This window comes from Zonotrichia leucophrys, chromosome 2 (assembly GCF_028769735.1).
Source record: "Zonotrichia leucophrys gambelii isolate GWCS_2022_RI chromosome 2, RI_Zleu_2.0, whole genome shotgun sequence".
In the NCBI taxonomy this organism is placed as follows: domain Eukaryota; kingdom Metazoa; phylum Chordata; class Aves; order Passeriformes; family Passerellidae; genus Zonotrichia; species Zonotrichia leucophrys.
Genome location: NC_088171.1, coordinates 112,064,824 through 112,136,912, shown reverse-complemented (window position 1 = coordinate 112,136,912; position 72,089 = coordinate 112,064,824).

Here is a 72,089-nt window from a genome sequence, read left to right as displayed (position 1 = left end):
GGTCAGTCAGAGAGGCCTCAGCTGCAAATGTACCAGTGCTCGTGGTCTCAATCAATGTTAGGGCTACCGTCAAGCTGTCTGCTCGTGGCACCAGTGCTGACTGTTTTTATAAAAGTAATATTATCAAAAATAATGTCACATAGCCAGGAGTTTGCCAAGTTGGATAAACTTAGAGTGTGATCAAACTCAGAGGAAAGGCTTCACTCTGAGAGAGAGTGGGCAGGTGGAGGAGATTTGTTTTTACATGTTTTTTCCTATCTAAACAATATAATTTATTTCCTTTAAGATACTGGTGGTTATAGTGTATATGCTGATAAAAATTACAGTGGCCAAAAAAATCCCATTTTCTTAAAGCAAATACAGGGGGGAAGGGAAGAAAGCAGAACCCCCTCCAAGCTCGGGAAATTCTTGGATCCCACTGTCAAAAAAAGTATTAGATATTTCATAGTCTCCATCCTGCTGGCACCTTCTGTACTGTAAAAGACACTTTTGATGCCACAACTTCCAGAAGAGTAGGTAAGCCTAGAGTCTGGGTTATGCATTTAGGAATCCATGATGATAATATATCACCTCTTATGTTCGTTTAGTATAATTTTAATAGTTTCGATTTCTGGAACTCAAACTCAGAATTCAGAACAGCAATAAACTTTAAAAAATCAACATTTACCTTTTTGATATCAAAGAAGAAAATCATTTAGAATATGAAGCTTCATGAAAATGGGATTAGATGGGAGTCAGCCTAAGTCTTGAAAACAGATGGAAAAGAGACCGAAGTCCTTACTTGCACCAAGTTTTTAAAATCCAATAAATATCCTCTAGGACTCCATTTTATAATAAATTTTACAGAAGATACAGTTCTTTACATTGAAATGCATTAGGGTCAAGTGTTTAAATTTTATAACAGAGTTGTATTTTAAAGGACATTCATATCCACAGTAAAAGATCTAGATTACTTTGCCTTTTTCAAAAGGGAGTTGAATGTGCATTAATACTCCATGACCTTATATGAAGTTGTGGATGGTTACTTCTTATAGCTAAAGGGGAGAAACCCATATAAATAGAATCATAGAGCCATATGATTGCTTGGATGGGAGTGACCCTAATGATCATCCATTTCCAACATCCCAGCTTTGAGCACAGACACCTTTCACTAGAAGAGGTTGCTCAGGGCCCTATCACATCTGTTTTTTTGATATATTCATTTTTAGGGGTTTTGGCAACACATTACCAAAAATGGAACATAAAACCAAACAAAAACCATTAATATCTATAATTTTTTTCCTATCTAGTTAACTCAATATGTATTGCAATCACGATATCCATTACACATACACTTAAGAAATACTTACTTAAAGAATATCATTAAAAGAAGTTAGAAAGTTCCATAATTCATATTGGGTTAAAAGAAGATGAATTGCAACTAAAAACAAAATGTAATTAATTTTGTTGCCAAGGATATTTTCACTTAATGCATTTTATCCTTAGCTATACAAAAAGCAGAGTATCTTTATTAAAGAACTTTACAAACACTCATCATAACTTTGCCAAATGTTTGTCTTTTCTATTACTTAAAAAATTTCTGCATATTCAAAAATATAATGGTAACAAAGATTTAATATATATATATATATATATATATAATGGATTCTATGATTTCACACAAAATGTATCCATTTCATTTCTCAGGAATTCAAATACACAATTTTTGAAGCTGCACTTGTCAACTGCAGGTAAACTGTCCACTGTAGTAATTTTAGCTGTCTAGATAATATTCCTCTTATTCCTCACATAGTTATGTCAAACAAGCAGTGACAAGTATAAGTACAAAAAAGCTCAATCCAAGTGCACTTATTTCTCCATAACTTTACAGTTATCATATATTTATATATATATTCTTCCATGCAATAGTACTTCAGAGAAACCAGTTTTTAAATTAACTACTCAGAAAGAGTACTGTCTTGATCTCATTCCTTTCTGCTTAAGTATTAGGATGCAAACTTAATTCCATGACCACAGCAGTCTTGTACATCAAAAGGCTAGTGCTCAGTTAACAGTGACTTTACTGATTTTTCTCTTTTTTCAGTTTGCAAGTGTTAGATCTTTTTACTCTCTACACTGTTGAATCAAGCTCAAAGAAACCCCCAAAAATTCACTTCCTACTGACTGCTTTTCTGAAATGAAGTAACACAGTGATGTTCATTTTCTAGATGGGTCCAAAGGCAGAGAAGGCACAGGCCTTTTACTATCTTCTAAAATAAAGGAATTTAAGTATTATTTTATTTCAGCATTTGCTGCCAAAATACCTGGAAGGACATAGGCATAAGAGATTAGGTTAAAAGTCATGTTAAGGATCCATATTTCAGAGGACTCAGTAAAAGGCTAAGCAATGATTTTATCTACACAGCTGTAAGCATACAAAATTTCCAGATACCCAGCTAGGCAAACAGTTCTGTGAACTGCAGAAAATAAATGATGATGTACAGAAGGCCTTCCCCAGCATCTATGCAGGTGTGGAATATATTTAACACTGGTTGGAGTTTTGCAAGTTTTCTTCTCAAACTATACTTGGTCCATACAATATGATGTTTCTTTCAGTCTTAGAACTCATATTCTAAACAGTAAGCCCATAAAATTAACTCTAGTTTTTTTCAAATCCTAGGCCCAAAATGTAAATCTCTTGCAGTTTCACAGTGCCTGGAAAATAGAAATAGTTTCCTTAAATTATAGAGTTTTCAGAAAAAAATAAAAAAGAACCAATTTCGGTGAATCTTTCCCCAGGAACATTTAATGCAAGGGGCACCATCTCACATAAGATGTTTGACAAAAGATATTTTATAAGCATTATGTAAGCATTTATGCTACCGGCCCTAAGTGATCACAAGAATACCAGCGCTGTCCAGCATCAACACAACTGGAAGGGAGACTTAAAGGGAGCTTTAGATACTGACGTGGTAACTTCAAAGATTTACGCAAATATTCCAAATAATATGACTCAGAATCAAGAAGTTTGGTGAAGTGTTCTGAATGTGACATTCAGGAGGGAACTCAGGAAAAAATTCCATTGCTTAGTGTGGAATAATTCCTTTTGTATGACAGTGTGAAGGTCACTGTGACAGAAAGCTTTATAGCACAGTATTAGGCACATAATGTGTAACAATGCATACAAAATCCTGCCCTTCTTCACATTATTTCTGATTTAGTTCTTTGGTATTAAATTTACATCTCTGATAACTAAAAAATATTTAATAACATTCACACTGAGAGCACCTTGCACAGCATTTAATGAAACAAGGTTTTGCCCAGAAATTCAAGACTTGCATTGCAACAGAAACAGCAATCAGTTACTTTGCATTTAAACAAGCAATTATTAGGGAAAGAAAGGAGAGAACATTTTCATATTGGTATATTATGTCTGGTATTTTAAAATTATTCCCATAGAGCTGGTCAAAAGGTTTGGACACAGAATCTTCAGAAAACCTAAGTGCAACTGCAGGTAAGACCAAAATTAAATCAAGTTTAATTGATTTAATTAAATGGTCCAGCTGACCATTTATTTACAATTATATTTCTAAAACACTCTTGGCTCCAAATCAAATTTGTCTGTGCTAAGGCTGGCACTACTGTTCACAGGTTATTACAATTGGATGAGACAACCTTATTTGAGGCACCCAAATTTAGGGAATCTCAATGTACTCTAAAATACATATTTCAATCAAGATATTTATATGTGTGTGTATATTATATATATGCACATTACCTGTATTGTAATATATATTGTATACATATTGCATCTATATAATATCCAAAGTATTCATATCACATGCAATATATAGTGCATGAAGTTATGTATATTTAAACATTGCATATATAATTCTGAAGGATATGCTACCAAAAAAAAAAAAAAAGTTTAGAACTACATAGAAAAGAATTTTTGTAGAAGAAATTGTGCTGCCTTTATGTGGGGTAGAGTTAACACAGACATTGATGTTATCAGGACCTAAAAATGCTGGTTACTTTCACTGCCAAGATAATCTACTCTTTCTAGGGTTTCCTGCCAAGTATTTATATACGCCTCTGTATTTATATGTGTTGCTATTACAACTCAACAGAACCAGAGGTCCCACTCAGCTGTAAGACTTTTTGTTTAATAGTAGAATAAGAAGATGAACAAAAGATAAAGGCCTTTAATAGCTCTGGGCACTATCTCAAACAACAACTACCCGTACAAGAAAATTTATCCATTATACTCTTATTTCCATTTCCAGTGTTAAAATTTATGTGTAAACAATTTTCACCTGATTTCATTTACTCCACTTGTGATGTTTAATTGAACTAGATATTTTCTCTTTTAAATTATCTACAGCAAATATGGTCACACAGGTTGACTTTGATAGATGAAGGGAACGATAGTCACCAAATAAACTTGCTTACCACAGATTTTACTTCTATTAATCCAAAATAACCTGATCTTACATTTTATACTAATCAATCAGCTTAATCCAGTTTAAGTTCTCAAAGTCTTCTAGTCTGAATAGACAATGCTAATCAACACCTACATCTAAGAATGCCACAAGCTTGAGCATGGAGGAAGCAGTTGACTCTGCCAAAATATCCGGTTTAAAGTTCCATTATTTTATTCCCAGCTTCTTGTAGTTTTTTCTCCTTTCAAAAATGATTTATGAAAATAAGATGCACATTTATCCTGCTTTATTTGTTCTTGATTTATTTCTTCAAGCAGAACATTTCTTGTGGTTTAGTCTCTACCACTAAAGCATTTTTATAGATCTGCGGTTTTGTTCATCTTCCCAGAGTGTCTGTGTGGCACCATTCAGTTCTTCCACATTTTTAAAAAGTGATAAGATAGTACTTATAATTTTTCTAAAGAGTATAAAGCAAAACCACTACTTCTTTTGTAAATGTGCATTAAATGGAATCTACGTCAAAAGATGAGCCAACAAATAAAACTCTTCAGGTTTCAAAAGAGCTAAAAGAGGAATATATTCTCAGTTCTCTTCCCATCTACATTTTATTTTATATAATGAATTAAAAATACAAATAAACATATAATTAAATTAGCAGATCTTTAAATTTACTGTAGCCATTTATTGATATTTCCTTGAATTATCTTATTAGAATGTTCAAGTTCAGTTCTCAGGCGATACCAGACTTCTCTGCATTAAAAACAAACAAACAAAATGTTCCCTTACTTATATGTTGTATTTCAATTGTTTATTGAGCCAGTCACACTGGAAACACAGAATACTAACTTTTTAAAATAAGTTCTTGATGCTGTTATTTCCTCATTAAAAGACAAGAGTTTTAAAAGAAGGAAAGCCATAATACATTAGAAAGTGCACTCCTATAATATGGGCAGCAGCAGCAAAATGTAGATTGTCTGCATGCTATGCATAAATAATTAAAAACCTAAAATGGCCCTTATAGCTAAATCCCTGCTGCAGAAAATATCAGTAGATGAAATTGTTCCCACATGCTATGTTAATGAGATTCACCTGTTAAGCAAATCCAACTGATTAATACCTGCTGGTTTTGAACAGAAACACCTCTGATGATTAGCACAGCTCCTTTTTGTTCCTTAAAATTACCTTAAGGTGCTGATATTGTAAGTCTTGAAGAGAGCTAGGAGCTTCCAAAAATGTAGTGCATGCAGTCTTTTGAATAAATTTTTAATCAAAAGATGAAGGGGAGAAAGCCCTTCATATTTTTACCTTCTTCAGTAGAATCCTTATAGCAGCATTTCATTGCTATGGAGAGTTTGAAGATATGCTGCTTAATGCATTTACCATGCTGTCAGAATGATCTAGTTCACTTTTCCTCCTCAGCATTCAGCCATACACAAGGCATTACAGGCATTTTCCTTAGTTTCTAAGACAGATATTTTCCATCCAGATACAGGTGTCTGAGGGAAATCTAAGGGTAATTTTCAACAGAAGGGATGCTATATCAGTGAGATGCATGGAAAGACTGCATCCTGCAGAATTTACTTCTTTTGCTTCTTGGCCAGTGCATTTTCCCAGCAGGTAAAAGTACTTTACAGTAACAAGTGAGTAGATGGGGAAGCAGGGCTGGCATTGGTGGATTAGTGGCAAATCCTTTTATCTGCTCAGCAGAGCAAAGCAATGATGCTACTTCCATTAACAGGAAGCATTCTAATTGCAAGCACAAGCTATTTTATCATGCTGATGTTCCTGTGCACACATGCATACAGTTTGAGTTCCCAATTTCTCCTCATTTTCATAGCAATGTATAATCATCTCAATATGGCTTGGGCTGAGGCATGTACAGGTAGGGTATTTATTTTGGCCTATGCAAAGAGGTTCTATTTTTTGTGAATAGTCATGTATAATATTGTAAAATACAGAAAATTCCTTTGTTTTGGGGGTAGACCAAATTTACTAAATTAAAAATTCTGAGCCACTGCAAACATTTGCTTAGAGGATGCCTAGAGGGATTGAAATTATCTTTATCTTATAGTTGCAGCTCTCTTACACTGTTAAATTTAATGAAAATTTAATTTAACTAATTGGTATATAGCGATACATTCATTATGAGGTACCTGGCTTTCTACTTTTGAATTTTCTTTTCCTGACTATTGGTCAGAGTACTCTGTGGCAAAACTGCCACATGCTGACCTCTTGTTTTCTGTCTATACTCAGAATCTTTATTGTCATAGCTTTCAAGTTCCTGGAGTTAAAAAGAATTTTAAAATAAAAATAAATAAAAGTTACAAAAGTAGCTCCTGTATATTCGTTGAACTTCCCAAAATTTTCAACTACCTTGCACTTTGTGTTGTAAAGAGTCCATTAAACCATGGCAACTACAATCAACAGATAGCTAAGGAAAAGTAGGAATTTCTGTGTGCTTCACATTCAGTTTTCCTTATCCTATTATTTCTCTTATAATGGAAATCTTTTTGTGTTTATACAACAATAAAGTCAACTACCTTAGTCATCTCTAAAGATTAGTTATTTGGCAGCAATATTTCCCTTTCCTTCCTTAGCAGGCAGTCTGTTTTTCACTTTGTATTCATTATTTTTGATCAATACAGCACGTTCACAAAGGAAGACATGATCTTCATACAGTTAAAGAAAAATTTAGGTTTGCATGAAAGCATGGTAATCTCCAATGTTCACTAGTGCTTGGGACTTGAATGTAGAGCATGTTTTCTGTTTGTTCCAGGATTACTTCTATTTTTTATTGTTTAATTTCCTCCATAGGAACATAGCATTCCAAATCATCTGTAGTAGCTTCCCAGTAACATTACAGGACTAAATACACTCACAGGTATGAAATATCTGGTCTTACAGGATCAAATATACTCACAGTTTTCATATGAAAATAAGATTGCACATGCAGTTTTATGACAATATAAACACAATATACACTGTACTGCATTTGCATGATGTTCTTTCACATCTGTTATTAGTTGTAGGCTATATGCAGAATTACAGGATAATTGGTCTGACTTCTATCAAATAGACAGAAATGCAGCATTGAAGATCTTGCCTGCACATATTCAGTCCCTGATGAAAACCAAGAGACTGGAAGATCTGTTCCATGCACACTTCCTGTGCAAAGGGACTCATGCATATTATTGGTCTTGCTCATTCTGTTTTTCATAACATGTTAGTTTTCATTGCATGTTAGTTTTGTGATTATTTCAGGAAGAAGTAGTTTTCAAACAGAAGGAGTTCAAGTTACGACTTCAAGAGCTAGATGGTGACTTGCATGAACTGTGCCAAGAAAAAAAATAAAAAGGTAGGACCTGAAAAGAGGTTAAAGCAGAAAGGTTTGGCTGGTTGATTGGTTGAAATTGTGTTGCAGGATTTAAGAACTCACATATCCTATCAGGCAACATCTGAGGAGAAATGAGAGAGAACGAGTCACTTTAGTTCTTTCTTCAGTCTAAAATTGCTGAGTCCCCAGTCCATTATCCTGATGCTGCACAGATGTTCCAAGACAATTAGAGAGCCACACAGCTCTACAGCATTTTTTTGTCTGGTCGAGAAATTGTGAAGAAGGACTGAGAGTGGAATTGTGGATTCAGGTTTCCATCTTACTTAACGTGCCAGCCTACAGAGCTGCAATATCTGAAAGATGTACACCCCCTGTCCCTCCATATCCCTGTCAAGAGCAAGCAAACACCATAAAAGTGATAAATTTCCAACTGCAAGCCTTTCCCCTTGAAGCAATGCAACCATTGTTCTTGTCTATGAAACACACAATCTGCATTCAAGGTTTTTGGGCAAATTGGAATTTTACTGTTTTTCAGCTTAACAAAATGGATGTCTGTGTATTGATGACAGTTTATATTTTCATCAATAAGAAATTGCAGCTGTGGAACAGAAGCAGTCACAAGGCATTGACCTGCTGCAACAGCACTACAAGTAAAGTTTGTATGAAACTGTAATGAACACACATCAAGATAATGGGAATATGAGTGCAGACAGAATGACTGTTCAGGGAAATTTCTTTTAAATTTGCAGTCTGATGTGTGTCATTATTCAGCATTCTAAAGAGAGGATAAGGAACACAACCAAAAAATCTGAGCAATTGTTTTGAACTAATTTTTTTGTTGTCAGAAAACATTATCTCATTTGTCTCCAGCAATAATTTCAATAATTTAAAAAATACTTGGTGTATATCAAGTCACTGTTTATCCATGCCACTTAGCAGAGTGCAGTATTCTCATGAGGCTTTGGGCTATAAACTTAATGTATAGAACCACCTATGAGTTGTCTATGGGACCTGAGGAATCCTATCCACCTCATGTGTGGATGGACAAGTACAGACCAGTATACATATCTATACAATATATGTGTGCATACATATTGTATGTACACACATATACATTCTCAGCAATGGAGCTCCACCCTGCTCAGCCAAACAGGGGAGGAGGATGAGTAAATTGGTGCTTTCTGGGTTTGCAGGATTGTCTTGTGTATCTGCCTGTAATCTCTGTGGCCAGTTAAGCATAGACACATTTATTTATGTGTACTCTATCTGTGTGCATGTGTGCAGGACAACATCTTCAGCCTTGCTACTGATGAACCTGGGGACATGGAACTGTGGCAGACTCACCTCTCTCATTCTGTCAGATCTGGTATGATGTATTTTCCAAAAAAGTTAATTATATATAAATATGATTAATTTTTTATCAACACACAGTGGCACTTTTTGTATCACAGAGAGACTGAGCTATACAGAAAGTATCTGTTGGCAATGGCTATATCAGTAGCTTTTCAATCCCATTATCCCTGCAATTAAAGAGAAACATTAGCTTCAGTGTGGAAAGCCTGCCTTCTTCCAAATAATATCTGTATGATAATGAAATTCACAAGTTCTTTGTAATTTTGCTCGCTCTGGTGATTTTAATATGCCATTGTGACAATTTTAGGTAGTTTGAATAAATAAATATTTGTGTAGAATACATAGTCAAAACAATTTTCGTTTCATGGTTGCAAGGTAGATAATGAATGCACTAAATTCCAACACACAATTTCGTTCTTCCTGGTTGAATTTCTATGACTGCAATATTTTTTTTTTATTATTTTTTTTCCTCACAGACACATGGAATGCTCTTCACCTTAGTTGGATGCAGTTGACTCTTTATTTTGCATATAAAATTCATTAACTACCATTCTGTTGAAACTTTTGAAATTATCATGCCTGTCATTTTGCTGTAAAATTCAGTCTGATTCACCAAAACCAAGTTAATATTTTTTCACCATCTGATAATGATGTACGTTTTACTGATTTTCTATGTTTTAGATAACTTGAAGATGTTAAATAAGCTTTAGATTTCTAAATAGATGGGTTTTCATTACTGCCCACACAAAGGATGATCTCCTGTTTTTAATTCATTATGTCAGTACTGCTGTTAGTCCTTGAAATATCTCTGCTGTACAGCTTGGACAAAGCCAACACAAGCATTTTAAATAATGTCTATTTTCTACTTCACAACTTTGAACAGATTGAAAAAAGAAGACATTCTAAGTCTTTTTAGCAGAAGAATATACTGTTGTTTTGGCTGAACACTCTAACACTTCAAAGCCTCTCTAACACTTCAAAGCTTCTGCACAACCACTTTTCAAAATGGTTCAATGCTTTTATAGACTTTTTAACACAAGATCAGGGAGCATGTGTTATAGACAACTTCCCATTTTATTAAAAAAACACATTTAAAAAATACCAGGAGCCCTTCTGCTCTTTAGAAGACACTGACTCACTGTTAAAGTGTCTAGAGCAGCTCTGCAAGCAAACAATGGAGTAAACAAATGGAGGAAAATGCACCCTGCTACTCTGTAAGCATCTCTCACAGTACACAACCACTCAGCTTTGAGAGGTGAGGGACAGAGCCTTGCACAGGTAGACTTGGGTATTTAAGGCTGAGGAGAAAGTTGATGGTTCTTGCTGATAGTTCTCTCATATGGAGCAAAAATCAAATATTCATGAGGTTTCATTTCAAAAGTTTCCAAAAGAGAAGAAAAAATTGAGTTAGTTAAGCACTAGAAATATATCTATAGACCCTCATTTGCCAAGAGAACATGGAAGCAAGGTCATTAATGGAAGCACAAGTATAAGAATGGCGCAATTTCCAATGCTTAGCTGAGTCCATGGGGTGGGAAAATTGGCAAGAAAGAACTGTAAATGTGGAATCAGTTTCCTCTTCCATACCTTCCACTGTGGTTAGCAATGTAGTTTTTACTTTTCAATCAAATGATATGTTCTGATATTTAAAAGCCCATGCCAGTGACTGGAATATAATTTGTGGGATCATTCTTTTTAAAATTCCCCCCGAATGTGTCCAAAACGGGGTTCTATTTTTTACATGCTGTTACACTAGGAGACATAATAAATCATCCTTTATTTTATGTATATGTGGTTAACCTCCAGTTTCAAGGTGAAGAGTTCCCTTCTTAAAAGGGTGACTAGTAAACTTTCACCATATGAGGTGACTGATAAATAGTCATAAATATGTGTATCAGAAAGAATCTGGAAATTACTGTAATTTTTCATGTTCATGAATACCTACACCTACCTAAAAGAATTCTGGAGGCTTTTGATCATCATAATTTCTAGGTTTCTCTATCCTTTGGTATTTTAATAACATCCATTTTAATAAATTATCACTCTTCCCCTAAATCCTCAATAAACAGATTTCAAAATAATACAAATTGACCTTAATTCTATAAATATACATGAGAAAAAAAAAAGCAGAAGAAAAGCCAAACCACCAAGAAAATGCCACCTGGAAGCGGGCCTAGCCCTAAATATGCTCTCTTTTAAGACAAGATTGCTTTACCTTATTAGCTAGTTAGAAACTCACTGATGCTGAGCCACAAAAGTTGAGCTGAGAAAAGTATTCTTCATTTCAAATGCGAATGCTAGACTTAGTTTGCAGATGCAAATCTTTTGAAACTTTGAGTAATGCCTTTTTAGTGGTCCTGGCAGGAGAAGGCAAAAAAAACCCTCAAAAAACAAGTATGAATAAATTAAACAGACAGAAGAAAAAAAATAAAAAGGAAACAAAGAAACTATGAAGAAAGCAGAGTACTGACACCAGTTTTGATACCATTTTTAAAGCTATACTACCTTTTACCTGAAATCTTTACAGTTGTCCTCATTTTCAGTGGTATTTGCATACACCATTGCAGAGTTTAGTTATTGTCCTCCAGACTCTGCAACTGACAATCTCAACCATAAATCAAATAGATCCAATCTTGCCATGACAATCCTATCAAGTAGAACAACAAAAGGTTCTCTTTTTTTGTTTCTCTCATTGATTTATGACAATATGATAAGACTTCCTGTCAATAAAGTTTTTCTATTTCTGTTAGAAAATACTGCACACGTTTTCCCAAATTAAAAAAGGGAACAGAAGTTGGAAGCTCTCTGTCAGCAGGAAGCCAAGGAAACACCCTGATTTTTTTAGTCTATTTAGATGGTTTGGCTGTTGATGCCAAATGTGACTGTGCTTCTTAAGAGTAAATTGAATACATCCCCATGCCCAAAATTCTACAAACATGTATGTAGGGGGTGGGGAAAGAATTGTCAACAGCATTCTAATACTGTTGTGGGCTTCACGGAGGGAATATCTTTCACAGACATTAAAGGAAACTAAAACAGGGTTTCAGAAAGAATAATCTTCAATTTAATATAAGTTTTCCATTAGCAGACCTGGGAAAATTGGCATGAAACTATTAATGTACATTTTTAGCAATTGAAATACCATAAACCCACAGCTTTTCTCCTAGCAGCAATGATTTTCAACCTCTGAGTTATAAAACACACATTTGAATCTCTAAGTGGCATATTTCATGGTGGAAAGTGGGTATTACCAGGCTTGATTGGTTGATCTAAATGAAAATAAATACGGATGTCAAAGTTTCCTTTAGGAAGGATCATGGATACAAATTGTGGCACTTACTCTGTTCACTTATGCTTACTCAACTTGAGTGAGTAGAGATGTTTTCAGTAAGTCTTACTGTAAGAGGCTTTTTGGACCACTCCAAATCTATCAATTGATGCTTCAAGATGGGATATAAGGGCTCATCTGACAGCTTCTGGTGTGAAAGCATCATCTCTGCCATTAAATATTTCACACTTGCACTGAATGTTCAGAGAGATGTGCTTATAGCTTTTATCAGACTAGTTCGTTCACTGATGTTTATTTCATGTACAGTTCTGTCAAATGCTGTCCAGTCAAAATTAGACTTTTCTCAGTTTCATGCACCAGTAATATAAATGTGTATAGTTTGGGTCTTTTACCATCTCCTTTAAGTTGCTAGGTATATTAAAATTTTCATTCAGCTGTTGAGTGATGATGCACATCCATACAGGACCAACGTTTTCTAATGCACACAGGTACTGAAAAGAATTTCTCCTGTGGTACAGCTTGCTTGTCAGTTACAGCACTGCTATTACCAAAAAATGCAGAAATGTTTTATAATTTGCAAAATTCTGAATTTTTATTCTGGTAGTACATGTTTAAATCTGAAGGGTTTAATTAGGTACAGATTTCTCCTAAAACCATGAAAAGGGAGAAAAAATATATATACGAGAACAAGCAATTATTTAAAGGGATTTTCTCCTGTACGCTGATGAAATTTATACCTTCATGGGATGCAGGGCAGTCATTAACAATCCACATTAAGAGTTTTATGCTGCTGAGTTTTCTTTTTAGTACAGCTGTATATTGTGATTTATATAGAATTGGAACACCTATATCTTCTCTTTTGTGAACTTCTGGATTGCTGCCCTACCTTTGGCCCAAATAAGTTTAATTCAGAATGCTGATTAAAAAATCAATTTCCCAGTCTACAACTTTGCTGACTTTGTCAGTTCTTTTGCTTTACACCACTGATTTCTCTTTACCTGCTACATTATTCTTGGTCATTTGCTATCCTCCCTGGTGCACCCCATTTTATCCCATCTCTCTTGTTCATAGCCATGCTGCTAACTCCTGCCTTGCTCATTGCATTTGCCAAACCTATTTTCCAGTTCTTAAGCTTCAAAGAAGAATTCTCCTGCATTCTCTCTGACTGCCCTCTGCTTGGGAAGATTTCTCTGAAAATCTGAACTAAACTAGAATGTTGTTATGTTTCAGAAACAGCTTAAAACTTTTCTCTTTCCATGATGTCTTTGAGAAGCATAAACTAAGATAAATTATCACACTACATTTGACCTGTTAGCCATTGTAAGGGACTTATTTAAAAGACTTTTACAGGACTTAAACATTTTTTATCAATATTTATTCTTAAATTTTAAACAATAAGTTCCTAAGTAAGAGGACAGTTCACAAAATAAACATCAATAATATCGGCATTTTTCAACACTAAGAGTGACATGAATAAGGAACAAATCCTTTTGTATGCCTGTTCTTTTCTATTTCTCACTCTTCATAATAGTGGAAAATATTACATCAAGAATTTGAGCAGATATTAAGAAATGAAGTGTTACTGGGTGAAGATGCATTTGTATTTGTGAAACTGTTGCTTATATCCTCAGCCCATTGCTGAGCATATAAAAAGAAAAGCAGATAAGTATATAATCTTTGGTTTATGAATTATCCTGGAAGCCTAAAATTTTGAACAAATAGATCCAAAATAGATTGATTTGCACAGAATCTGAGTAACCATAGGACCTCAAAAGCAATTGCAGTGAAAAAAAAAATTGAAAAACTTTGTTTAGAAATAAGACTAACTCCCACTTAATAGCAATAGAGCACCTTTTAAAAAACATTGAGACAAATGTGTCTCTGTGCTACCAATCCAAAAGATTTTTTTTCTGTGAAGTCACCCTTGCCCCCAAGATTGGAGGTAAGGCAGTATAAAGGCTTTACCATTTTCTTTGAGGTCACTACAGAGTAAGGAAAAACAGGTCACATTTACTTCACATGTCGAAGAAACACTTCACATTTCTTTTTTTAACACTTTTTTTAACATTTTCACGTTTTTAAGTAAAAATGCTCCCAATGGCATTTTGCCAAAGGAATAATGATTAACACATTATTTAAAAAATCTTATCATAGCTATTATAAAAAATAATTAAGCATGCAATCTTTAACTTGCAAAACAAAAACATCATTTGAACAGGAGTCAGAGACATTATCATGACAAAGACAAGCCTTTATTAATAAATCTAATAAGCAATGCACAGAAATTTCATTAAGTAATAGAAAAGTTAAAAGCTATTTTACAGTTTTTTTATGTTTAAAATGCATAAATATATACATGTATATGCATACATCTAATGGAGAACTGATAGAGTTACAATCCTTTTGTATATGCTTTCAGTTTGGTAAACTCACCTCCTAATTTTACATTTATTTCATGTTTCTTGCTTTCTCTGTTTTATGGAGTTTTCCTATATTGTAATGCAGACAATTATTGTATATTTATTACAATTAATGGCATTTTTTTTGAATTAGCCATTAGGTGCACAATGTCTTTGTACCTAATGCAGTGCAAAAGGATTTAACTGTCTTAAAAACTAACAAAATTCTGTGAACACAAGAAGAATTAATAAGAAGGTATAGATTTTAGAGGAAGTGTGAACATAAAATTTTATAAAATCTTTTTAAATCCACTATATGATTGTCTAGCAATAGGGTGTGGTTGGTTGGTTAGTTATGACTGCAGAGCTGTTTTCATCTAGTAAAAATAAATTACTGCATTCAACAATAAGAGAGAAAGAACATCTGAGATACCAATGATTTGCAGTGATTTCCTCTGATTTCCTGCATAACACACACAAAGCTGTGGCTTGGGTAATAACCTAGACTACTGCCTAGCTGCTGCCATTACCCATCACCTGATTCAGTATAAAAAAATCAGAGAATAATGTATCTTGCTAATTGAATAATGAATTAGGTAAAACAAGTATCTTACTGACTATAAGTATATTATTTCACTGAAGTTCAGTGAAATAATAAATTGGCCATATCATCAGTTTACTGTAACAAAGACATATCCATTATTTATGGTAGCTGCACTACCACTAAAATCCAGTGAGACTTTACACTGACAGGAATAATACCATGCATAATACCACTTCTCCACTGATATCAGTGGAACCTCGTTGTTGCTGGTAGATGGAAAGAAATTAGAAGACAGTTGAGACTAAAATTGCCAAATATTTTTGTAGTTACATCATGTCATATTTAATTAGAATCTTTTTATTCTCAAACCCGTGAAAGCCTTTAAGAATTCCAAATAATCAAAGAAAGAATTTAGGATTTTGTCAAGACATGGAAGAACTCACATAGCTTTCCCCAGAAAGCTTTACTAAGCTCTTGGTCCCCTTCAATTTGCAGATATACAGTCAAATTAGACTCATGACGGACATAAACTAATCCAATCAGATTTAAAAAGGACTACACCAAATGTACATCAAACTACAAATTCATGAAACAATGCCCTCCCTATGCTTCTCCTGTGCTGCCCAGATTCCGAAAACCCTTGGCAGTCACCAGAGCTGTCAGCCTCTCCCTGAGCAATGTTTTAGGAGTGCTCTTCTCCAGCTGCCCACAGCCCTGTCTTGCCCTGCAAGGGGTCCATGTCCATCCCCAAACTCAGTCCATCCTCAAGGAGGATGCCATCCAGCCCTGGGACTGGGACCCCCCCAGCTGCCCTGCTCCTCACTGAGCTGTTGTGGGGCTGGGCTCTTGGCTCCTAGCCCTGAGGCAGGCATGGACCCTCAGGATGCTCTGATGGTGCCTTCAGTCTTGGGTCAGACTGAATGAAAATGCGGTCTGGGAGATAAATACTCCCAAATTACTGTGGATAGAGATACAAAGTTGTGGCAGATTATACAGGAAACCACTACAACCTTATAGATATATTAACAGTTACACCTCCGTTGCACACATTTCTCTTTCTCTTCATAGTGTGAATTTTCCTCAGCACCAGGGAAGATAATGAGCAGTCCCCAGACACAGGTCCAAGGAGAGGTTCCTCTCAGGGACTCTGGTCTCCTTAGAATCCAAGGCTTATTTTATGACAAGAAAGACAAAAATATTTTATTTATACTCAATAACAAAGTGGATAAAGAACAATTTGTAATTTTATTGTGATTCAACAATTCATTGTAGATCCTGTGGTTTCCTTCAGCCATTATCATACCATTAGAAGAGCAAACAATTTCATCTTCTCTAGGACTTAGGACTGCAAGATAATTCTTTGTTGTTACGGGTATCTATGTTACTTTTTGATTTATTTAATGCTTATTGGCTTGGATTACCTTTCCTACTGAAAGCAAGATGTACGCAATAAAGTTTGCAGATCTTTCCAAACTCATGAGTGCTGGGAGCCAAGATTTCTCCTTGTAAGTCTCCAGAAAAAGGCAAGAAAAGAGATTTTCCTTTTTATTTTTTTTTTTATCAAATAGCTGCCTGATATTTTGTCTAAAAGTAAGAGTATTTTTCCAGAGCAATTAAATATACAAATAGTCTCTGATCCAAACAAATTCAGATATAGGTGAAGTAATTACATGCTAAATGTTTAGCAATAGGTTACGTTTCTAATGAGGAAATGTTGGTTTTGGTGTACTCATGGAAATATGAACTCTGCTCTTTAGTGATTATGTTTCAATTTTATAAGTCATGATGAAATTTGTTACACATATTTTCAAAATCTTCTTTTACATTTAGGAAATTATGTCATTTAAGCCCTTTGAGAAAGTGTAATATGGTAATAGATAACAGTGCAGCATTGCACACTGCACAGTGCAGTGGGATGGCAATTAAAAGAAATGGCACTATTTTTTTGATACTCCATGCCAATGTCAGGCATTGCCAAATTAAAATTAGTATTTTCTGAACTTTCTACTACCTGGAGCATTATTAATACTTTTATTTGTATATTATATAATATACAAATAAAAGTATTAATATATTATTATATTAATATAATTAAATACAAATATTATTTGCATAAAGATGCAAATCACCCAGCCAAGGGGAAAACAGATCTTGGCAGTCAGTAAGAGAGTACCCCTTGTGTTCCCCCTCCCAGCAGAGCGCAGGTAATACTCTTTTTTTCAACCTCACAATGATTATGAGAAAGATAGAGAGAGACTCAATCCTTTTAACAAGAAATACCTAGGAAGCACGAAGATTAAGAAATGCTGTCAGAAATAAAACACCAGGTGTCGAGGTTTTCTTGGGTCTTGGGCCTTCAAAGAGAGGAGAGCAGCTGTTGGTAGCAGTAAAGTTGTTTAATGCACCAGTCTCAAAGGCAAGGAGTTCAGACTATTAAAGTCTGTGATAAAAGCTTTCTGGCATAAAGTCCTGATGTTTCAAGCAGAGCAGTAGCATCAGCTCCTGTAGTTTCTTTTTCTTCTTCCTCCATCCCTTGCACCTCAATACAGGGGGTTTTTATTCATAAATCATCCAATCAGCTAAAAGCACAATTCTAAAACATTCTTTCTACACCAATCTAAGCTTAATTTTAATGTGCAAAAGTAGTACAAAAGTAGTTTCAGTTCTTATCAAAAAACTATGTATATAATATTATCTATTTATGCAAATGTACCATCTGTTTTCTTACTTAAAATTTGCATATATAAGTTTATCTATTTACATGAATAGTTCTGTCTATTTACCCATATACTTCTGTCTGTTCTAGAAAGGCAAGCAATGTTCTGCTATGCTTTTGATATGTCTAGAGCTATGTTAAACTTGTGAAAAATAACACTACTGAACTTTAAACTAGGCTTTTGGGCCTTTTCTAGTTAACACAGTCTCTTAAGGCACTTAAGATATATTTGCATTTAGTTAAAACTAAATCTTACACTTCTACTTCATGTCTGTGGGGCTTAATGCATTTCAGCTTCTCTAATTCAAACCCTGCATTTATTTTTCTCTCTGAGGAGCTCAGAGAGACTTCTCTTCCATGCATTCCAACAACCAGGGAATCCTTTCAGACTAGAGTAAAGGCAACCAAGAAATAGGGAGTAGGTCCTGCAAATCATGTTGAGGAAGACAAAACACACACAGCTGAGACAGCCAAACTGCTCCACTTTCTTCAGAGTGAAAGCAGCTTGCCATGCAACAACTGGAGAAACAAAAGATCACAGGAGCCACATTCTTATAGCCCCAGTCAAAAATGAGCATAGCTAACAAAAATCTATCATAAAAAATGCCTGAGAGGCTTTCCATCAGTTTTTGGCACAATGCTTGTGAAAATTATATAGGGGACTCCAAGAACTGAAGGGCTGAAAATGCATATTTGCAATCACATCTTTCTAGTGTGAAAAAAGGACAGATGTTAAGGATCCTTTAAATAATAAAATGGATAAACCTTAGTAAAACCTTATACTTGTAGCATTAGCTGTGATAGAAAATAATCATAAATATATTTACATATGTATTTATAAGTATATAGTTTATATAAATGCATTTTATGTGCATATATGCATTAATGATGAGATTGTTGAATCAATCTTCAGGTGCTTTGTGAAGAGGATTTTAATTGTACAAGGTTTTAAACAGACACATTGGATTCTACACAGAAAAGGTAGCGACTAAAATTGCAGAGACAATGAAAGGTTTAGACCTGACATACCTCTGATGTGATAGCAGAGATTAACACTTTTATAAGTTTGCAATACTTATAGAACAGTTTGGGACTTTTTTTTTTTCATATAACTGAATATCTAAGAGCAAAAAATTGTGAAGTTGTAATAGTGAAAATATATAGAATGCATGTAAAAACCAGAAGTAATTCTTCCATTAAAATTGAATACTTTCTGGTCAGAATATTTTCAAATAAAGGACTCTGAAAGTGACTTTTAAAAGACATCAATAGATTAGGTGTTCACAATGTACATTACATCGTATTGCATAAACACATGTAATTTAACAGATAAATCCCACCTTCAGTTTGAGCGACAGTAGTGGCAAAATCTGTGACTTTAGAAAAAGAAAGAATGAAATAATGAGTTTGTAAAGAAAGATTATGGGGAGAGACAAGATGAAGTTATCTCATTTGCAGAGTGGTCCTCAGTTGCTAATTGAGGATTCAGCAGAGTCTCTCTCTCCTGGACAGAAAAGATTGTGAGTCTTTCAGAGCAGTGAATGCAGAACCCTGCTTGAAAAAATCCACAAGTTAGAAACGGGACAAGGCCTTTGCCAGACACATATCCAAAAAAGTTATAAAAAAGGACAAGACCTGACACTGAAATTTTACCCCAAACTTCATAAAGATTATAATAGTAACAGAATGAAAATGTAATGTGTTAAAATATGGTTTGAATAGATGGTTTTTCTCACCATTTTACAGCGGGAATTTTCATAATGCATTAATTATCTCTGAATCCAGCATATGACTTGGAGAAGAAGTCTTAAGATGTAAGTGTACTTCCTTCACCTTAGCTTTTTATATGCTTTTATAATTCTTTACATGCATTCTGGGATCTTCAATCTTGTAGAATTGCTTACCTGCTCTAGTAATTAAAGGATTGTATGCCCTCTCTAGGCATTTATATAACCTATAATTTATGGACCTATATAACATAGCAGGACAAGACTTTACAGTCTCCAAGTCCTAATGTCAGTGGGTCAGACTCTTTCCAGTTTCCATTGACAAGAGAGAACTTTCTTTAAGCAGTTGATCTGACAAAATGTTACTTAAATTTAAATACAGAAGTCTTGATTTTCATCTACAACATCTCATTTTCCCAAAGTTTAATATTTCAATTTTGCCAGCAAGAGGCTTATTTCATTTTTTGGACTTTCTTCTTCTTTCATTTCCGCCACGTTATCTGGAAGATTTGACTTAATCTTATTCATTATTAAAAAAAAAAATAAAATACTTTTAGAAATCCTCTCCCCTGTAACACTGTGTACCTCTGGCAATACTGAGGGTAAATTCTTCTTTTCGCTATAGAACTTTTACTGGCCAGAAGTGCAACACTACCAAGTTGATACAGCAATATCTATAACTATGAGGATAAATATTTAATCCTGAATAAGGAACAAATCTTATATAGAAAACAGAATAACTTTATCTATTTTGCCCAACGTAATAAATACTGCCAATTCCAAAAAAAATATGAAGACTGCTGTGGACATTGTGATGTGAACCCTTTTTATTTGGAGTACAAATTACTCCCCCTTCTATTAATTTTCTAACAGCTGAACAGCATGGCACAGCTACTAGAGGTCAAAAAATATTATAAGTTTCCTCAAAATGTACTTACATACATCAAAAACTCAATAAGAATGTCTTTTCTATGACAGGAAGTATGCATTAGTGTTTGCAATTCTTGTATTTTCATGAGAAAAAAAGTAATTTAATATTTTTCTTCTGCAAAAGTTTTAGTCTGGCTTTCATTTTTCCACTAGTGTTCATGAAAAAGTAGGTCTTTTTAGCTATATCATGCCACCTTTTTAACACTGACATATGTATATATGCCATGATTTTTTTTTTTTTTGCTGGCAAAATGTAAAAAAAACTTAAACTGTGACAACACCCCAAATTTCTCCTTGATGAAATTATACTTAGGTTTATTTTTTCATCTTATAGACAAGGACTAAGGCCAGTAACTTATACTTGCCCAGGAAAGGGAAAATGTAAAGAACAGGCTTAATTTTAGAAAATGCACAATAATTTTCCTCACACCTTCCCTACAGTGAAGTTGAAATGTTACTACATTGTGCTGTAGTCACTTTGTCAGAAGAAATTAAAGTTGACCCTGGAAGAAAGAGAAGAAATATTTTGTGGAGGTTCTATGAAGCCTCCCAGATAAAAGGAAGCAGTTACTGGAAGTACTTTTTTCTTTTTGATGGTAACCTGCATAAAGAACCTTGAAAAAAGAGCAAGAATCACCAGTAAATTCTGAAAGACTCTGCTGCAGTTGTCTACAGTTTTGCTCATGGGGAAGAATGAAGAAAAATGAGTGCAGTTATGCGAGAGACAAACCTTTATGTGTCAGATGTTTGCATTCCATCTGAAGGGAATATCTTTGCTAAAAATACAGAAAGATCAGAAAGTAAAGTATTCATTGAGGAGAAACTCTGAAGCCTCAGCAGAAATCACATAAACATCAATCACTCTGCCTCATTTTTAGAGGCTATTGGTCAATTAGGGGCAAAAAGGAAATGTCAAAGACTTGCTTTTTTATAGATGCATCCCATGACACTCTTCTCTCTTCTGCAAGGGCTATGACTTCAAAAATATTTTAGGCCAAATAGCTATCAATACTCATATGGGAAATAGACAATTAGCTAAGAAAACTGCTCTCATCCTTGAATTTGGGATATTTTTAAGTGTGTTTATGTAATGACCTCAACTAAAAATGCTTCATCTCCCATCAGATGTACATGAAGAAAATGGTAGTGGTGGGGGTGGGAGTTCCCTTTTTCAGAAGCAGTGAGGGAAAAATGAATGAATGGATAGCAGGAAAGATGATTTGGACATGCAATTTAAACCTGCCATGAAGAAAGTCAGAAATTCTATTTATATCTCCCGACCTCCCAGCCTGGGAGAAGAGAAATGAAGAATGTTGTAGCCTCCCTCTAGCACCTTGACAGTAAAAAAAATTACCTAACAAATTAATATTTTAAAAATACCTCTCCTCATAAAATAGCAACATTTTTACTGATCTGTACCTTACAAATTTCCCCAGGATCAGGGAGCAAAGGGAACTGAAGAGAAGAGTGTTGGCCCCTTATGCTTCTACTTTGCAAGTAAAAGCAGTCATGATAATACATCATCCCTGTTTGGTAACAACACAGATGGAGGGTCAGGGCATGTGAACAAAACTATTACAAATACACTGAGTACATGTCCCTCGGTTTCTACTCTATGGTTTTTCAGCTCTTTTTCTGTATAATTAAAAACATCTCTGAAAGTAATTGTGAGCTAGATAAATCAATGCTCATCATCCCTCTGCTGAGATTCTCTGAAATAAAAGAACAAGATTTCATAGGTAATGTATGCATACTGAGACTGAATGAATGATGCATAGAAAATAATTTAGAAGTAGAATCAAAAAATTACACACTGGTTGAGCAAGAGATCTCTGGAGATCATAGGGTTCAAACACCCTTCTCAGGTAGGTTACTTAGAACCCCTTGTTAAGGAGGATTTCCAGACAGCTTTTGAATATCCTCAAAGAGGGAGGTTTGCCAACTTCTCTGCGAAACCTGTGCCAGTACTCAGTCATCCTCCCAGTAAAATAGTGCTTGATAATCATAGAATCACAGAATGACCTGGGCTGGAATAGATCTTAAAGAGCACCAGTTGCAATCCCCCTGCCTTGGGCAGGAACACCTTCCACTAGACTGGGTTGCTCAAAGCCCCATGCAATGTGGCCTTGAACACTTCCAAAAAGGGGACCTGCAAAACTTCTCTTGGTAACACAGTCAATGTTCAAAGTGACTCTCCCATTTCCCAGTTTGCGCCCATTGCCTCTTTTCCTGTCCCTGGACACCACTGAAAAGAGTTTGGCTGTGCCTTCTTTGCAACCTCTCTTCAGACATTTGCACACATTGATGAGATTCCTCTTGAGCCTTCTCTTCTCGAAGATGAGCAGTTCCGGCTATCTTCAGCCTTTTCCAAAGGAAAGATGCTCCAGTCCTTCACTGATCTTCACAGCCCTGTTCTGAATTTTTCCACTATCAATAGTACAGTACTGACGTTTTTTCTGAACTTGTGGTTTAGTATTTCCTTGCATTTGCTTATTGAATTTCTTCAGGCTACACTAGAGTTTCCTCAACTTTATGTGGATTCACTGGATTGTTCTGAAATATTGCTGGAAGTAGCAAGGCTCCCATGGGCATCCATCCATTCTGTTTGCAAAATGCATGGCACTTTTTATTATTTTATCTGTTCATTTCACTCTGCACTGCCCTAGGCTCTGAAAATGTAACTAAGCCTTGCTCTGTCAAGCAACAAGAACATTCACACTGGGCAACTAAGAGCAGGAAATTCTGAAAAAACATTTTCCTACACCATAATTTTTTCTAGAGAATGAAGACCTATTTTCAGCTCTATATTGAATTGGTCAACAAACTACTCTCTGGTGCTTAAAATGTGTCCAACAGCCTCTATAGCAGTATCACAAGGCTAAAATAGACAATTTTTTTTCTAAAATCTTTTGTAGCCATCATCAGTTGTAATCTGTTTTACATAATCAAAGGGATGAATTTTTATTCAGAAAGCATTTTAGATCTATCCAAAACCCAGTCACAAAAATTGAAAAAATACACAAAGAAATAATAAAAAAATTTGCTCCTGCTATAAAAAATTAGATGTTTGCCTTTGATCCAAGTCAGTGATGATAAAAAACCACACTGAAATGGTCTGAAGTCGGCAACAAGTAGGAGGAAACATCAAGTGACTGTTGGCTGTTTGTGGGAGATGTGATAACATGAGGTGATAAAACCCCTGACTCAATGAGCTCTGCAGAACATGCAAAAACCTCAGAAAAGTGGATTATGGAAAAAGAAAGAAGTGAAAAATAAAATCAAAAGGGAGACCTGATTTAACAAAATTGAAGAATACCAGAATAGCAAAAGAAACACCATGAGAAATCAGACACCCCTATGCCATCCCTCAAATCTGATCAACCCTCATTTAATCACTGCTTTGCTTCCCTGCAGCAGGTGTAGCACCAATTTGACATGTACGTATTCTGTAGCTCTCAACAACAAAATTAAAATAAAATCATTTATTGTGTGATGCACCAGAGTTAGACAGAATTGTTATTCACAGTCTTTGTAGGGGCTCTCTTGTCTACTGTCTGTAACAACCAATTATTACAGACTACCCACTACAAGCTAAACTGGAGTTCCATAATTACTTTTGTACAAAAATACAATGCCCATTTCAAATGTTTTTAATTTTTGATTGCTATGGTCTATATGATTTTTTTCCATCTGTAAAATACCCACACAGAACATGTGATGCATCCAGTAGAAGGAAAAAAGATAGAGCATTAAAGGCAACAAATATTATTACAGCGAGGATTATTTTAAGGAGTGAAAGCTGCTTACCCCTCTCCCTATTTAACTTTTTCAGCTGATGTCTCCATTTACATTCAAAGAGCACAAAAACACAAAAGCATGAAAATTTGCACAAATCATTACAATCAGCTCTTCTGAATACACAATTTTTGTATTCTCATCATACTTGATGTTTAAACAGCTGCTGTTTTTGCAGGCAGTCCCAGTTGCTGCCATATATCTTGCATGGAATTACAAAGACATGCAAGTTTTTATGAAAGTGTAAAAAGATAAAATCAATTTAATGCTTAAATTATGAGTTTCCAATGGATCAGGACTCACAAGAGCAGAAATACTCCCTTAAAAATGACAACTGTCAAAACAATACATAAATCAAGAAAATTTATAGGCTGGACAGACCAGAGTATAAATCAGGAAAACTAATCATAAAACCTGCAACAGTTCTGTCCTCCTAAGCATTCTACTTATTTCATAACTAAATCTACAAAGCAGGAAAAATGAATACGCATGACTCTATATTGAGCATTTTCAAGAAAGGAACACAGTGTTTGCAGTCAGTTACTACCTTACATCCTCTTGCATAGCTAAGATGTATGCACATATGCCATATTTTATCACACTTTTTCTTCCTTGAAATTATATAGATTCCTTAGAAAACCTGGCAATGTCCTAGAAAAAACTTGCTCCTAATTTAAAGTGTACTTACAGGTAAGTCAAATTCACATGAATGCGCCTATTTGACCCTCAGTGATTTTGAAGACGTTTTTACATTATCTTCATTCTTCAGAGTGCACACAAGAGGGAATGGTAATTAATTTTTCTTTCCCAAGGTCCAGCTGGTCAAAGTAAAGCTGCATGATCTATGACAAAAAGAGTGACTTAGGACTTCCTACTATAAATTTTTACTCCAAAATTTCTATGAATAATACAGTTTAATCATGAAGAATTAAGTGCATACTGCTGTGGTGATTATGTTCCAGCAGAGGTTATAGCCTCTATCCTGTCTACACAGTCTAGTCTATATTTCTCCATTTCTGAGATTCCTAGTTTTCCACATTTCAGAAGGCAAAAAACACCAAAATTTCAACCAACTTCAGCATAAAAAAATGGCCTTCAGTCAAGAGAGGCTTATCTAAAAAAATCATGCCCCAGTCAGTTAGAATCAAGAGACAGTGGTCAAGCACCTGCTGTTCCAGAAGAATCCCCTCTGTAATAGCTTCCAATGTATTGTCATTACTGAAAGCCATGAAAGATGGAAAAATTATATAGCAATCAGCATTATATAGTTTCTAAAAAGACATAATGTGCTACAAAAATAAGAAATCAGAAGCAGCCCTTAAAAATACAGGTCTTATGTTCCTAAAACACAGAAGCAGCAGTGTGAATGAAGGTTGTAATACATATATGGTAATTAAACACGAGAAAATTGAGGTGTTGTCTATATTGACATGTGCCAGAAACAATCAACAGTACTGAGGACACATGCAGTTAGTTTTTTCCTACCTAGATATTCCAGTCTGTAATTTTTCTCTGAGGGACAGAACTGTCACAGTAAAATTATTAAAGAAAATTGTGGTCATTCTTTTCCTCAGCAGATTACATCATAAAACAAAATTTGGCATTAATAAAATGTATTTCAGAAAGGATCAATATATATATCCCACAAATATTTGTCAGTTGTTGCATTTCAGTGTAATTATATCTTTAAAAAGAGATGAAAAACAGAATGCAGGCATCACAATGTACTTCATCACAATAACGAAATATTATTCCAAGGAATGCTTCATGGCATTCCACTGATCCACCTAACCCTCCCAAAAAAATAATTTTTTTTTGGTGATCCAGGTTATAAATTTAAATGAAATTCAATAATTTTGAGACTTGCTGTTGAAACATAGAAAAAAAAATTATTTCAGATCACCCATTGAGTCATTTGACGATGATTGTTACTGTCACTTCAGGACACATGGCATTTGTAATCAGCTCACTGTGTGGGGCTTAAAATAAGAAGCTATTATTTATCTCAGATGTATTTCTGACATCTTTCCCTATTAAACTTTTTCCTGAATATCTGTATAGGATATATTCCCTACAGTTATAATTCCATATCCTAAGTGTAAGATAAGATTTAGAAAAAAACAAAAATGACGACTTATGTTCCTTGATATCCAATGATTCTTGGTCATCCATATAGCCATTATCTCTTCCAAGTGACAAGATCATTCAAAAAAGCTTTCTGTAGTTAAAATTTTCACATATCTGTAAATGCCCTTTAATTTGGAACAGAAATCCTGTCTTTCTCCCTGCCATTTTATTTAATCTCTGGTTTTTTTATTCCTTCTAGGTGAAGTTACTGGGAAACAACAAATTTCACTGAACTTGCTGGACATTTTGTGGGAAACACAAACTGTTTTCTGGACTCGCAGAAAATAGTGTTTTCCAGCACAGGGGAAGCACAAGGATCTAGTGTGAAGCCAGTACTGGGTACAGTATTAGGCCGAGGGTGTTACAAGTGAGAGACCAGACATTTCTTTCCTTGTTTATTGCTTTTATTCTGAGTGTAGAACCTCATGCATAGCTCAGAGATAAAGAAACCAACAGCAAATATTTACATCATCAGTTCTTCTACACAGTACTTACTAAAAGACATAGCTGAGTCTGAATATTTCATGCAGGAAAGAATGAGTTTGCAATCCATTACTTCACTCTGCCACTGAGCTACCTGCAGTCTCCTCATTTTACCTCAACTCATAGTTTGATGAAAAATGCCGCACAGCCTGGTCATAAAACAAAAGCCAGATTGCAAACAAATTAGAAAGCAAGTCATGTAACTATTTCATAAAATCATGCAACATGATTTTCAATTAGATTTTATTCCTGAATATGTTCTCAACAGATATAAAGTTAGTTTATCAGCTCTAGGTCTTTAGGATTTTCTAAATTCCTAGAATATATTGAGAAGTAAGAAAGAAGGCACAGCATTCTATTAGCAAATTGTTTTCTATCCTAAGGGTCTTTTCTTCCAAAATAGAATCTATTTTACACTACTCTGTATTAAAAAGTAATTTGCTAGCATTGAGTCGGCATATCTCTTCACAATTCTGCTCTACTAACAAAAGGTTCCATCTTTCTAATGATTTAAACACCTTGTAATTGGCCTAAATCTGCACAATCAATGCATTCCCTCTGAGGTTAATGTAGTATACCAATTTAGTTCTTCAATTATAAACAAAAGGATAAGGAATCTCAATATACCTGTCAGCAATTCAAAATAGCTTGCAGGTTTATACAGATGTATGGAGCTCTTAAGAGAAATCAAGAGGTTTCTGCTATAATTTATTGATAATTTGTGGGTGTATGCAAAGATTATATGTTTTAATTTTTCCACTGTTTTTCTTATATTAGATTTTCAATTTTCCAGCTGTTTATTAGAATTCTCATGAGCTCTTCCTAGTTCCCTTTTCAAAAATTTTTTGTTTTCCCTTGGGTCTGGTTCAACGATAATTTCATTTTTCATAGCAGAAAAAGACTAAATCAAACCAAAACAAAACCAAATAAATGAAAATAGGTAAACAAACCACAAAATCTCCCCAACACATGAAGCCAATTGTTTTTACAGCAGAACTTATTAACAATTACATACAACACTAGTGGAAAGAGCCCTAAACTAACAATCAAAAGCTTCTGGTTCTAAGAATAACAAAAAAGTTATTCTCTTTGTTACATACAACCAAAAAAGGAATTTTGTGGTAATTTTCTTTCAACCTTGTCATGTGCAAATTGTTCACAACATTATTAGTTATCTTTAAATTGTTTAGGTTATTTGCTGTTTGCTCTTCCTATTGGGAGGTCATCCTTTAAGCTAACCAATTTAATCTCTTTTCTTCCTAATTTAAGCATATTCAGGTCCATTTCATTAAATGTCCATATCTCAAGCTCTTCTTTTATTGAACAAACTTTCCTCTTTTCCATGCATTTATCTCTGCAGGTAATGGTCCAAAATCCCTCACACTTACTTTTTGCTACGTCAAACAAGCCCCTAGTTTCCTGGAAAACTTGCTCACTTGCTTTATTTTCTGTGGCTGACTCATTCTCATGATTCAGCAAAGTACATGGCCAATATAAAGAAATATGTGGAAAATATAACATCAACCATGTTAGAAGTTATTGTCTGTATAATCCATCCATCACTGGTTCTTCTGTAGCCAAATCTGTGCATGGTCCACAGAGAAAACAGCTGTCATGACCCCTGTAGTTGAATCATAGGTTCAACTAAGTTCAGGCTATTCTTCATAACGTGTGCTGACTTGTGCTATTAAAAGCTTGCCCAGGATTTAAGCATTTTGTCTCTTTGTGCATTACAGGCTTTCTGTTTTCAAAAGATACATATAAGCAACTTGTCACTCTGTGTATATCCTATGTGCTTCTGCATGTGCCTCCTCCACAAATTTTCTGAAGCTCTGTCATTTCTTAAGGGCAGCATACAGATATCCAAACCCACTCTGCAGGAGACTTCATAGGAGTATTTCATCAACTAGTGCTAAATGGCAAAGGATAGGCTAAAGAATCCTTTGCTGCTCTTTTATCAGTGCTCAGAAACATCATGAAATCTAATTTATTTTTCATTCAGCAAGAGGCCTACAATGCCTAGTTTGCACTCTTGTATGTTAGCTAAAATAGTAGCCAATACAAAATTCGTTATTTCTTCTTTTAGTGTTCAAGGTTATGAATAAATGGGAGCAGAATAAACTCAAAGGTGTTTCCTCATGCTCTTTTCTCAACCAAGAGCTTAACTGCAAGCTTTGTATTTAACTCTCAACACCTGACAGTGCTCTGGGATACACTAATAAAATTACAGAAAATAGTAAGTGGTGCCTTGGGGTCTCTGAACTAACACAGTTATCACAACAATTTCTGTGATCAGCAGTGCATAGGAAGAATAATATCATCAGTATCATATCTGGCCACCCCTGACATTTTCTCCAGACATGAAGATCCAGGTATCCCCTTAGAGGGTAAGGCTCTTTCAGCATGATATTAAAAGCCTGGGTTCCTCACCTCCTGGCCCCTGGCCTATTTCAGGAAAAAGTTATCAGCATAGTCACAGGAGGCACAAGAAACCACCTTTGTGACTTATAACCAAATTTGCAACAGCCACTCTTTCACGTTCTCTCCTTTATTGAATCTTCATGTAAGGTAGTGAAGTAATACCCATAAATATAACAAAATAATTAAATATCTTGCTTGTAATCAGATAAAGTACATGCACTTCTCTCTCCTGTGCAAAAATCCTGACATAAAATTAACCCACTCTTCTTTCAGTATGAGTTATAACTGCTTACCAGAAAATTGTGTATGTGGAATATAGCAAAACCAGTAATATTACTCAATTATCTTCTATGTCTCACTGCTTCGAAAGTAGGGAAGCAATCTTATATTGATTTTCTCAACAAACCAAGAGGATGCGTAAGAATTTCTATTTTAAAATTCTAATCTTGGATATCTAATTTTTATATATGTATAGAAAAATAGAAAAATATTAAAATATATTAAAAACATTATCCCAAACATGAAAAATTTCAATTTAGTTGCATAGGGTTTCATTTTTCTTTAAAAACCAATAGACTACATGAACTGCGATGAAATCTGAAAAAATTATTCCCTTGGAATGCATAACGACAGCTTAGGAAAAAAAGACATTGAAATAATACTGAAAATTTAGTTCATCATAGAGAAATACAAAATATAGAACTATAGCTTTATATGTTCAGAAAAATACTAAGTAAATAAAGCTTTCTTCTGAAAAGATTAAAGGACAACACCTCCTTCTCTAGAGAAAAGAGTTTGTAGAATCTCAGTGCTCTAGAGAGCAACGTGGCTTTTTATCATGTCTCCTTTTTTCTGAAATATTTTGTGCAGTCTGGTTCTAAACATTTGAATGAGCAGAATTTTTTTAGCATTAAATATTTCAGTAGTTTATCCTTGTGTTTCAAATAACTGACAGGTTTGTAAGTTGGCCTTCTTAAAATGATACCAAAGCATGACTATGAATTATTGTTCAGAATTGAAAAAAGAAGTGCTTTCAAATGTACAGCTACTGTTATTGTTCTTCATTTTTTAATTAAGATGGAAATGAATGTAGATTTTGTAAATTAACATTTTATTTCTCTTCTCATGCCTTCTCTACTCAGAACTCCCTCCCTTTCCCAAAACACCCTATTTACAACACATCCACTTTCCTCTCAAAGAAAAAGTGTTTTCTTACATGCTCAACAGGTTTTAAACCCATTTTTGATGGGTTGTGTTTGCATTTTATGCCCACATACAAAATTCTAGTATACTGACATAGTCATATTTTTCCTGTATGAGTAGTGAGCTATTTTATGAATGAATGTGGAATTAAATCACCTTGCTAGAAATCTGTAGTGACATAAGCCACATGTATTTAGAATACTTGTAGTAACTGAAAAATATATTAGGCATCTGAAGCTTTTATAAGATCAGAAATATAGAAGTACTTTTTATAGAATGGCAAAAATGAAGAATACTTTTTATAGGGTATTTAATTTATTTTAAAGCTGAATTACTTTAGCATGTAAGTAAAAATAAACCTGTAAGTAGAAGTAAACATGTAAGTAGAATGCAAATCATTTGTAAAAGAAATTCAACTTGGGTTGAAATCTAAAAGAAATAAAGGAATACCTCAGAAAAATGATGAGAGTGGAGAGGAGGTATTAAAAACTATATTGTCAAAATTGTTGAGAGAAAGAAAAAAGCATGAAGTTAAAGACTTGCAATTCTATTGAAATATGAACAAAAAAAACCCAAACCCACAGTTCACATCTCTGGATTGTGATTAAAAGAGAAATCATTATATATGGCCTAGTACCTTGGGTAGATAAGTATTTATTACTTAATAAATTTCTCCTGAGACCAGAGAACTCATGTAATAAGTAAGAAATGGGCCAAGACAGAATTTCAAGTCAGGAGTATTTTGTTCTCACAAAATATTTTGATTATTGCTCAAAATTTTAGGCTATCAGAGGTTGGATTTTTATTCCCTCTTGATTTCTTTCAGAAACACTACGGATATTCCTTAAATTTTTTCCATCCCTCTCAGAAACAGAAGTCAGAGATATGTCTCTGAAGAGGTGGTAGAAGAGAAGAAAGCATTCATCTTCCAAGAATACAATGTCAGCATTTAAATAAAAATGTAAAATAGAACAGGATTAGGAAAACTTCGCTGGAACTGTCAAGAGATTCTGTATAAAAGAAATTCATGAGGTAGAAGGACTGTTGTAGAAGCAACAGAGGTGAAGAGCTTTGAGGTAGGTTGTGTCTTTTCTGGATGGAGCGGGTTGGCTAGAGCTGGAGAAAGAGGAACTGACCTAAAAAGGTGAGGGGAAAAAAGATGGATTATAGGAAAAAGAGAATTCTCCATGAATTTTTTTTTGAAAGATAAGATCTTGGAAAGTCTTTGTCAGAAACATTGAGGGAACATAAAATTCTACGTCAGTAAAGAGTGGATGAAGCTGGGGCAGAAGAAAGAGACCACAGGACTCTCTGTCTCTTACTTCAAAGCAGTCTGTACCTGAGTGTTATTACTATTGAGATTGAGTGAGAGCTTGAGTAAATCCACAAAAACTGCCATATTTTTGGTTACCATTCCATATCTCCTTATAGGGGACTTCTGTAAAACCTGTGGTGATTTTTTTCTCTTTTTCTCTGTATAAGAACACTTCATTTTTGTTCAATAAGTTTGATTATAATTGCGGCAGAATCCAGGTTGATTTCTAAAAATCAGAATGCATTTATTTTTTCACTGCTAAATGCTAAATTTCCCATTATTAGCTCTGGTCGTGGTAGCTATGTTCTACACTTTTTAAATAACTCCTTTTAACTACAAATAAGATTTGAATGATACTTTAGCAACAGTTAAAGGGTACCTGAATGATGCATAAATAAAGTGCTCTGAAAGAATGAAGAGTGATTGGGGAATCAGTATGTGTCAAAGTAACGATTCATAGGGTAACCTTTCTCTAAATATTTCATTTAAACTCAAGAAAATTTGCAAACCATTCATTTGGACCTCTCTGACTCTTGGCTTCCTCCTAAAAACTGTATTATTGAGGTCCTTTACTCCACAATTTGTAAATGTCAGGTTCTCTGCATCTCTTTAGGCAATCTTCTTGTTTTTCTGGGATTTATGGTTTTTTGTTGTTGTTTAATTTTTTGTTTCTTAATGAAAATAGAAAAAAATAAGACATATTTCACTGTCAAAGGCAAAGATTTTTGCAAAAGAAGCAATTCAATCTTAATGAATTAATTGTTCTAAATCAGAAGTATGAATAAAAAAGAGCGTAGAAACTTGAATGAATTTATAGTTGAGCTTGGTGGAACACAAAGACAGCTGCAACTGGCTGCATTATTGATGAGAAACACAAAGCAGTTACACAGAACATTGAGTTAAAGAGAATAGAACATTGCTTTTCAACTTCATGTGCAGCCAGTTGTTAAACCTTCATTATCTAGGTGGATCTTGGGGAGTTATTTGAACAGGGTTTACTTATGCTTATGGGGTTTTCTCACTTGCTAACAACACTAGGTTTTGCTCAGCATGCTTTAACAAGACCTTTCTAAAATTTTTCCTTTCTGTCCATTGCTTACCACTTTAAGACAGATTTGGAACTATAACTAAACCATTCATATTAACTGGAAATTAAAACAAAAAAGGGTTCAGATTAATGCAGTCACTACTATATTATTATTTAAGTACCTAAAGCAATAAAGGTTAAATCAACCCACAGGGAATGTTGCTAGCCGCACAATTAGATAACAAATGTAGGGTGGAGTTCAACCAGCTTCTCCATTACAGTAAATGGCTGATGCTGCAATTGAATTAGGGCATTTTGAGGTAAAATACTGGTAGATCTGGCAGCAATTTGGAAATATATAGTATTTCCAAATATGTCATATCAAAGGACAATAGCAACCTTAAAAATAAAAAAGAAAAGTTTTAAAAGTTCAGGTTTAATATGTAAAGGTCCTAGGTTACATTTTTATTCTTGCTGGCAAAATGCAGACCTACTAATATAAAATGCTTTTAACAATTAAAAAGAAATCACTTCAGTAAAGTGGGTGTGCAAAGGAGGCTTCAAACAATTCCATTTTCGAGCATTCCATGTGATGTCCTCTGTGTTTGCCTAAGTCAGTGGGCAGAGAGAAGCCTGACCTGTGACCTGTGTCATCCTCTAAGAATTAAGCAGCCCTTTCTTTAGTTATACCTTGCAAACAAGACCTGTGATTAGGTCAGACCCTACTTCAGTTCAAAGTGCTAGGATGCAATTTTCTGTGCAGACTGCCTCACCCCTCATTTTGAACTCAACTTTTCTACTACTTCTCCTTTTTTTTCTCCCTTTTCAGATTTCAAGGTAAAAAACAAGATTAAGCTGCAAATATAACTCAATAACCTCTCACCCTATACTTCCTTCCTGACTACGTTGTTATAAAATGGGAGGTCGCAAGATTAAATTGTTTTTCTTTGGAGGTTAGCTTTCATCAAAGCAGGACTTGGCTTTTGCTTTGGTTTTGTTGTGGATTTGGGATTTGTTTTGTTTTGTTTCATTTTTGGTTGGTTGGTTGGTTTGGGTTTTTTCACGTGTTGTGAGTTTTTTGCCTACTGCTGAGCTACAACTTGTGCTTTAAACAAATCTAAAAACCTGATTTATGCTTCACATGAAATCAATACCCAAAGTTAAAAGATGTCTTGCTGTTCTGTGCCATTTGGCATTATGTCATTAAATTCCAGGATTTTGTAACAGGAAATAATTGAATGTTTAAGAAATTGAAGACTTTCTAGATACAAAGAAGGAGTTCCTCCATTTGAATCAAGCTTTATTTTATTGTAGATAATGGGCACTCAACACAAGTGAAAATCTAGACACAATATGGCTACACCTGCCTGGGCAAATGTCTGGAGAATGTCTGGGGTTGTGCTGAGAATGTGATGGCATTAAACATACTCCAAATTTCTGTACCAAAGTCTAGCACTGGATTAGTGAAAATCTGATGAACTGAACAATCAATAAAAGATAGAATCTAGTTTCCTGTCAAGTTTCATCCAGAGGCACTCCCCTGCCACACTCATAAAAAGCATAGCAGCTTTTGTAGTTGGCATCAAGAGTTTTGCTTCAGACATGTATCTCTGATGCAACGGAGGCACCCCTACAGGGCTGCCATAAGAAACCTATTCCGCTGTTCCTTGAGGCAAAAATCTACTATACTGACCAAAACTGAAACTGTGACCTTAGGATTTGCTTCTTCTGTGCCCAAAAAGTCTTATAATTGACATGTGTCACTAAAAATTTCTTTGCAGCTTCAGAGAATCATGCTTCCTAGGACCTTCATGAGCCACAGCCAGCATCCATTTAACTAACATATTTTTCATTATTTGCAGGATAAATGTTCTGTTCTGCATAAGTGTAAATTAATAAAAAAGCATCTGTCTCTTTTTCAAATATATAAGTAATCGATATAGGATTGCAGTGATTTCAAAACTATGAAAAACCTAGGCCTAGAAACATATTCTAGTAAATACTATAGAACGTAAATTAAAATTTTACAGAGTGGAAATTAACATCTACTGAAACAAAGATTTGGCTTTCTGTCTTCATGGGAATTGTTTGGGAATTTTTTGCTGTTCTGTGACCTGCTATTTTGTTGTTTCCATTTACAAGTCTCAGTGTGATAAAACAGAGCCTTTCAAATTGTGCCGCTATATTGGTGCCAGCACTCATCTCTTTCAGAAAACAAACAAACAAACAAAGAAATTAGATATTCTAGATGCATTCCAAATCAAGCAATCCACCACCTGCATGTTAATAATTATTAAAAAATTATAGGTGAGTTACTTCAATGTTTTGATTCTTGCACTTAAATTATTTAACACTTTTATCAAAAAACAGCGGTCAGAATACACACAGGAACACAAATTCATACAAATTCCAAAGATGCTCTGATTCACACACTGCTTCATTCTCTATTAGTTGTGCAAGGAGTAATATTAGCTTGTTTTAGACTAGAGGGAATGATATTTCAATTTGTATCTTTAAACGATTCTGCCATACAGTAAAAGCCCATAAATATGGATCGTTTTCAAGGGAACTGCAATGCCATCCTAGTCAGGAATTTTTCTGTGAGCCAGGACTCCAAGAAACCCATAATTCTCTTACTCTGTACTTTATTTCAACAGCAGTGTGGAAACATAAGCATAAAAAAATAATATAAGAACTACTAAAAGAAGTTTTACATTGTCACAGCAAAAGAACCCTGCAAACATCATTTATGACCCCCTATATGCATGTAGATGATATAAGAGCAACTCTAAGTCAAAAGTTTTTGTCATTCTTGATGTAGGATATTCCACTAGCGCTGAACATGCTATTACACAAATATGTACAACATAAAGGGAGACTTCAAAACACATATTTCATGCAGATGTGATTAGAATACTTACTGTTTTTTCTTCTTATCTATAATTAGGCTATTTTGTATGCAACAATGCAAATGGACTCAAAGTGAGAGTCCTATTGAGGAAATATCTTGTCTGTTTTACTGCTTAGATTATCCGTAATGCCTACTAGGATAAAAATTATGCTGCCACTTGCTTTGTAAACTGGAAGTAGTTAATAGATAAGCCACCCAAAACTTCTTTAGAGATGTTGATTATTTTTTTACTTAAGGTGTGAAGAGGTGAGTAATGAACCTCCTCCTCCCATTAGTTCCGTGTGCATGGGGCTTTGCAGCAATCACAGTCCTGGCAGTTACCCAAGTCTGGTCACATTTATTCCTGCTAACACACCAGCTTGTATCTGTCACTGTTACTCTCTTCTCTTCCCTGGTGATCACCCATTCTCCCTAACAATTCCCCAGTTCTCCATCTACTCTGAAATATACCTGCTGTCAAAATTATTTATCACTTTATGTGCAAATGCTATGTTTGTTTGTTTTTAAAATGTATGAAAGGAAAAATCACACAAAAGAGTCTGCATTGTCATTTTTGAAGTAGCAATTTTGTTTAATTCCGAAAAGAAAAAAGCGCTCTCAAGACTTAGAACCATCATGAACTTTTTTAGTTTTTTACAGAGTAATAAAATAAATTTATTTTAACTGAGCTTTTCTGAATAATATACATTGACACATTTGGGTTTAGGTGAATTGGAATTCAAGAATTATGTCTGTGATGATGCTTTCTAAACATCTTCAATTTATTCTGTTCCTTCTCTTGCATGAAACAGCTGATCAAGGAACTGAGCATGCTTTCCCAGATTTTTTGTTCTGTGGTACATCCATTTCTAATAAAATATTAATATGAACCCATTTTTAATAAATAGAATTGTATCACCTATGTTTTTCAACTGAATACTTCTGTCATATATTTTTGCCTTCTCTAGTATCTGCAGCCAGCATACACAAATGATAATCAGCTTCTGTCCCTGATGGAAAAAGTGAGATTTTAACAGAAGTCATATAACTTAAAATTTAGAAATTGCTCAATTCATCTGTTCTTCTTTGGAAAACCACTACAGTGAAAACCTTACAGCACATATTCCATGCAAAACTCTGCAATTTTAGTAGAAAACATACTCTTTCGAAAAAGCTAAGTCAAGATCTCAAGATCTTGAGAACTTGGCCAAAAATGTCAGATGAGCCTGATTTTGCAGATCACCTCAATGAACGTAACTGACTAGAGGATTGGACTCTCAATAGGCACTAGATTAGTTTCTTCATGGTTGCCTCTATTTAAAACTACGCTAATATCAAACTTAATGCCACGCAAACTTAATGTAGGGTAATTATTTTCTAGAGTGAGGTTGTAAGATTCATTGTAAATGCCAAATGAAGACAGATTTTTCTTTCAGAGAGCCATCCATATTTACTCCCTCCTGCCTTTAGTGTAGGCAGTCTCATATTATGGAAAAAAAATACTTTAAGTATGTTTTTATCTCTACTCACTTTGCCAAAATGGGAACGTGACAGCATGCTTATACCTAAAATTTTAAACTCAATTTATCTAACTAAACTTAAATTAATCAAAAAGGACTACATAATCTACCAGCACTGACAGAGCATGTTAACTCTTCTTAGAAGTGTTCAAGTTTAATAACATATTTAATATTTTAACATACAACAGCATGTAAGAGTATAGTTAACATTTTAAGTTTAGTAACATGTTTAAGTTTTACTAATACACAGCAAAGGGAAGCTCTGAAAAGAAACGTCTGCAGGCACCATGAATATTTTACACTTTCAAACCAAGCAGTATGAATTGAAGTGCATACTAGTAGTATATGACTAAAAATGCTTGCAATATTTGTACTAAAAATATATATTTGCACTTGCTTTATGATGAAAATGAAAGTAAGAACAGGCAAAAATAATCTCTATAATTCAGTTTACAAAAACAGTACTCCTTTTCTATCACTCCCTCATAACAAATCTAGTGATGAATTACCTGAGTAAAAATAAATTTTTTAATTCAAAGCTTTGCAACTATTTCTACGCAGTAAGGAGGGTTGCCATTATTTCTTCCCAGATGAAATAATTTACCAAAAGGAATAGAATCATAGAAGCATCAAGGTTGGAAGAGGCCTTCAAGATCATCCAGTCCAATCATCAAATCAGCACTGTCACTTTAACCTCTAAACCACTAAATCACACCACACAGCTCCAGATTCAGATGTGTCATAAACTCCTCCAGAGATGGTAACTCCACCATCTCCCTGGGCAACCTATTCCAATGCCTGAACACCCTAACAGTGAAGAAAATTTTTCTAATGTCTAATCTGAGTATCCCCTGCCTCAGTTTAAGGCCATTTCTTCTAGTCCCTCAGATTTTGTCACAGATTTTGCTGGAAAAGTTAAGCAATCAAAGCATGTTTAAACTCAGTGTTATGATTTCTCCTTCACTTCTTTAGAGTGAAATTTATTATAGCATCTCAATATGCTCTCTCTAGGTTAAACTTAGATTATAATAAGTGGAATAAATACCTAATGTTTGGCAATGCTCATTCTAGTCCAAGTGCATTAGAATGAAGTGAAAATCTCATTGAGAAAAGAGGGAGCTTTTTTCAATACTTGAAAGCTACTCCATTTTCCTGCCCTTGAAGAAAAACATTTTTAAGTCACACAAAAACATTTTTAAGTCACACTTTAAATGTTCTTCAGATTACCTGGCTTCTCCCCCAAAAGGCAAACTCTGATCACGCCTTCCTTTCCAAGGCTGTGCTGATTTTTGCTAAACAAGAACATTCACAACATCCAAACATAAGTCTGACAGTAGGAGCATCTAACAGGGTGACACAGTGAGGAAACTGTTACTTCCAAAAATCTCAGCTTAATGAAATTTGCTACACCAGCTGACTTGTTTAATCAGAAGAAGTCTTTTTATTAAAAATAAACAATAACAGGAGGCCATTTTGTCTTAAGATAAACTGGCAGAAAAGCATCTGTAGTGAAATTCTTTTCTCTCCTCATGAACAGTAATCACTTTTACATTTCATGAAGAAATGAGAGTCAACAGTTGCACTTATTTTTCTAAAACAATAGCAGTTTTTGCATTAAAAATTAGGTTCTCCTCTGGTGGAAGGTACTCTCCAAGACTGGTGGTGGAACCAATGGAAAACTTCTAAAATATGTTTATAATATTTGTGTTGAAGTAAAGCCTCAACTGCTCTCATGTCTGCCCAGGATGAGTGATAGAGCAGTACAAAGTGCTGTCTCTTGTACTCTGCTTCTGACAGGGGTAGAGAGTGGGGGTAGAGATAGTGGGGGATTTCCTCTTTCCCGGGCAGACAGAAAGTGGCATCAGGATGACTTCTATCTGCAGGATTCAATGTAAAAAATATTATATTCTTGCAATGAGTTGACTCTTAAGATGGGACTTAAAGAACTAACTTCTGTTTTAAAAAGCTAAGTATGTACTTGACGTATAGCCCAAACTACTGAGTCCTGAAAATATAAATAATATCAGTCACAATTTAAGAGATAAGAGATTTGATCTGTCTTAGGGGTTTTTAAGATCTTTTCTATAATTGTAGATTTTGTTACCTTCCACCTACACATTCCATCCCTAGAGACAGCTTAAATCACCAAAGAAGCCTTTTAAACACTTTTAAAGAAATTACTGTATTAGGATGCTGACTTCACGCTCTTAACCTTTGAGATAGAAAATTTTTATAGAAAAGATCTTTGTGCTTTTTTAGGTGGATGTTTTAATGCCAGTCAGATGCGAATGCCTTTCAGAGAAGAAACTGAACATTAAAAATAATGCAAGCCACATAGAAAAACAAAATTCTTATCAGCGAACAGATTCTTTTTGATACACAAAACTGTATTTACTGGTTTACAACTGCATTTCAAGAACCAGATGCTTACTATCTACAAATATAAAGTAGTGTAGTCGTGACTATATGCTATCGTGAGTATCTTTTTGTCTTACATATATGGAGGATGATGTTATTGATCAAGAATATTCTTTTCTGCATGCTAATAATATAGCCTGATCAGTCTGAACAATTGGGTCAGATGAGCATAGCAAGCTGTACGACTTTGAAGTGCATGTTTTATAACATTTTGTCACACATTTATAAAAAAGTGAAATTCAGAAATTATAAAAAACAAGTCAGCACTACGCATTCTGCCTAACAGCATCACCATTTATATACTGTGCTTAAAACCCAGTGTATAAGAGTTTCCTGAAGTAGCTGAGGGCGGTAATATATGCATTCAGGAATCAAACTTCTAATTAATTTAGGAGTGCGAAATTAATTTAAAAGTGAGAACAGCAGAATTCTTTAAACAATCCTGCCTCAAAACAGGACAGAAATTCCCTACCGGCATTTTTGTTTATTTTAACAAAACCTGGTCTACTAAGTTGATTTCATTACTTTTTCTGCAATAGGATGCTGGAATGTATTTCAAAATAACAAGATTGCACAGACATACCATTAGTCATCAAACGCATTTTCTATCTGACTTCCATGTGGAGTATAGAAGTCCTGCTTCTATACAGAATTTTAATCATCTGTCTGTAAAATTGGGTATTACAAAAGCAAATGAGCAGCAGAATGACAAGTAGAAACATTAAAAGAAATAAATGTCACATGAAGATCAAAAAAAGAAATGTAGAAGGAGTGGTTTAGTCACATCCTGTAGGACAAAAAATATCTTAAGCTTTTCTAAGCAGCTAACTATTAGGGTTCTCAAAAGAAAATCCTGTACAAAGAAACTTTGCACAATTAAACAATTGTAATGTATTTGACTCAATTTCAGTCTCTGAAATGCAGGAGAAGGTTTTTTACTAGCCAAAAACCTGCAGACTGACTTTTCTACTAGCTGCAAGTTATTTTCTAAAAGGAAAACATAGGCAAAAACATAGACTCTACAACAGGCTTAAAATCCTTGAAATTATTCCAATACTTTTCCTGGTCCCTATGAGCTCAGCATCCTCTTAGATTTTACTTGAATATTTTCTTTAAAACCATTCCTTGATTTTACATCTCTACAGCATAAACACAAGCAAAGAAAATTCCGTCTGTGCTTCAAGTCAACAGAAAAATCTGCTTTAACTTCCAAGTTGATCTTACGTGATAAAAGAAACCTATCATCTTATGGATATGAAAGCATCTATTTCTTTTTGTCAGCTTGCTTGATCTAAGAATGAAAAGCAATGCACACTTAGCAGATGTCCTACCTTTCTTGTGCTGTGCCCTCATCACAGGTTGTTGCTGGCATTTTTCTCCGTCATGTGTCTTTGGTGGCTTTTTTGTAAATGTCAAAATAGAGTAAGTTATCAGAAACTTCTGCCTCTGAGACCAATGCTGACAGAAAAACTACAAAGACAAGTCTTAATTCTCTAATTTACTTTCATATTTACAGGTCGTCTCTTGTAGTCTAGTAGACTGCTTAAAGTTCCATGCATCTGTTATTTTCTCAAAAAAATAATGAAAAACAAGAAACAAACTATACCTATAAAATCCATTAAAATTCACATTAAACAACCAAACACATTAACCTTAGAGTCTGATCCTCCAGTAATATCCCATGGCCATTTTTTTTTGAAAGCTTATATTTCTACATACTCAAGCTATAGCACATTAATAAAAATGAGTTTGTGTATAGACTTTTGATAGAATTTATTAGTGTGTTCAATCTTACAGTTTAAATTCTCTACTAACATTTGTTATTTTGCTCACAAAGACGAGTAGAAGTGTCTCCATACTAGAGTATAATCAAAGTAAAAAATTCATTAAAAAATTCTTAGTAAAAAAGTAATTAAAATATTTTAATTAGGAAAAAATGTAACTAAATCACACTTATTTTAATGGTATCCCAGCTGTTGTTACTAACCACATTTAAGCAAAACAGACTAAACAGCAAAATAAAATTTCCTCTTGGTTTAGGGGTTATTTCCATCACTTATTTCAGCTACTGTTTCCTGCTTTTGTATTTGTTTGCAATTCGACAGTACTAAAACCATAATCTCTGCAAGACCTACCCTGTTTATTGTGCACACACAATTATTCTGCATAAGCAATAAAAAATCTTGAGTCAAAATTTGAGCTGACATAGATTTACCTAAACACAAATGACATTTGATGTTACCTCCCACTCTGTGTTAACAGAAACCCTTCTGAGGCATTCTTGACACCCACCTACAGCCACGGACACTGCCTGGTTTGTCTTCTGAAGATCATTCTGCACTGAGATGAGCTCTGCCTGAAAAAAATGGCTAAGACCAGGGACTAATTTTGCAACTCTGAATCTCATTGTGAATAATTTGTTTTCTTTGGCTCCCTCTTAATTGATTATGGTTTTCTGACTGAGGCGTTTAAGTTCCATGCCAAGGGCTATGTAGCATGCATAACTTCAGAATAACTTTCTCATTAAGACATCAGAGGACAAAGTCTCAAGGAGAATTTGCAGTCAATATTCCATGTTGTCTTTTATAGTTCCTTTCTCTAGTGGCTGCTCCTGCCACTGCATTTATTTGCAGATCCTTTTACACAAAGGTAACTGGAGACATGTAGACTTACATGAAACTAAACTTAATAATGTTTTTTGTTTCTAAAAGAGATGATTTCACACAGCAAAAACAGAAAGTGAATGTAATAATAGCTTATTAGAGAAAATTCTGAAACTTTAATGGTCTTTTTAGTCATTCTTTGCTCTGGAAATGCTTCAGGGAGGATTTCCCACTGGTTAATGCTCTATAATTTAAAACAAGTGAAGACATCAGGACGTGAGTCATTAATTGTTAATTATAGTCACCTACCTTTATTGGTTTCCTACAGAGTATCTAGTTAACGGTGATCTATAGACAGATTTTTTAGAATACCTGTAAACAAAAGAAGACTAAGGTACTTTATGTGATGGTTCCACACCATCTGCTACACTCTTTGAATGAAATGACAGTAAGAGGGAGTAAATTCAAAATGATGTAGCAGATGGTCTTGACATAAAATGATGGCCTTTGTGCCTTATTTTTGTTTTCTTTTTATTTACTACTGAAGAGAACAGAAGAGGATAAGTTGCAAATTCTATTAGAATATGGTAACATTATTTAGAACTATAAAATATGCCAGAAAAAAAATGTAGCTTGTAAATCCACTGTAATATAAAGGGGAGAAAATAGCACCCTAGATTAATAGAAATTGTTAAAACTGTTAAAAGAGAACTTATGTATGCCCCATCCCTGGAAGTGTTTAAAACCAGATTAGATTCAGCTCTAAGCAACCTGGTCTATTGAAAGATGCCCATGCCCAGGGCAGGGAGCTGGAAACCGATGATCTTTAAAGTCCCTTCCATCACAAACCGTTCTATGATTCTGTGTTAGTGAATATCTCCATTCATCCTTCTTTCTACCCTTTCTAAGGCTGGCTTTTTTAGCTGTCCTCCCAAATAAGCAAAGCCTTACTGGTGGAGGAATCTTCTGTTTCTCAATCCAGTGTTCTTTCCTCTGTATTTTCCTTAAATTGTTTGTGAGCTTCATTTTAATCAGAAACTTTAATTGGCTTTTGAGCTAACTTTTGGGAACCAAGCAAATAGGAGCTAAAAATGTATCTATTTTGTCAGTAGTTTCTTTCTGTCTTTCCTTTGGGACATTATCTCAGTTACCTGTTCTCAAAATAGTGAGTAATCTGAATGGCTCCAATGCAATGCTCCCTCTGTTGGTAGTTCAGTTTATTCCCGGGAACTGCATTAGCAGCCTTCAAATACTCTTTTCATAAAATAAGGCCTCACAAGTCATTATTATTTACAGATGAAACCTGAAAAATTACTTTCAAAGGAAGAATAAATGAATATATACTGTAAAGGAGTTTGAATCAGATTGATTGTGACACAAGCACTGGTTGAATTTTTCCGTTTAAACAGAAATTTTGCCTTACTATTGCCTTTTGCAACCCTATCAGCAGGAAATGTGTTTCTGTTGCTAGACATTAAGGTGCATTCCAGGTCTCTCTGAGAATTACTTCCCATTACAAAACTTTCATCTCATTTTGTAGATGGAATGTCAATGTATTTTACAACCAGTTCTGCATTGTACAGCATAACTCATAGTGAAGTAAGAGCAGCCTTCTTATGAAATTCAAGTTGCAGAATCAGCTACTGAATTACTTGGGAGTCCCCAAAATAAACAGAGGCAAAAATAAAGTGATAAAAAAGTTACTGAGAAGAATGTGGTTGCATTTAATTCCATTATATAGTGACAGGTAATAGGACACAGCAGAATAAATTCTGTAAAAAAAAGTACTGAAAATATTGGGAAAAATTCTGAAGTCAGGTTACACAATGAAACAAAATTTCCCGTGGAAAAACTACTAGAACATGATTTAAGGAGCCTCCTTCTATAATATTTTTATATGGGGAAGATAAGACTCTTCTCAAATATATGGAGTTGTTTCGTATTATTAGACAAAAATATTATGGAGGAGATCTAATGGAATGTGTTTTCAGCTGTGTCACAGACGAAAAGATAACTGAAGATAAAAGTCCTAAAGCTTCGTTTTTTAGAAATTAATGTTATAAATGGTTATAAAAAATATGGGAAAATGAGCCTCCCTTTTCATAGACATCTGAATAATTGTGTGGAACATATGCTAAGAATAATAAAAAATTGTAAAAGATGAACCTCTTAGGAGGGTCCTTGTCTTAGGAAGTAACACAGTCTTCCTTCATGAAGTAGTTGAGAGATTGTAACACTGACATATGACCTAATCTTCTGTACAGGACTAGATATTTATATCACAACATGATGACAGAACTATGAAATCAGAGCATCTAGAGCAGCCATAAATTAAATATCAATCAGAAAAGGAAAAAAAAAATACACCTTAATAATATACAAAAAATTGACACAGAAATATGATATTTTTCTCATTAATGCCATAGCACTACTGGAAGTGCCAAGCTGCATATTTTTGCTTGAAACTTCAAATGTCTTCCTGCAGAGGAAAAAACCCATTTCTTTCATACATCTGACTGACTCAAACACTTGACTGCTGCCAGGGATTCAGACATAGGTCAAAAGTAACTGTAGAATGCTTAAAAGGGTTTCTGAGCTGCTTTTGAACATATTTCATTGGAATGTTAATCACTCAAAAGAGAAAACCTAACAAGAGAAGAAAGGGAGGCCCCACTGTTATTTTAGTGTGAAGAGTTCAATAATATTTTCATGGAAATATTTCTCTTTTTTTTTTCATTTATTTAACTGAATCCTGAAAGTTGTGAAAAGGGGTGGAGGAAGCAAAGGAGTTTTAGTTTTCTTAAGAAGTGGATAAACTCTTTCTTGGAAGCATGATGAATGTGAGACAGATGCGACATTCATCTGGAACAGTCTGATGTGAGATATAGAGGAGAGATGAAGCACAAGAAAGACACAGATCCTCAGATCCTGCTTTCTATAGGAGAAGTGACACTGAAAGAGAGAAGGAATAAAGGATTTGCAGAGCCTCAAACTAAGGGCAGACAGAATGTGGAGGTAGTTGAGACTAAGACCAAAAGCAGACAGTCACTGAGAGAAGGGAAATAAGATTTCTCCTGGAAATAGCTTTACAGAAGTCAAATGTTGTTTGAATCTCTATTTTCATAATTATAACATAAAACAGATCTGACAAAGTGTAATCATCTCCAAGTAATGCATAAACCCAGAAATTTTTATTTTTATAAACAGTGTTGAAATGGTATTTATGTTCACTGAATTGTATTTCTTAAACTTTAAGAGTATTGTACTGCTTTGGAATAAAATTTTGAGTCAGGTTGATGCGTCAATTCATTTTGGTGATGTCCACTTAACAGACAAACTCATGCATATAAGACCCTACTGCCTTTGAAATATCATTGTTGTACAGTAATGACTCCCTTCTTCCTTCAAAATCCTGTCAGGGCTCCTGCAAATTAATTATCCTTTCTCTTAGAAGTGGAGACCTCCATGGCACAGAGCTAGGTAGGGCTCCCTAGTCCCCATAACTGAGGTGCCCAGAATTTTGACATTCCTTTTCACACACTTTACTAGGAAAAAACAGTATAAAGATAATGCTATGAGAAGAAACACACAGAGGCAAACTTGCTACTCTGAAGTATAATACACAGCTCTTGCAATATAATCTGCTACTATACTAACTGCAAGAGACATCATGTGTCTTCTCCTAGGTGGATATGTTGGATAAGGGCTCCTGCTTTAAAGCACCAACACCAGACATTGTAGGTGTAGGCAGTAGAACCTGAAGTGCCTTTTTGACCGTGGGCCATTCATTTCTCCTCAGTAATCACGAGCCCTGGCTCATGTAACTGGGATCAAGTAGTTGGGATCCATGCTATCCCCATCTATAATTTAACCATTTTTTTATGAGAATAAAGAGATGACAATATTTATTTCATGCAGAGTTAAACCTCCTCCCAAAATGCTGAGTTGATGTCTCTTGCTAGGCAGGATCCAGAAGAAAATCATATCAATTAACTAAGAATCAACAAGAATTGCATAATTTTGAAGGTAAATATGCACCTCGTCACACATACCAGAATTAAAGTCTCCTTATAAAATTATAAATAACTTTTGATTCCTGTAATATAAATAGAATCTTTAATCAAAATTACACCTAAGAATTGGTTCTTCTGGCCAGTTGTCATCCAAAAATATCATCTTCAAAATTTTAAATCCCGAAATGGCTAAAAATGTGCCTATCAATGGGAAGTGGTGGGTGCTTTCCCTATTAAACTTTATGTCAACTCACAAGTTTTCTCACTTTTTAATCTTTCATTTCACTCCTCCATTGCACCAGGAAGAAATGAGTAAAGTGGCCATGTGGCCCTTAGCTGGTGGTTGGGGTGAAACCATGACTCCTGCACTACCTTGCTATGGATGAATTCACAGTAGGAGGTTCCAGAGCAAAATTCTGTATTTCTTCCTGTCAGTTTCCCCTACAGAACTTAATTTTTTTATTTTTGGTTAAGAGTTGCTGATGATCCTTTCATACATTTATCCACGTTTTCTATTTATACATAGATAGTTATGATACATTGACCTATGCAGAAATGCTTGTTGTTTTATTTTGCTGCTTACTTTTGTTTATCTTTCAGAGAAGAAAAAGTTTTAGAATATCTAGATACTAATGAAAGTATTAAAAGCTATTATTATAGTCTTATTCTGTTTAGATAGCATTTTGACTTTCTAGTTGCACAGTCAAGCATAAAAGTACCGAAAAAGAATGTTCCCTAAAAGGCTCACAATCTATTCTACCTTTGGTAACTTTTTGTTTCATTTTGATAAATACATAAAAATTACAAAACAAAATTCTTGTTGGAAAAAAAAGTTTGGTTGTTTTTTTATGAAGCAAGATATAAAATATCTGACATAACAGGAGGAAAGCTTGACCACTTGTATGTTTAATTTCCATTGCCTGCAGTATATTGCTATATATGTTTCCAAGACAGAATTATCTGGGAGGCAATAACTTAAGAAATGTTTGGATCTGGATGGAGAAAACCCTGAACTAGTTCTGCTGAATATTTGCTTTAGTTCTACTGTTTTCCCTTATTGTTATTAGTCCTAAGAAGTGGACTCTAAGGTCCAATGAGATTCTCATAAAATCTTCCTATTAGTCAGGCTTCAAATACACTGCAAGTTAGAAGAGTTAAGAGAATTTACTACATATTTTGTTGAAAGGTGTTAAGTTGGTTTAAAACAATACCACCCACACAAATAGCTAGAAAATATCAAACATCATGCTGTGTTACATACTTCATTGCTGGCATACTACAGAAAGATAAAATGCATTCATTATCTTACCATGACACTGAACCAATCAATTTATTTTGTACTGTTACAATTTTAAGCAGGAAAGTCTCCTTTAATAACACAAAAAATAAGTCCAAGTTAAGACAAGAATCCTTATGACAACGAATTTATGTATTTGCTCCATGAACATGATACGTTTTGACAATAACATATTACAAGAATTACTAATTAGTCACTGCTTTAAAATTAAATACAAATAAAAAATTAAATACAAACAAATATCCAATCACTATAAGGACTAACACATAAAAATGTCTCATCAACATTTAAGGAATGTTGAGTGTGTAGAGTATTTGAAAGTAGCTAAAGCAATTTAAAAGTATGTATTTCCATACTCCTAAATATTAGATAACCCTTCAAGTCTCCACAGCTCTGGTTTACAGTTTCTTCTTTCTCATTACATATTTTTAGGTGTTATTTGTTTGTATTCCAGTATTGTTACAGCTAGCTTTGTCAGCTATAGAGAAGAATAGATCATTTGTGCCAGAGTTCCTTTTGAAAGTGCAAGCTTCTCATGAGAACTTCATAGCATGTAGCCAGGCACATTTATGAAAAGAAAACCACACTTTTTTCTGGTTTTGTGTAAAGAAAAAGTAATAATGTCACACTTAGTTTTCAGTTGAATTTATTTTTCAGATGTCCTTGCCCATTTTTACTTGGAATCTCACTTGACAGTTCTATAATTCACATTTACTACTGGAAACCTCAGGGTTTTCTCTCCTTTGCCTTTGGGGTCTTGCCTTTCCTAGCATTTTACAAGAGTATTCTCCTTCTAGTTCATAGATCAAAGTTACCAGGATGGTGCACAACGAGACCCAGGCACTTCTATGGAGGTTTCTGGGTAAGAGCCCACCCACACACACTGCACTAAACAAACTTCCCCATGCAGTTTGGTAACCTTCAAAAATCCAACAGCAAAGCCAACAGCAAAACCAGCTCTGCTTGAAATTCTGCTGTGTTTTATTGCCACTTCAGCATTGACTGCATATTTGGAAATGGTTTTTGTCATCATTAATGTTTTGGAGTTTTTCTAATTGTTTCTTCCCTTCACTTAACCTCACAAATGTGTTTCTTCTTATTACAGTTGTAACACAGGTAACTAAAGAGTAGCCCAAAGTTAGTTAAAGCCAAAAGAAAAAATACAGAAGACCTAAAGGAGAGTTAGATGTTTGGACATTCATATAAAGCATGATGATTATCATATTGTTGCTGCAAATATTAATCCACAGTAAATTAATTTATATTTTGGGTAGTTTGCTAACTACACATGAACCTAAAACTCTCATAATGAAATCCCATAATGAAATCTTGCCAATCAGCTTGAAGTGGTTTTGTCCTTCTCACATGCATGCTTCTTCTAGATATCAATAAGACCACCATGTGTATAATCAAAAAAAGTGACTTTGTGAAGAAATGTTAAAAATATTTTCTTTCTCTGGAGGGGATTAATAATTTTTATGTTCAATTATTTTTCAGCACTTGTAAATAAAAATTTCCAATAGACTTAAAAGACTGCATAGGAGCACTCATTTTGCCATAACAAATTAGTATTTAATCCAAAAATAAGAGAGTTTGTTATGAGTGGCTGGGCCAATAGACATAAATTTTAATGATAGATAGATAAAAGCAGGCAGAGTGCAGTATCATTTTTAATACAGTAACACAGGCATTCCCTTGCATAACAGCTATCATTATGTAATTTCCAGTGGCAATGTAATTTATCTACTGTAATTTGCAGTCACGTTTAAAACTAAATGTGATTAATATTTATGCAGCCGAATTTTTTTTCCAAAAGCAGATTTTATTTTTTTTAAATTGACCTTGTTCCTCAAATTAATTTTTTTCCTTTCATCTTTCTGCTTAATAAATCAAGGAGAATATATACATGATGATTAATGTTAATAACTGCTCTGCAATAATATTGTGATGTACTGCATTATATGTCCTATTGGAATTAAATCTAAACTCTTTTACCTTTTATTAATTGAAGAGTGGTAGTAAAAAATCATACTATATATGCCAAAGAGTAGCAGAGACACATGCAAAATGTGCTTCAGCTTTTTGTACATTCTCTTAATTTATAAAAGGACTTACACATTAATTTTCTTATAATTTTTCTATTTAATATCCAATTTGCATGCAAATTGAAATGTTTTAAACTGCAATATATTTAGATGTGCATCTTCATTTCTGTAATTTTCCTCTTCATTCCTTCCATGTCAATAAAAATTCTTGCTGATGAGATTGTTTTAGCAACTTGCATGAAGAAGTTTATTGTAATTTTCCTGTTTTGTAAAAAGCTATGTAGATTATCTTTGAACACAGAGCCATCCTTTCACTGTTAAGAATCCACATGCTCTTGTGGCTCCTCAGTAAACAATATTGAAAAGGTGTAATTTTATTAAACTAAATCTGGAAAGTTTTGAAATTCTGAGTAAAACAAAGACATTTTTCTTTTTGCACTAGTAAGGGATTAACCTCTTCTCAGTTGATAATCCTATTTTTTTATTAATTAAAGACATTCAGAAACATTAAAACTCACAACACTTTCAAAATTGAAAACGAAATTGTTAGAAACCTAATTGGTTTATTAACTGGACTAGGCTTCAATACTTTTTATTCTATTAGAACCTGAGAGCTCCATTTCCTAAGACAGCTGTCTCTTTTTTTTCTCCCCTTATTTTCCTGTACTTCAAGAAAGTATCTTTTGAATGCTTTTCATTAATTTTAAATATGTCTCCTCCTCTTTCTGGTGGAACAAAGACTTACAGAGAAAATATGTTGGAAAGTGATAAAGTATTATTTACTGCCCAGTCAACTATATAAGCACTAGAGAGAATGGAATTTATTTATCCCCCAAGAAGATAGCATGTGTAAGAAAGCAGGACAAACTGAAAATTTTATTTTCAAAAATGAAACTGAAATTAGGCAAGAACAGCTAGATTTTCCACTGCCCAGATAAAGCTACTGTTCAAAGCTATCAGTACAGAATAGGCTTGATACTGAGACTTGGTGGGTAATGGAAAAAGGAAAAAGAAAGGGAAAAAATATAGATATGCTAAGATTATTTAAATCAACATAAAGTATTACTGGAGAAGAACAGTAATATTCTGTTTCCCACCACCTAGAAGAAAATTAAGTGTGAATAACAGTTCAGATTTACAAAGACTGACTGTAATGGATGACACTGAGTGAAAAATTGTGAACCACTGAGGACTGGAATAATTGTGGTTTTGCCAATGAAAAATAGAAAAGAACATCCCCAGAAATGGTGCAGAAAGCAGAACTTAAGTCCACTTCCTGTTACCCTTGAAAGTCCATTGTCTCAATGCACAATTTATGTATTCCAATCTAACTTGTTTTAATTCAAAAACTATGGCTCCTTCCTAGGCAACTGCTCCAAAAAACTATAAAGCCAAGTCTGCTCACTTTCTCTCAGGTTTCAAATGAATCATAGAATAATTAAGGTTGGAAAAGACCTCCAAAACTATTAACTCCAACTGTTGACATAATTCCACCATGACACTGAAAACATATCACTCATTTCTTGATCACATCCAGGGACGGTGACTCCACCACTGCCTTGGACAGCCTTTTCCAATGTTTAACCATGCTTTCAGTGAAAATTGTTTTTCTAATATCCATCCTGAACCTCATCTGGCACAACTTGAAGCTGTTTGCCCTTGTGCTATTGCTAGCTGCCTGGGAGAAGAGACCAAGAACATTTGAGACAAAAATATACATCTGAACTGCTCAGTACCTTGGTGTAACCTAGCTGCCTGCACCTAGAAACCAGCACACTTAGGAGACAGCTTCTAAGCACCAGAGTTGGTGACAAACCTCCAGGAATAAGTTCTACTGAGCAGATTTGGAGAAGTATATTTTGGGTGCAAGAAGCAACACTGGCTATTGGGTACCACTCATACATTTACACCCTATTTGAGATTCAGTACAGGATTCTGCAGTTCGCCTCTGAAACTACACCAGGGTGGATTTTCTTCAAGTAATGTGCCTGTACAAATTGTAACCCAAATATCTGTACTGCACTGTGCTGGGAGAATTTGGATTTTCATTTTAAAAATAGTGTGTTTTTTAAAATGCATGACACCACCTACAGTAAGAATAATCTAAAATCACATACTGTTATTTAAGGCAATGCTAAGAATATTGCTTTCATCAGAAAGACTAGGAGAAAGCGAGTCTCAGACAAAAAAAAAGTTACAGGAAAATGAGCACAAGGTTTTTTGGAAAGTATCAATAATAACAGCTACAGCAGCAAGACAGTGACAGAGACAGTTTGAACATATGACATAGTTTACTTACATAAGTAAAACATGTTTTTATCATTGTGTCTAGGCTGAGATTATTTCCTCTAAAAAATTTATTTTACAAAGATTTTCAGTGTGCCCAGTGTGGGAGGTAAGGAGGTGGAATAGAGTTCCAAGAGTTTTGCTAAGGAAATCCATAATTTAGAGTACTTCCCAGTGCAGGAATAGCATCCTTGGGTTTTTTTTGTTTTTTTCACCTCCACTAGGCAAGAATGATAACAGCAGCATTCACAGTGATAGGAAAATCTGTGGAGACTGAGTTCACTAATGAGGTAAGTGGAAAAAGAAAGGAGGGGGTTCTTGGAAGTAGGGAAGGGACCCTAGATTAGATAATAACTGAATGAGGTAGGTGTTTTCTTTCAAGCACTCTAGGAGGAAGAGAGACACTTTGAGGGATGAAAGAAGCAGAAAGGGATACTGGTGCTAGAAGATGAAAGAAAAGCAGAAATATTTCATCTTCTCTCTAAGTAAAGGGAATTTTTCAGAGAGAGAAATATAGCACATAGTGTGCTATCCTTTCAGTGCTCCCAGAGGAAAAAGGGTAAGTAGATTAAGGAAGTGAGGGTCATAATACAGATCATCTCTTGCTGATCCATAAGGTCAGCTTTTAAAAATGTTTTAACCACAGAGACCTGTGGAAAAGAGGCAGCTGAGATTTGAACATTCAGTTGTTACTTTGGCATTCCAGAAGCACAGCCATGGCTCCTCCAGCTCCCTTCTCCTGTCCATCCTGGGCTACTCTCCTCCTTTCTGGTTAGAGGGTGGGAGCATACTAGCATTTTCCTCAGCATGAAAACAGAGCTCTCTGCACTGTGCATATGACAAAAGTGCCATTTTCTTGGCTCGCTGTGGTTGCAGTCACAGAATATTTAAAGTTAGACAGCACCTCTGGAGACTGCCCACTGCAATCCACTGCTCAAAGCAGTGGCAGCACCCACAGCTGTAGGATTCCCGGTCAGATTTTTAATGTCCTCAAGGATGAAGACCTCACCACTTCTCTGAATAACCTGTTCCACTGTTTGATCAGTCTTAGAGGCTGTGATTCTGTCTCCCTCAGTACTCCTTCAGATATCTCCAGTGTCCTGCTGCAGGAAAAGATTTTTTACAAAAGACACTGTGCCGAGTTCTTTAAAAGGACTTACCACAAACATATTATTTATAGACTTTATTCTATCACTGACATAAAAAGATGCATAAATAAATAAAATTTTAAAAAAGAAAAGGAAATCATCCTTCCAACAGCGAACAGATATTCATGAAGATCATTTAAAGGCAGAAGCTAAAAGAAAAAACTAACAGTGAAAACAAATACAAAATATATGGAAGAACAATATAACAGAGAATTCAAATTATCTTCATATCCATTAGTACATAGTGCTTAGAATATGCATATAGAAAAACTAAATTATGATACTCGGCTCCTAGTGTACTTGTATGATGGACTGCAAGTATCTAGAATTCCAGCTAGTGTATTTCTCCAATCTGATAGAGTTCAAATATAAATTTTAGCTCTTGACTAAGGAAGAAATATGTAATTGTCTTCTCAAACACATTTTCACTTTGAAATCGTAGGATGAATTCAGATGAAATTTTTTTTCACATTTATAGGAAAAAACCTACTATAACTTAATGGTCAGGAAAGAAGATAAAAGAGATTAAAATACACAGAAAGAATATTAACTTACTTTTTTCTACTATACTTATAATATTAATTTAAAAGAAATCTCAAAAGAGTTTTTCCACATAACTGTTTCAGTGAGTTCTTATTATCTAAGTAGTCAGACATGACTTTGTCCCTGAACTCACATCGCATTTTCCGAAACTTAGTAAAATTCACAGTTATGAATTTTATTGCACACTTCTGTACTACAGCTAAGTACCAGTTTATACATTCCATTTTGTGCAGCACACTTTGCAGCCCTCTGAACCCTGTTTAACACATTAAACTGTTCACAGCCAGGCAGTGCTTTTGTCTTACTGAGCAGACGTGCAGCAATAATGAGGTTCAACAACAGCACACAAATGCCAGATGACCATTTGACCTGAGACTCGACAGCCACAGGGAAAGGGAAGCTTTGCATGGTGGCATTTTATGTATGTGTGACCCAGTCTCTTCTTCTGAAAATCAGGGATTGCATTCCAGAAGGACGGAAGTAATACAAGAGAGTAGGAAAAGAGGTTTTCTTTTAAAAGCAAACTTTGGTGTAAGAAAAGATCAAAAGATAATTGCAATATTTTTAAAAGACATATTTAGATACAAGTGTGTAGGGAAAGAAGAAAATTATCAAACATTCCAGGGACAACCAAGGACTTAGAAATAACCTGAATACTGAATATTGGCATGCCAAAGGAAATTCGTAGTAGTTAAACATTTGTTTTTATCTCACATCAGGAATTAATAAAAGAGGCTAAAAATGTGTAGAATTTAAATGCGGTCTCATCTGATGCATTTTTACAATGAAACGAGTGCAATTAAGACACAAGGGAGCAAGTGTGCTTTCAGGTGGATACTACCTTCCCAGAAAATCTATGTCTAAAAACAGATTAAGACATCATTTACTCTCATGAAGCAAGACAGCAGACAAGACAAAAAGCCCCCACACCTTTTATTGTATATACACACAGAGATATATATTTATATATACATATATCTCCATGTATGTGTGTATATATAAATATATGCATACATGTCTATGTGCACACACAGGTAGACTACCAGCTTGAAATATTCCATTATGGAAAATTTCATAATTAGTATTTTGAACAACATTTTTATTTTCTTCTGAAAAAGCTCTTTAGAGTTAAAACTGTTGTCAATTAAAACATATAATACACATAAAGGTAAAATAGTATATGCATTCAAGACCCAAATAGTTGATAGAAGATATGTAGAAGGAAACTAATTATTTTAAAACTGAAAAAGGAGTTTTTCATCCCCAGCCTACTCAAGAAATGCATGTACCAGTGCAGAAATCCCCATCTAGGTCAAGCCACTATCAGCAAAAGTGCTTCACTGGCAGTGGAGTTCCTAGTAATTATCCAATGAAAATAACATATATCAGCAAAAGCATTTTACTCCTTAAATTACATAAACTAAGGGCTTTTTCTTTTAGCGTGACATAAATTTTCCCTGAGTAGAGAAATTAATGATGATAGTTTCCTAAGAATATGTGCATTCTATTCCCTAAACAAAAAAAACTTCAAAACCACAACAAATTCAGTAAGTAGGATTTGTTTCCTTAGATTAATATTTTAATGTTGAAGAAAAAAATGCAACATACTAAATATCTAAGCAAAATATTTCCAAAATATCACCTGTCATATGAGAAAGCAGATAATTCTTCCTTATTTTCCTCTAGCAAAGGTACAACAGCTAATAGCAGAAATTTCAAGTATATTAACAGTTACTTATAACATCCTCATGAAATTGAATTTTAGAGTTCTCTACGTGAACTGTAGGAGACTTAAACATTTTTTTTAGCAGCCACTGAATCTCTTTGTGGGGCAAATGCAAAATATTTAAATCAGGTTCAGAATGTCAAAAAACTTATGATGCAAACTTCAGATCTTGTTTTGACTTCATTCCATAAGAGCTGTCAACCAACTCTTCAGGGAAAATGGTGTGGCTACTGTGCCCTTGTTCACCTTGTCTTTCCCATATCATATGTTTGATTATTAATCACACCTATGTTCCCATGGTAATTGCTATTCTAACCTTCTGTATTTACACTGCAATCTTGTTCCTAGTTTTTCTCTTCTCTTTACTTTGAAGTCTGATACTGCTACTCATGCTTGCATCACAAGATAAAGATAATTTTTTTTTAATCCTTATTCATATATTTTTACCACATCAATGTGCTACTTGCAGTATTCCTCAATTCTTTCCACAAACAATTCTATATATGCAGTCTGGTGCCAGTTTATCAACCAATCTCAAATGAGGAGATCCAGATGATTCCTAGTAAATTAGATGCAAAAGAGACACACAATCAATTGAAAAAATATATTTTTAACAGAACAAAGCAAAAATTTTAAAAACATAGCTAATTTTCTCTTGAATATAGATCATGAACCAACCCAACAACATCATCACAATACTTTCTTACAGGAACCTGCCTTACAGAATCATAGAATCAGAGAATCACTAAGCTGGAAGAGAACTTCAATATCATTAAGGCCAACCCATGCCATAACACCTCAAATAGAACATGGCACTGAGTGCCACATTCAGTCTTTTTTTAAACACTTCTAGGGATGGTGATTCCACCACCTCCCCAGGCAGACAATTCCAACATTTTATCACGTTGCCTTTCTTTTTCATCCCTCCAGAAATCTCAATAAAAACATCATGCTTAACAAGAAATACTATATAGAATATTTAAGGTTGATTAACTTAAATTAGTCCTCAGTAATGATAAAGAGAGTTATAATGGAAGGTGTTATAATGAACATGAATGGGATAACTCCTATTGATGTTAAATTTAACTAACTGGTCAGCACTTCTAAATTGAGTTATAATGACAAAGAGCTTTTTTATGGTATTAATAACACTGAGAGCACTCAATCAATTAAAAGAACTGGGAAGAGCTGAAGTAGATGTATTCCACTACAACCTAGTGAAGGAGCCATTTTAGAAGGATCACACATGGATAAAATGAGGAAAAAATCTGTTCTTCAAAGAGTGAAAATGAGAGCTGAAATGCATCTGTGTGAAAACATTCAAGCAGGTGACACTCAGTAAGAGCAGAATCATATAGATTCTTTAGTAAACGCTGTGAGCAGTTCTATCCTTTTTTCAGTGTGATTCCACAGGTGCCCACCTCCTGCCTTAATAACAGTGGGAGCAACAATCACTAAAGAAGCTGTTATTACCATCACAGTTCTGTTAACCCTCAGTTAATAAACTGGATTAAAATTACTTTCCACAGCTCCAACAGTAAATAACTGAAGAACCAGTTTACCAGACAGATAACTCTTTCAAAAGCAGACCCTTGACTTAGACAAGAAAAGAGGACACAAATCTGTCCCTTGATAAGAGCATTTATTAAATTGTTCAAATACCTATGGCTAAGAATGACAAATTTGGTTGAAAAAGCAAAGTCTTAGTTTTGTAAATTGTAATTCTACTGATTTTTAAATCTTTCAAAATACCAGGGTGCTTGTTCTGCCTGATTGCCCTGTTTCCTTCTACATTGCTTTTCCTGCTTGTATAATATAGAACTGTAAAAACCCACATTTCTCCTTATATACTTTGCTGCCTTCCATTGCAAAAGATTTGGACTGGTTGTAATGTTATGAACTGAAAGGTTTGTCCTTTCTTTGATTTCTGTCATATTAAACAAAATATTATCCAGCAGAAATAAACAGCTAGAATTTGACTACACAAGTATCCATATTTAAAAATTTTTGGCTGTTAGGTACCTCCCACTTCATGTATTGAAAAAAGCAGTAGGCTATCTAACCTGAATCTGCTTACAGATAAAAAGGGGACAGCTGCTTTCAGTCAATAAAGCATAGAGTGTTTTTTCATCCAAATATTAGGGGGAATCATCATCACCTCCTTGGCTCACACTTTCGCACCACAGCTCTGATCATCAGAGATACCAGACAGCAGCTGGCCCAAGCTCGACATTGCTGTTGGCAGCATTGGAATGCTTCAATGATTTTAGATCTCTCTTTCCACAATAATCCATTAGAGTTCAAGTTTGTTGTGACTCCAAGGTGTATCTTGAAGCTCATATTTCTTATCTAGGGGCACCAAATAAAATGAAGCTTCCCATTTCTAACCTAGGCTCTTAGCCAAGACTTGAAGGCAAGCTGATTGTTTCTGTCATCACAGAGAAGCCAGTGATGGTGTCAGATATCTGTGAAGCTTTATTTCTGCTAAGATAGTGCACAGTGCTGCTTTTCCTGAAAATACACAAAACTCCCAATAAAGTGAAGGCAATTTACTTCCTTATAATTCTTGCTTACAGTACTTTTCCAAATAGGTAGTTATAAAAAGACAGAAAAATTATTTGATATATGTGTTCCCTTCGTCTGATTTATGGCAATTTGCAATTTGGAAACAAAAAGGAAAATGTATTGGCATGATTACCCTATAATAAGCACCATAGATTTCACACACAATGCAGCACCACTACTACAATATACTACATGCATGTTGTAGTATACATCATGCATGTAGTATGTTCATTGAACAGACAGGTTAGAATACCTACAATGTAATAAATTTCATGTAATTAATTTACATCTTTTCCCTCTTCTACCTTTTCTTCTGTTTCATTGAGACGATTTCCTCAAACCTTTCAGAGAAAACAGAACCTATTTAAATGTATATATTTTTTGTATATTTGATGCACATTTTTATCCAATGACATTGTATTTGGACATACCTGACGATTTCTAAATACATGCTTCCAAACAAATGTGTCTTTTCCATCACTGCTGGACTGAAATAAAAAGTAGTCACAACACTATGCAATTAGTCAACATTTTACTAATATTTAGCTTTTTTGCAGTAATATGCTCTTTCTCTATTAGCTAGCTGATCATATATTTCAACCATTTAAACTGTACTTACTCTCCATAGTAAATGACAGATAATAGCAGTTCAGGATAATGCAGTCAAAATGTCAAACTTGCAGATGCTCATGAAAGGAATAGATTCATTAGTTACACTCCTGAAGACTTTATCTGACTCACGTTATCACATCAAGGGAAGGAAAATAAAATTGGTTATATAACATGGATTCTTCCACTTACAGCCATAGTATTCTAAGAAATATACTGAAGAAATAATGACTCTATTATTTGATTAGCTACTACTTAATATGCTGTGGAGATAAAGCAAGTGAGGCTTTCACTGAATCGTCTGCCAGAAAAGAGGAAGAACATCTTTGATTATAGGCTTGCCAAGTTGTGAATAGACTTTAAACTAAAGTTACCATAGAAGGGGAAGTCAGTCCATCCCAATCCTGGCAGTTTGTTGCCAGTGACAGCAGGAGATGGCCAGAGTCTGGAGAGGGATCACAGAATCAACCGGGGGCCACCTGCTGCACAAGAGTAGCACAAAGGAATTCCAGCTACTCCACAAAAGAAGATGGCTTCATCAGAAACCAAAATTAAATTTCTCTGTGAAAGGGCACATAGCATGAAGAAGAAACAACAAGAATAGCTTCTATAGCTATGGTGGTGGTAAAAGGAAAACTAGGGAATGTGTGGGCCCTTTTCAGTGAGAAATAGGACTCCTGGTTACTCAGGATACGGAGAAGGCTGAGGTACTCAATTACTTTTTCTATTGGTCTTCACCAGCAAGTGCTTCAGATACACCACTCAAGTCACAGAAGGCATAGGCAGGAACTGGGAGAATGCAGAAGTGCCCACTGCAGGAGAAGATCAGGTCTGAGAACATTTGAGGTGAGGTGAGAACATTGAGAGGTGCAGAAGTCCATGGGACCTAAGGGAACCTGCTGGTGAAGTGGCAAAGCCTCTCTCCACCATCTTTGAGAAGTCACAACAGTTCCCTCTGGTTGTTTAAGGAGGAAAAAAAGAACACACAGGGAATTGTCACTCAGTCTTACCTCTATGCCTGCCAAGATCATGGAACTGATCTTTCTGTAAGCCAAGCCAACCATATTCTGTGCTATATCAGAAGAAATGTGACCGTCAGGTCAAGGGAAGTGATTCTCCCCTTCTGCTCTGCTCCTGTGAGACCCTACCTGGAATACTGCATCCAACTCTGGGTCTCTCAACATAAGAAGGATGTGGATCTGCTGGACTGAGTCCAGAGAAGGGCCACAAGATTCCATCAAAGATACGGACCACCTTTCCTATGAAAACAGGTGGAGAAAGTTGGGGTCGTTGAGCCTGGAGAAGAGAAGGCTGCCATGAGAGGGGCAAAGTATAATGACAAGTCAAGTGATTAAAATTGCCACATAGGAAATTTCAAGTAGATATAAGAAAAAAGAAAAAATATTACCATAAATTTGGTCAAACACAGCAACAAGCTGCTCAGAGGAGTCAAAGAATTCATATTCCTTGTACAAGAAGGTTACCTTCTTTAACTTGATTTCTTTGGAGCAGGAGGTCTCTTCCAAACTAGATAATTCTATAAATGTTATGGATATCATAAATAGCAGTTTGAAAAGTAGCTGCTACAGGAAGCACTTTATCTGTGGTTTCATAGGGCTTGGCATCAAGTTTGTGTGTGGATACACCTACTGCTATTCCAGACTGTTCTGGTTAGTCAAAAGTGTGACTAACTCGGCTTCTTTCTTTTCCACAACCAGTTGAATACAGCTCAGAAGTTGGTCTGTGACAGAATGAACCTAGAAAACAGAGCTAAAGAAAGTTCTGTGAAAAATTCATCCTGTTCATTTGCACTAAATCATTTTAAAGACAAGTCTATCAAAGGTTTGTCAATAGTCTTGTTGCTGATAACTACCTCTGAACTTTCTAAAAGAAGCTTTTCAACCAGCCCACCTGAGTCTGTGTGCAAGTGAACCTTCAAACCATTTCACAGTTTAGGTGCAGATACAGGCAACAGTTTGCTTTCTTTTAGGCCGTGAGATTGAGAAACTGAAAGAATGATAATTTCTTTGCATTAAAGCAGTTAGTCATAGACATTGTTTACCTAACGTGACTTTATAAGTGCATCCATGTCCTAAACTCAAGAGTTTTCTTTTGATCCAGTAAACATTGCACTGTCAGCTGCAAAGTGGACTATATTAAATGACTTGACTGAAAAAAAGTTTTCAAATACTCCAGAATGCTTGTCCTTGTGGTAAAATCCATAAGGACTCTTTGTACTTCAGAAAATCTTCTCCATTCCTATAAATGTTAAAATTTGCAGCAAAGGAAAATGAGCATGATGTGATAAGTGCCACGAGCAGGCTGGTTTTGATTTATTCCTCCTCTCCCTTCATTTTACTATCTGACTTCTCTCTGGATAACAGCTGCACTCCCAGATGATGTACTGTTGGTGTTGTTCTTAACAGAGCTTTCTCAAATGCTCTGTAAAGGCAGGGAAGCCATCTGCAGGAATTATGAACAGATGATCCGATCCATGGCAGAATATTCACTCTTGAGGTTGACATTGCAAAGTAGAAAAATGAACCATGTGCCCATTAAGTTCATACTTTTGCTTATGCTTATACTTTACTTTTCTGATACTTAAATGGTGTTCTGATGCTGCCACATGTAGGTATAAGAGTGTACGGCATTCAGGGACTCCCTTTTTAACTCCCAGTTACCCCACTTGCAATTTCTGGTTTGATTCTTCCTGGCAGGGGTTCTCCATATTTTCTGGCAGGAGTTCTTCAAAATTCCTTATTAACAAAGTATCAAATACTTATGTGTGCATATACATATATACTTATTAAGCCAGTGCAAGCTGCAGCTGGGCTGTGAAAAGAATAAAACTTGTTGAAGTTCCCAGAAAATATTATTTAATTGATGGTTTTCTACAAGGGGGTCAGAATAGCAATAGTTGTTCATTTTCCCTTCAAGCAGTGTGAACAAAATTGCTCTAAGCATTTTGATTAGACAAGATATTGTCTAGCACAATCTACAAGCTACCCTCAAGCTACCAGAATAAAGGGAAAAGACAGGAAGCTGGCCTGCTACCCTGTAGTCTGACCTTTCATTCAAAGAAAGCCAGAATGGAGTCCTGGGTTTTAAGCCAATTTCAGTTCCAAATGTGCCCTGGTTTAAAAGCATACAACTGAACAAAACAGATTAGCCCAGCTGGTTTAGAGTTTCAGTTTTGTTAAAAGGACCTTTGGTGATACAGCAAATCAAAACAGAGAAAAGTGCTAGCTATTCTGTTCCAAGTCTGTCTTTCTGTGTTTCCATAGCTTTGAAATCCTTCTCAATTAATAAGCAGTGCCACATCACCATTTTTATTTAATCTCCATTTTTGTGGTTTGCCCACTTGAGTTCAGAGAGCCCAAGAGCCTCAAAGTTTATTATGTAGATAATCTTTAAGACAAAAATCTTAATTAATGGCAAATAGCTTTTAGAGTGGAAGTATTTCTAATCAAACATAAAAAAGAGCCCTGAATCCTGAAATCTGGCTAAATAGCTCAGTGTTTCAAGTTCTCCTTATTTCTTAGAAGAGATAGGTTCCATGTAACTTGATGATTCAAAGAGTACGGGACCTATTTTAATGAAAACTAAATGGTTACCCTGTTTTTGAAAATTTAAATATTTATATACCTCCCTTTATTAAATAGCTTGGAGTCATAATTCAAAAGTTGTAATAAAATCATATCTGAAATTATCTGAAGACTGTGCCTTAAGAAATGGAAAGATACTCTAAATAATCTGAACTTTAAAATAAATTTGATTTTTATTACCTTTTTTATATTGGAGGTTTTTGACTATTTTTCACATTTAAAAACTTGGCTACATCAAGTGTAGATACAGGGTTTGAGATTTAGTGACCTGAGTAAACAATTAACAGCAACAATCCTGCTCACAAAATGTCTTCAAAATAATTTACCATTCTTTCATGGAATGAAAACATTATCATACAAAGAACATATAGCTATAGTATTGGTGAAGGAAATGAATGTTACTACTTCAAGCTCTAGATTTTATTTTAAATTTTAAAAAATCTGCAAAAATTATGCAGTATATCATCTTTATCTCTTCTGAGATATACATACATGCAGTACTACCTGCACATTCCTACTAGCTTCCTATAAATATACTTTAAATCTCTATCACTAGCTTCCTGTCAATCTACTTTCTTTCCTTATCACATCTGCTTAATAAGATTTACTATTTTTTCAGATGTTTAAGAATGAAATCTATGTTTCCAATGGGAAAGGGTGCTAGCAGTTTTTGCTGCACTATGGCTTTAATGAATCATAATTCTTTTTACCTTCTGGCTAATCTTCAATGATATCCATGCAATAAATGCTTTTCTTCTTCACTCATCTTAAAGATGGAATTGAGAGGTCATTATAGAACTAGTCTTAGTTCTACTGAAAGGTCAGCAAAGAGCAGGCTGTCAAATTTGACCTAACAATGAGCACCTGGCCTGTAGGAGGCTGGGGACTTTCAAGACATTAATTTATGTGAAACAACCTAAACCAGGTCCAGAGATAGAGATAACATACTAAAATTTAAGACTTTTTTTTTTCCCTGCTGAGGTATTTTTATTTTTCATAACACAGTATTTCTTTGATTATAGTAAGAGATGCTGTCATTCACTGACTATAGCAGTGACATGAAAAAGAAAACTAATAAGACACCTGCTTGTTGAAGCAATAATTGAAGATTATCCCCTAACTAAGAAAACAAACAACTGTTGCAAGATGAGAATGAGTAATCTATGCCAAAATGCTCTATGGTGATGATTTTAACAAATAAGGGTTTGATTGTCTTAAGAGGGAATTCAAGCCCAAATCTCTCTCTCCCTTCACATCCCAGAGGTCAGAGGAATTACCAGTAATTAATGGCAGGAGCTTTCTCCTGTTGCACTTGAGAAGAGCAATTAACCTGACTTTCACACAGACTCAAGAACAAAATTTAGTCCTGAATCCCAAATGGAGGCAGGTGTTCTGCTGATTTAGGTAGGCAACATGCTGAGTTAGTTCTCTCAGAAAAATCTCATGCTCTGAGTTTTCTTTTGAGAGGCTTCTCTAATTTATTTACATTCCCATTACTTATTCTAGTTTCCTTTGGTTTGAGTGGTAGGAAAAGGAGGAAAAGAAGCTTTTTTGCTAGGTTGTGTTCACTGTTCACTGAAGTAATGTGATGCTACACAACATACCTTGTTCCCATATCTCTATTTATCTCTATTTTCTACTCCCTAGACAAGCACATCTAAATTATTGAAAAGTATGAAAAATTTTTAGACTTTTAAATTATACATTATAGTTTGAGCTTTTGTTCCATATGTAATTTCCCTGGTGATTTTTGGCATGTAAAGCAGAGGCTCAACATGGACTTCTTTGTGACTCCCACCTACAATCCTTTTGCAGAAAATGTTATCGACACCTGTAGGCATAGCCCAAGAAAGGAAAAAAAACCCCAAGATATTTTACCTGGAATGCTAAAGCAGGTATGAGAATATACTTAAAAAGAGTTATGCAAGGGACCATTTAAAAAATACAAAACACTAAAGGAAGAGGGTCAGGTTTTTTGTTTCTTTGCAACATTAAAGCTAAATTACAGTATCTTTCAAAAAATACTTGTAACTCAAAATGCAGAAATACATGAGGATGTCTATGTACCATATTTCCACATCTACCAGACTCGGCATCTGGTTTCTAGATTGAATCTGTGTAACACAGGGATGCATTAAGACCAAATCAGAAGCTACAAAATAATTCATTTGACTTGTTTTAAGATAAATTTCTAAATCTAGAAATATGAGCAAATATATTAAGCCATGAAAAAACTCCCAGTATGGTTCTAAAACACTGTAAATGTTATAAGAAAATCCTGAAACCAGCTGCATAACCACCTTTAGTCTCCTCAGAAATATTTTGTTTCAGTTTTGATAGGAACATTTTCTGCTTTTAGCACATCATTATTTAGCTTTTCTTAGAGAGGCATTTTGTTGCAGGTCAGATAGAGATCATGTTACTCATTAAATATGCTTGATGGTGACATCATGAGCACATTCAATCACAAAATTTTAAGTACTTGCATTTCATAAGGCATCATTTTGGGAAGTAACAGCCCTTCACTTCAGCACTTCAAAAAGCAGTTTTTCATTACATGCTGTGTGAACAAATGTTCCTGTTCTTAGCCACTGGCAACTTTTGGGACTTGTGGTGCAACACATCATATAGTTAAAAGTCCTCATCTGTTATGCCCAGTGTGACTCTGGGAGAATTATTGATGCAGGGACAACTCAAAATTTTATTCTCACCCTTCTGGTGTAACATCAAACTCATTATTAATTTTAAAAAACAACATACTCACAATCTATGTGCAGGGCAGAGTAGGTTAATTTGAAATTACCAAATCAACTTTCATTACCTAAGGACAGAGGTTTGATATTCCTGGAATGAGAAGCTGTCCTGCTTCACTTGGGTCTTGAGATGCCACTGTAACTCAAATTTTTTGCTTCCCTTTCAATGAATCGCCACTGACTTAGAAATCTTTGTCAACATAAGAAGGACATGGATCTCTTGGAACAAGCCCAGAGGAGGGCCACAAAGATGATCAGAGGGTTGAAGCACCTCTTCTCTGAAGACAGGCAGAGAGAGTTGGGGTTGTTCAGCCTGCAGCAAACTCCAGGGCAACCTTAGAGCACCTTCCAGTACCTAAAGGGGGCTACAAGAGAGCAGGAGAGGAACTTTCCACAAGGACATGCAGATATGGAACAAGGGGCAATTCCTTCAAACTCAAAGAAGGTAGGTTTCGATTAAATATCAGAAGGAAGTATTTATCTTTGTTATAGTGAGACAATGGAAGAGCTTTCCCAGAGAGGTTGTGGATGCCTCATCTCTGGAAGTGGTGACCTTCAAGATCGTTTCCCAACCAGACCCTTCTATTTAATTTTACTATTATTTTATTGTAATAAGCACTGAAGAGCTATAGAGCTTGCTCATTCCAGGTCACTTTATGACAAAGAACCAATTGAGCCATACTTACACAGAATATATTGTCCTTACACATTAGGTGTTGGAGAACAGATTATCCTACTTGTGACACTCAGGATACGCATGATCCAACAAGGATTTCATTTCAGTTTCAGATCTTCCTTTTTATTTCACCACACCATTACACTCCCAGAAAATGAAAAAATAAAATCATTGAAGGGCGCAGTCTTTTTATATTAATTTACTTGTTAATTAATTTACTGCAGTAAATGCTTAACTAAATTGTCTCATGTACATTATTACAACAATATTTATAACCTTATTAGAAAAAATTATAACATTTATATGAATGTATATCAATATATATTTTAACAAATCTTTATATATTATATATAGTATAAAAAGTTTATAACAATATTGTTTAATGTTATAAATATTTCTTCTGACTCTTATTCCAAACAAAGTTATAACTGTATTGCCTTGCCCCACAAAATAGGTTTCAAATAGCTTGTCCCAGTGCTCTGGTGTATTTTAATAATGACAATTTAAGTGGAAAAAACCCCACAACATATACAAAACCAAGATAACTATCTGAATTGGGGATTTACAGACATGTTAGAGAGATTATGTTCCTCCTGAGCTTTAAATGTTTCTCTATTCCTTGGACTAATCTGAATTTGGAATCTGAGTTCTCATCTTCAGGTGCGCATCCTAAAATGAGACCAGCTTAGGAAGAGACATGCATGAGATGTTTGTTATGTTGAAGCTGTCTCTATTTACAAATAAACAAGTAAAATTAACAAGTGTGCCTGGAAGAGAGTGAATTCACCAAAACTGAAGGCTCCAGTGTTATTCATCACTCCAGTGAATTTTTGTTTGTTTGTAACGCAACATTGTCATAGAAAAGAGAAAAAAAGTTTTGGTTTTAGTTTATTTTATTTTTTTTCTAAAATGTCTTATGATTAGAGGGTGAGTAACAGGAGCAAGAATTAGAGATGCGCTCTTAATTCCAGGTGTCAGAGTGCTTTATCCCAGGAGAACTCAGATGGAAGGATATTATCCTCCCTGTTCCATCAATCTTCTTCTACTACATCAGTATTTTTCTACTTTTTATTCTTTGCTTTTTAGTGTTACCCACATATAGAAACCACCCAAATTCCTGAGGAGAAAAGGAAATGTAGTTTAAAAATCAAAGTTTTGTTTCGATTAAAGATGTGCAGTTAAAGACAAAGAAAACAAAGACGAGAAAGAGGAAAAGAGGATTTGTAGAAGGATTTTTACAGTTTTCCATAGCCTTCTGAACATGTCAGAAGGAAAGTGCATCACTTCAAACACATTAACAGAGAAAAAATTAGTCACTGAAATATTTCCATTCTATAAATACAAATTTTGGGATCTACAGATCATTAATTATCACTGTTGTGTATGACAACTGCAATTTACTCTCTATATTTTCCTATGTTTCTAAAGAAAAAACATAGACAAAAGGATGTTTCCACCTTGGCTATGTCCAAGGACTGAATCTAGGAAAGCTGAAATCTGAGAGAAGCAGTCTTGAATCTTATATAAGCAATTCATAGATGAAATACCATTTAACCATAGGGAGTAGATTTCTGACTTGTCAAATCAACAGCTTTAACAGGCAGGTATGTTCTATAAATGAAGAGAGATAGAAGGGAGATAGAATGAAAGGTGATTGCACTTTTAGAAATATAAATAACTGCTTGCAACCTAGAGACCAGGGAATGAGTTAGCAACCTGTTTTTGTTAAAGGCTGTGTTGGTAATATAAAGGTAATTTAATAGTCAAAGGATTTCCGTTTTCATGGTTGTTGGTCTACAGCCTCTGAGGCTTTACACACACACGCATGAAAAAATTACAGATTAAAGGAAAGAAGGCCTTTTATTTAGACCAGTCTGATAGAAATTCATGCTATTCGTTTTGTTAGATGCCAGAACCAATAAACCCTGAAACATTACACTAATCACCCTAGAACACTGAATTTAAATGTTGCTTCTATTTGGTTACCTGCAGAACTTGCAATGAGTAAATATAGACAAAAGAAGTAGTAGAATATTTCTTCTAAAGTGTTTCAACATTTCTGAATAGAAGCCAAATTAATACAAACACAGTATAGGCAAGGTAGCTCAGCTATTTATTTAACATTTTCACATAGACTAAATTAAGAACATGACCTTTAAAGTTGCTGGTCCAGAACAGGCCCTCTAGCCATGTGATTTTTACTTATTGCATTCTTCTTACGGTCAAAATCCCTTCTGAAATACTTTTCAACACTAATTTACTAATTAGCTTTAGTTAAGAAAAATGTACATACCTGGGGATTTTAAACACTCCCATGCTACTGTCGCCCAGAGTTCTTCATCTGCAGCTAGCCATATATCCATTAGATCTGGTGAGTCTATTTATGCATAGTGGATGAATTTGGGTTGTTTGCCATCTGCATGCAAATCATATAAAGTTCAGTTATTTTATTAATCCATAACCTCTGACGAAATCCTGCTGAGATAATCTTTTGAGCCTCTTTCCTCCCTCAGGTATAGTTACCATAATAATACTGACAGGCAGAGGAAGTTGGGGATCTTCAGCCTGGAATAGAGAAAGTTGAGGTGTGGACACCTCATAGCTTCCTTCCACTATCTGAAGGAGACCAACAGGGAATTGCTTAATAGGAGCTGTAGTGACAGGACAAGGACTATTGGGTACAAACTGAAAGAGGGGAAAATTAGGTTAGATATATGGAAAAAATTAACTGTGGCCATCACGAGGCACTGGAACAAGTTGACAGAGAAGCTGTGGATGTGAGACCATACATGGAAGTGTTTAAGACCAGGTTGAATGGGACATTGAGTGACCTGGTCCAGTGGAAGTGTCCCTGCCTATGGTAGAGGGGCTGGAGCCAGATGATTTTTAATGTTCTTTCCATCCAAACCATTCTATGATTACAATTCTGTTGCTATAGAATTAATATTCTATAATTTTCCTTTACATTTGAACCTAAAAATTGGCTTCAGCTTCAGAAAAACTTCCCCTTGGCAAATAAAAATAGTGTTTTTCAGAATAAAAAAAAAATCAAAACTGATAGCAAAAAACCTTTCAGTTACAATATTCTAAAGGTAAAGATGGAGGTGTATGTCATTCCCATGGGAATCAAGACATTATAAGAAGGAGGACTGGAATGGGTCTGTACAGCAGGAGTAGGTCCCGTTCTCACTAGCCCAGGCACGGCAGCAAAACCCCAAGGCCACTGGCAGCTCTGTAGAAAACCACTGGCCTCCTCATTATGTTCTTCTGCTCTCCAGTGGTTCCATTCTCAGTGCAGTGCTGCAAACACATTTTCTTGTTACTCTTCAGGCTTTCTGGAGATTTAGACATTGCTTTGGGAAATGAGCATGACTTAAGACAGAGTAGCAAAGTGAAGGGGACGATTTTCACATGGAACACACTTTTTCTTTCCCTCCCTATTTTTTCACTGCAAAGTTACACACTTGGAGTGGTTTAGAGGAGTGCTGCCTACACCCTACTGGCAATAACACCACCTTGTAAACAAGACCAAGATGTATCTTGGAGGAAAGGTTTTGTTATAACTTTAGTTTTTCAGATACATTTTTTTTCCTCCCTGCCTTCTACTGTAGCTGGCATGCATTACTGTCTTTTAAAGGAACTAAAAGCTTTACAAAAACAAATAAATAGAGGGGGAAATAAAAGGGAGAAAAAGTGTTCTGGGGAGGAAAGAGGCATTTTGATAAGCAGAAATTTTGACAAAAGGAATAAAATAAGGTCTGCTGAGCAGATGGAAACCAGCTAAGTTTAACACATGTTTTTTAGTCTGAAAAGATGTCAAGGAAACCTGCCACTAAGTTGTTGCGAAAAAAAATCCACTTTGGTGAACAAAACATGTAGGTGCTATCAAAAAGGTCATAAATTTCACCTCAGCATTTAGTTGTTCAATGAACTGATTACAGTAACACATTTTACCTAAAAAAACTAGGTCAAGTAAGGAGAAAGGAAACCCCTGAAGTCCATGGCTATAAATGTGTTCTAGATGACCTACAAGGGAAGAATTATTTAAAGATCATTCAACTTAAACTCTCCAGAGATTCCTGGTATGCCATTTATTATTTTCCTACAAGAAACATGAGCTACTGCTCTGACTTATTGCTCCAGTTTTAGAATGGAAATCTCAATGGAACATGCACTATAAAAATGGACTCTAAAAATCACAGTAATGAATCCAGCTCAGTGATATGATGAGTCCTGAAAGTAATTTTTTTTTTCAGCTGAGGAATTAATTTTTTAAGAGTCAATTTTTAATGTTTAAGAATAATTAAATTTCTAACTGATCTTTGAAAGCACAGCACGGAAAAAAATATTGGATTAAAACCACCTGATTCATGAAAAGACACCTTGAAAACAGTACTGACTACAACTGTTGGGCGTTACTACCATTTTGACTACATTCTGATGAATTTAAAGTGTTCTTCCTAAGCTTCTATATATTCAAAAATGACAAGGAGACTGTATGAGAAAGTTATTAACTCCTAGTTTAAAAACTATATTTAGACAAACTCTTGCATACTGTGCATAATGGGAAGGAGCTCTTTACCTGTTTCTCTCTATTTCCCAACCAAAACAAAGCTCAGTTCAGAAAGGGGGATTATAAAAAATTTACCTGACTAATTTTTAGATTAATGTAGAACAATATAACAATATACAACAAAATCTTTAAGAATTTTTGCTCATTTGAAAATATTTACTTTTTAAGAAATATGTATTAGCATCATGGGGAGGAAAAAAATACTTTTATAAATGGCTGTAACTCTTACTTAGGTGTTTTCTTAACTCCATATAAGTTTGTGTATTTAGTCTAAATAAAAGTGGCAGCCATACAGAATATTTAGGCATGTAATTCATATTTTGGCAGACCCCCAGCTTCTGTGTCTTTTTAGACTAATGATCCCCAAACATTCCTGTGTTTGTCATCCTTGAACAGAAAGTTTGATATCTATTCATACTTTAGTAGAAATATCAATTACTACTCTATATTTTTCACCAGTTTTGCAATAATCAATTGCATAATCAATAACTGATCTTTTTTATGTTCTGGCTTCCAAGAAACTGATGAAAATCATTGCAATGTTTCCATGAGAATGAATTACAAGATGAACAAAAACAGCAGGATGTCAAGTTTCACCTATTTCACATGACAGCAAATCATGAGTATTAGACACATTTTTATCTACAGGTAGGAAAACAATGTTGAAATCCATAGGAGCAGCCTAGTGTATTTGCTAATGCTAACAACGTGTTACATGTTTCTCATTCATCCATGAATGCAAACCTAGTATTAGATGCTAAAAATTAGGGCCCAAGATCACACTTAGTTACCTCACATCCTACTTCAAGTTATTATTATGAGAAAAGACGACATCATAGTTTTCAACAACATATTTGCATGTTCCCATCCCTTTTTCCTGTGTCTGGTTGTATGGTTGTGCTAAAATTGTTACCTGTTCCTAAAAGGCAAACTTCCTGAACACATCAACACCCCTGAAACACAGGCAATAGAAATATAGGCGATTTTACCAGGTCTTGCCTCTGCCACCAGCCCCTGCCTTTGCTCTAGTGTGCTGCTTCTCACCATATGTAACAGCAGGGAGGTTGGCATGCCATTTTTACCAGCAGCCTGGGCACTGAGGTCCAGCCTTTTGGTAACCCATAGTCAGAGGGATTGATTTTTCTTGCATGTATTTGATTGTTTCTAACTTCTTGATGATGTTAACTCTGTGATGGGTATCACCCAATCTTTAATCTGGCTGTACTTAATTATCATGTTAGAAATCCTTTACTTTCATGCTTTTAAACACTAAGATAATACTTATTAAATATGTGAAGTGGTTTTACTTAGGACTTTTTTCCTGTTTTCATGTACACTTTATGTTCAGTAGACATGCAAGATAAAATCCCTTTTCTTTGTATTCAACTGGTAATTAAACCCACAATTTTTTATGAGATCTGGAAATTTGTTCTACCATCTTGATCAGTATTTCCAAATTAATAGTAGTCTAAACAAGAGTTTCTACCAGGAAAACAATAACAAAACTCACCTGCATGTGTGTGAGAGACTGGAAAGAATGATTACTGGCTCAAAACAACTCAGATGTGTGTGGGAGGAAAGGGCAGATCAAGTTCTGCAAAGATGGAACAATCCTCTGCCCCACAGTCAATTCCCTTTGGAGTTGCAGTCTAGTCCCTGAGTGGCTGTCGGATCAGAAGCCCCCCCTGATGGGGAGTTGTGGCTACAGGAGGCCAGAGCAGACTAAAAACCATTG